Source organism: Sycon ciliatum, chromosome 13 (genome assembly GCF_964019385.1).
Source record: "Sycon ciliatum chromosome 13, ocSycCili1.1, whole genome shotgun sequence".
NCBI lineage: Eukaryota > Metazoa > Porifera > Calcarea > Leucosolenida > Sycettidae > Sycon > Sycon ciliatum.
The window spans coordinates 19,542,458-19,614,546 of NC_088655.1; the positions used below are offsets into that span (position 1 = coordinate 19,542,458).

A 72,089-nucleotide genomic window follows, 5' to 3' on the forward strand; every position below is an offset into this window, starting at 1 on the left:
ATGCGACCCTCAGCACAGGGTGGTGACACCCTTACCAGATACCGCACCGACGTAGCTTTCAATACACTTCAGTAAAATCACACAACTATTCACGAATACAGGTCCTCCCTTAGTATAACAAGTCCGGTTAGTACATAAACCCCGCTAAATAATAGAAATCTGAAATCCCTTGGCGAAACCCGGTTTTGCTATACAATACTGGCACCGTCCGTAATGGCTCGCCACTCAACACAAGTCTGCCATTCAAATCTCAACACGAGTGAGCAGTGTTTGCCACACTCAACACTTAGCGGCCATAAGCAAATCAGTCAAATCGCCACGATGGCATTATTCGCGCTAACTCCTTGGGAATACCTGATTCATGCGAGTTTCGGATAATGACAAAATCCCCGCGAATGTCGATATGGCTAGAGTTGAGAAGCCGCGTAAATTGATCATCGGGTAAAGTCCTGGGCAAGCGTTCAGCACACGCTGTGTACGTAGAGCGACTAACTCCCCTGAAGCAGAAGGAGAACATTCATACAAATCCCCACGCCGCTACTTGTGCAATTTCCAGTGCGAAGGATCACGGATCGCGCTACAAGATTTTAGCTTTAGCGCTGTTTGTCACACCTGGGGTTTCTCAGTACTAGCACTGTAGATATCTCGCCTATATAATTCACACGAGGTTTCGAGCTACAAATCACACCCATGGAATTTTCACAAAAATCAAGATGTGAGACTTCCAGATCTAGTTGTGTCTTTTAGCGCGAGTAAATCACACCCATGGATTTTTCATTCGTCATGAGGTGTGAGTTGAAGATGTGAGACTTCCGACTTCTTTTAGCGCGAGTTCTAGCGCTATAAATCACACTTGCAGATTTTTTCATTCATCATGAGGTGTGAGTTCTAGCGCGAAAGCTACTCTTTTTTTAGCGCGAGTTCTAGCGCTGAAATTCACAAGGTATAAATTTCAGTGTCAGAACTCTCAAACTCGCGCTAAAAGTCCCCTTGGATTTTTTCATTCAGTGTGAGTTGTTCCAGTGCGAAAGCTACTTTTTATTTTTACGTGTGACTTTTAGCGCGGATTCTAGCGCTGAAATTCACGAGGTGTCAGAACTCTCAACCTAAAAATGAAGTCACACCTAAAAATGAAGGCGCGAACTTTAGTGCTGGAACTCATACGTCATGATTAATGAAGTTTCCTTGGGCGTGTTTTTAGAGCTAGAACTCACGCTAAAAGACACACTGGAATCAGCGCTGGAACTCACACCTGTACCGTGATTCTTACTGCAAATCTCGCGAGAATTGTCCTAGGTGTGAAATCTTATTCTCTATATTTTAGCGCAAATGCAGGTGCCAAGATACCAATTCTACGCTTTTACGAGCTTTCCTTATGAGCCCCCAACACGTGAAAGATAGTCCGAACCCCGAACACCAAACCATAAGGCACGCACCAAGGCAGGCATGTCTCCAGAGTTCTGTCACTTACTGCACAGCAGAGCTGTACTCGTTTGCAAGAGAGTCCCTTTATGGGAAAGGTTGTGACCCTGGGATGATGATCCGCGGTTTACAAGCATGAGCATCAGAATGGGTTCGGCTCAAAATCAACTGGATTAGAGAGGGGGAGTGAAACAAACTAAATTTTTTCATTCACGCTCAAGAGATTGTGCCCTGGACGATAATCAGCTAAGATACATCTCTGCAAGTACCTAAGATACATCCTTAAAGGCATGGTGGACAACATCTCATGTGATAAGAAAATAATGGAGAAAAGGCGAGTCGTAGAATTTACGGAAGAAACGAACCAGAGAAGGGAATGGATACTGAAACCGGGTCGCCATAGAAACAGCATTTTTATCTATTGTTTTTTTACCTCAGCTCATTTATATGCCTTCTAATGGTCTATGCTCCAAAGCTGCTTATCAGCTGACTCATTCTTCTCTGGGCTTCTTCCCAAGCTGTGATGATGCAGCGAATTATAGGCAGAACAGTCACGAAAGGCACGTACACATACACACACAGAGACACACACAGACAAAGGCAAACAAACACACACAGACAAAGGCACACATACATACACACAGGCACACAAACACACAAACATGAGTGCCCATTCCCACCGCACACATCAACACAGTAAAGGCGAAATAATAATGTAGCAAAAAAAGAGAACGAATAGCCTGGCATGTAAGCACGTACACACCAGCGGACCATATGCACATGTACACGTGCACACGCGCACCTTGAAAGTATGAACCCTGGAACCAAAAAAGGTGGCAGGTACAACATTACGCCTCTAAGCAGCCAGGCCTGTTGGCAACAGACAGACAGATAGACACACACACACACGCACACGCACACCCACACACCCACACCCACATACACACACACACAGTCACCTTACCTGCACGATCTTCTTCAGCTTGAGCAGCTCTCCTACAGCAGGTGTCTGTTCTGGCTTGCTCTACCGTCATCTCTTTCAGCTCAGCTGTACAGTCCGTTACATTGCCTGTCAGAGTGTTGATATGCTGGTGTAGGTCTGGATCACACAGAATACATGTAACAGAGATAGGCAGAATCAGTGCATCAGTTCAACTGTTGAACATGCTTAGTGTGTGTATGCATTGCAAGTCAGGGGCGTCGGAAAGTGATTTAGTGTGGTACGGTCAGCCATCTGAAGTACAATTTACTCACGGAGGGAGGGGTGGCTGAGCCGAAAATTTTGGAAATTTAGAGCCCAGATCAGTGCATTCTATCGAATCACGGGGTGCTTGGGGCAAATAGTGGTGCGGTCAATACCGTAGTGACCGTATTGTGTGCAATGCCCCTGCAAGTACACTAAAACCAGCTGCTGGCGTAGGTGTGGATCACACCAAGTTGAAGAAATACTGTAAAAGCAGAAATTTTCCGTCGTGTGATATTTTCGGTATTCTCCAAAATCGGAGGTTCGGTGGAGGGAAATTTTCGGTAAACCCGTTTTCCAGGTATGTGTACTAGCGCTAGTACTGAAATTTTCCGTGCGTTCTATTTTCGGTAAACATTTCGGCACCGAAGTTACCGAAAATCAAACACCGAAAATTTCTGCTTTTACAGTAGACAGACTCTGAATCAGAATCTGCACTTCAGCTCGACCTTTGAACCTGCTCAGAGTACGCACTTCAATTGCAATAAAACCAGCCAACCCTGTATCAAGCGGAATCCGGCTCAGGCCCGCCGGAACCGGTCTGGATTGGTCAGGTTAACACCGGACCAACTTTGTAGCTACCTGTTGTGTATCGGTAGAAAGACTTTTCATGGCTCTTTTTGTTGTGGTCCTTTCGTTTATTTTGGTTTGTTTTGCGTTCTGCTTTGACTCGTATCCTGGCGTGATCGCCAAATTTTGTGCACTCGCACATGTTGTCCAGGCGTCAGGGGCCCAGCCTCCCTGCCCTCCGACCCGCCACACACAACAACGAAACTGAACTAAGAGTTCTACATAATTTCTTGACAAGACGGAGACAGACAGACAAGAAGACCGGACACGACGAGGTAAACTGAAAACTGAAGAAAAAGACTAACATTATGGCAGCATATAAGCATGCGCACAAACAAAACATAACGCATGACAATGACGTAACCGTTACTTGGATCACGTACAAACTATACATGCAACCAAAACCAGTCAAATACGAGTCAAAGCAGAACGCAAAACAAACCAAAATAAACGAAAGGACCACAACAAAAATGAGCCATGAAAAGTCTTTCTACCGATACACAACACTACCAGCGCATGTTTACTGCTGAGGAGGGCATATGTCCCCGCAATACTATACACAAACTGTATGAAAGACCATGGTACGACCGGACCAATTGAAAACAGCTTCCGACGGTTCTGATCCTGTATTGACCGGAACAATTTTCATGCGCATCTAACTGTCATATCAGAACAGTTTCCGCTGAACCAAGGGTGTACGGTTAGGGCAAGTTTTAATTAGTGCTGCGCATCATGCCCTGCGGTAAGAGACATGGCGTCTCCACAGTTGGTTCATTACGAAAAGACTGGTGTTGAATGCGTGTCGTGCAGTACACCCCCATGCAGAGATCTTTCTTGTGCACTGTCCCATCCTACGGAAGGGGTCGCACTGATGGCTCTGCGCTCTCACTGGATACACAGGTATGCCACAGTCATGGTCAAAGAAATCCGACCTGCGAGACAAAAGTAGCGCCGCGTTTCCATTTTAATTACATCATGCATATTCCCAAAACTGTTCCGATGGTCACAGGGGCCCGCATGTGGCTTGGCGCTGCTTTCGGCACGTGGGTTGGATTTCTTTGGCCACAACTGTAGTTTCAAGCTTCCTTCTACAGACTACGAGACGTTCATAAAAAAAGCACCACCGTAATGTGACCATCTAGCTGATTCCTCCCAAGAGAAATACTGATTGCTTAGAAACTTTTGGTATTCTGGAAAGTTTGGAAACCCCCTCGATAGGCAAAAGTCTTTGGGGAATCCTTCAACAATAAAAAAAGTTACAAATTACAAACTAAACCATGAATACGAGTACAGATAAAATGTTGACATGGGGAGATCACTCAAAGTAGAAGTCAGAATCAGACACATAATGGCAGGGAGAACACAATGCAAGAAATACTGGACTGAAAGACCCGGATTGAAAAGAAACACACACTTACTGGCGACATTGATCTCCCGCGCCTCTAGCTCCCTGACTTTGTCTTCAAGTTCTTGTATTCTAGCGGCTTGTGCTGATACCACGGTGCGGAGGTTTTCTACGAAAGAAACCAAATTGACAATCGGCGGGAAGTAATAATTTTATTATAGTCAACACAGACAGGTGATGTCATTCGATGCGTTCCGGTATTGCTGTGCATAGCTGTGGGTGGGTGTTTTGTGGGGTGTGGAGAACATACATTTTCTGGACAAATTCCAAACCAAAAATAATCTTAACCGTCCACCTCTCCACACTGCACTCTTGGCCCACATTCACCACACCAATCCATAGCGAGGAAGTTCGTCCTCGGGTAGATGTTCCATATCGTCTAGACAGCTGTTTCGCTCATTAAGAGCTCCTCAGTCGAGGTAGATAACGAGTGAATAGTAGATAAACAAGAACGAATTTCCTCGCTATGGAGTGATGAGGTGAATGTAGGCCAAGAGCACAGTGTGGAGAGGTGGAAGGTTAAGATTAGTTTTAAATGGCCGAGTTTGTCGCTACTTCTGAGTTAAATTCCAAATAAAGCAGGGAAATATTGTTGACTAATGACAAGGTTAACTGCACATGTGCATGCCTATGTCGGAGACCCACCCAACCTCCATACCCGCCTTGATTCATGGGAATCCTTTGAGATGTGAATACACCCATGCCTCGCTTATCCAGGCGGTCCGGGACCGAGCAATGCCCGCATCACCGAATCACATACAGTTTGATTTCAGAAAGGCCATGTATATGGCATACGGCATCACTATTTCCACAAAAAGTGACAAGGGTAGTAATATTTCCACTGAAACTGATCCGAAGGGTGTCCGGTGGCAAAGTGCCCGTAATTTTGGGCTCCGGATAACCAAGCTATGAGTGTACATTCAAATTCATGTTCAACATGGCAAGCTGATTCCGATTATCTCGTACGGGTGCCTATCAGCGCCACCCTAGGCACTGCAAAATACATTTGTCCGGATTTTGATTGTGATTCATGGCGCATTGATTCTACAATGCGTGCATCGTGTTTGGGTTTTGTGCACACGGTAAATCGTATAATGAAACATAAATACGTCCGGATTTGGCTGGCCAGAATTGTGCGCGGCGGCACGCTGATTCTACTGTACGTGCGTCGTGGTTGGATTCTGTGCATACACGGTAAAGCGTAGTATGCAAAATACGTTCGTCTGGTTTCGGCTTGCCGGAATTGTACATGGCATGGATTCTACTATGCATGCATCGTGTTCATATGGCGCAGAATATTCCGGCCCTATAGTTGCAGATCTCCTGAATACCAGCATCACCCGAGGCCTAGACTTCTCGAGCGTCGTCGTCGGCCCAGGCGTCCTAATCCCGTTGGCCAAACCAAACAAACCCCGCGGACCACTCACGAGTTTGAGACCGATAGTCCTACTCAATACAATAAGGAAAGTATTCTCACTCATGATACTGGCACGGATATCAACAGCAGTATCAGAATTTCTGGGACCCACCTCGTCGGGATTTCGAGCTGCAAGGGGAGCGAGTGATGTCGTGTTCACCCAACGTTGGTTATCGGCCAAGTCACAGAGGTACGTGTGGGAGTGTCATGCCTTGGGGCTAGACATGTCAAAGGCATTTGACACCATCAACAGAGCCAAGCTCCTGGATGTTATGAGCTCGTTCCTTGGCCGCGATAAAGTCCACATGATACAGCATCTTCTGTATGGCACCACCATATCTGTTCGTATGTGCAGCTCCACTTCCAAGGCATTCCATACCACCATCGGCATGCCCCAGGGGGACAGTCTAAGTCCCGTGCTGTTCGTCTGTTACCTTGAAGCCGCCCTGCAAGAATGTCGCCCAAAACTCCCACAGCGACCTATAACTGATGGAGGCATCCCTCCAGAGACCGGGTACACTGATGACATAACGTTCTACTCTACCAGTAAACCTTGGCTCGAGGAATCACTACCCGTCATATCCTCGACACTGCAGTCTTGGAACCTAAAAGTAAATGAGCAAAAAACGGAATGGGTGCACTTTACGTCGGGCGATTCATCCTGGCGGAGCATCAGGCAGCTTGGCTCTCTTAATTTTAAGGGGGGGGGGGGGGGGGGGCGCTGAGGATATCGACAGGCGGATTTCGCTGGCATCCCAGGCATACGGTAGTATGTTCAGCCTCTGGCTGCGACGCAAGCATGTGTCAGAAAGGTCCAGGCTCAAGCTGTACAGCTCGCTTGTGCTGCCTGTCCTCCTTTACAACTGTAAGACTTGGGGAGTACCCCAGGCAGTCTTTCAGCGACTGGACTGTTTTCACCGCCGACAGCTCAGAAACCTGGTGGGAGTGCGATATCCAGACAGAATTACGAATGAGGATCTGTATTCCAGATGTGGCTCGCAGCCACTGTCGGAGCTTGTTGCCAAGCGACGCCGTAGCCTCACTGGCCATGTTCTGAGGATGAATGAGCAGTCACCCCCTTGCCTTGCGATGTCCTGCTATTTTCAAGCGGGGTCACGTGGACGAAGGGGCCGTCCCGCGGCTACTCTCCCTACCACCATCATGAAGGACCTGGCAGGGCACGGCATCCCTTTGAAGAATGCCAGCGACCTAGAAGGAGCACGAGCATTTGCTGCAGACAAGTCGAAATGGAGATCAGACATTGTTTATGGATGAGTTTTTTGTTGACTGGAGACAGAAGCGGACTTGGCTTAATTTCAGTGTATTCTCATGCATTGTTCTTTGGCCTTTGTACGCGTGCTGTGGTATTATTATTATTATTATTATATGCATCGTGTTCGGATTCTGTGCACACGGTTAAGACTATCAGATTCGTAGCCGAGCTGGTGCAAACCTCCCGGCTGCCATTCGTACTGTATACAGCCCAAAATGCTGTATCCCTTTTGTCCGCACACACTTTGCTATCACCCGTTATGAGCCCTTATGCTTTCATCCCACATAGAGTAGCGATGTCATAGAGCACTGCGTTAGATTGCTACCACCTCGCATCTTTCTATCCTTTTCTCTACAAACAGAAAACCTCTTGCTCTTACCAGTGTCACTGTCACAGCTTTCCGGCATTGTTTCTCCAACACTGTCACCACCTGTAGTACAGGGGATGCAGAGAAGGAACATTGGGCACGTGTTACTTTGAATGATGTGCTGGTTTTGGGACATTTACTAAAAGATCATTAGCAATCGCAGATATCCCAGACATGACCCGGGTGGAAAGCAATGGGACATTTAACACAACTCGAGGACCACATCTGTACTGCCCTGGCCTTCACTCTGTACTGCTCTGGCCTTCACTCTGTGCTGCCCTGATCGTGCCACGTCATCCTCATCTTCACCGCATCGATAGCGCTGCAGACAGCGATAGTTTCCCTGTAGCCCTGAAACAAAGTCTCGTTGTGTGCTTGTGTGCATCCTATGCACCTGCAGAAAGACAAGTAGTTCTCACACTGAGTGCGTTCGATTATGCACGCGAATCGATCCACGAATCGATTCGCGCTATTCACATTACTCCATGTGAATAAAGTGAATGGATTCCGAATCGATTCCAGGGCTCATGATATGAAAATCGAACGACTCGAATGCATGCGAATGGATTCATGAATAGATTCAAGTGCATAATCGAACGCAGCCACTGAAACACGCAAAACCTGGGACTGATTGCCACCAGTCCTCACTGGGTACTTCTCTCACCTTGACCGCCGGTCATGGAGAGCTTGACTTCTTTCAGCCACATTCGCATGCAGCTCATCTTGGGCAGCGTGTAGTTCCTCATGGCAACGCCGATACGATTGGACGCCTTACACGTGTACTGGCCTGTGTGCATGCAGAAAGACATGAGACAGGCCATGCACCGTGTCATAAGTGCCTACAATACCGGTACATGTACATGTCAATATTTTATATCCTTCCTAATGTATGGTTGAATGCAGACACACACACACTGGAGACTCCCTCGATTTAGGATAAGGCCTCCTGTGGAGAATCCATAAATACAAAATACAAAATACACTGATGTACACAAATATAGGTATATATGTGCACGCACAAGTACCCTCAACCCACTCTCTCCAAAAGCGCATGTTTGCACAGGAATATACCACCACAACACACACACACACACGCACGCACGCACACACGCGCGCACACGTGCACGAAAATACGGTACTTAAAAAAGACCTGCACTCACCTGCGCTCCGCTCGGGAGAGCCCCCGCACATCTTCAGGCCTTCCCTGGTCATCCTGTACATATCAGGTATCGGAAAGTCAGCTCCATCTCCATGGTAACCATATCCTGCCACCATGACCCCGTCGCGATACCAATGTAGCCGGGCTGGCAGAACAGAGGAGCCGTCTTGGCGAACCTGACACCTGAGATTCAGGCAGCCATCAGCGCTCTGAAACACTGATGATGATGTCATGCCAAATATGATCCTTGGTGCTGTACAACTAGAGTCACGGATGGCTGCAGCAAAGACAAGGACAACAGATGTTAAAAGTAAATGGGGTCAAGAGGAAAATGAGAGGGATTCAGCTGCACAGGACACGTAGAGATATCATATAAAGAACAATTGCCTGGGTTAGAGTCTACGGCTTCACATGCTTTGGGTCAAGAAATCGACTCGGAGATGAGGTTCACTTTCATGACCAATGTTGATGATCTAAGGAGAGATTCCTAGACTCACCGTTTTCGTCATTCCCCATAATCCAGGATAACTAATCTTGTTCTTAATCTTTTCTCCCTTTCCATCGTCATCATAACATTGGGCATGATTGCCCGTTTGACTTGCGATGTAAAATAAAAGCAATACAGCAATACATACTACGTTATGGCACGTGCAAAGAAAACACGAGCAGTTCTGCCGCATATCATTCAAATTAAGGAAAAACTGTGAAGTTCGGAATGACAATTTCCCAGTACACATTACAGGTGATTTGACTGACTGAAGAAATGAATAGAGCAAACAACCTAGCTGAGTTGCTATAGCAACCATACAGACTTAAGTAAGCTACGCATTGTGCAGTACTGCCGGGTGCCAAAGAGCTGGGGGGGGGGGTCAGCCTCCTCGCCTTGGTCGTTGTTTATTTCATGTAGTACGGTCCATGCACAGTTGAAGTCACCGTGTATACAATGGTATCCGGTGCTTGGTGAAATCCTAGCCTGGTCGTTCTCCGGCACACGACAGTTCTGCACAGCAAGAATTGTAATCCTGTAATGTTACACATTTTTCGGCGTACTTATACTTTCGGTACATCAGTTTCACACGTAAAACTTCACCAAACAAACACTAGCACGCATAATCCAATAGGGAGCTGCTTCTCTGTACCTTAAATTTCTGTTGACCTAACCTGGCCTTTTGCCCTCACAACGAAAATAATTGAGCACCTAAAAATGTTCTGAAATTTGAGCACTTGCCTGTACAAACGGTGGTGGTGCTGGACCAGCTGCCGTTCGGCAAACACGTGATGGCTGGCGTGCCGGAGAGTCGGAAGCACTTGTCAACGCACTCGTACGTCGCTCGTGCGGATACTGTCGTGCTGTTGTAGGCGACCGTGCTGTTTGCAATCCTGGGCGGTGTGCCACAGTCCACACCTGCATGACATGGTACACAATTATCATGAAAAAACAAACGATACAGAACTATCCTTTCTCACTATCCAACCAAGAGAATATCAAAAACAAACAGGCGATTCAGAAAAACGCTTTTCTTAGTAACCGACCAACAACCGCTTTGGCCCGTTTGTAGCTGTCTCTACGTGTTCGTTTCAAGCCATGGCAGGAATAATGAGGGAAAGCTAAGGTGTGCAAGAATGGACTCGGACGGAGAGCCAAAGATAAATTCATAGAAAAGAAAAAGGACCACGGAACTACAAGTTGCGCTATAATGTCCACTTACACCACCAGTTACTAAACAATCAGCTCATGCGATAACATTGCACGGCACTGCCCGACGGTCCTGACGTTCTACAACTAACTGGCTAACAGCTCTAGCACATCTCGTATGCGCACTCCAACAGCCTTCCAACTTGGAAGGTTCTAAGTTATATGATAACTTGCAGGCAGGCAGGCAGGCAGGCAGGCAAGGCAGAGAGAGAGAGAGAGAGAGAGAGAGAGAGAGAGAGAGAGAGAGAGAGAGAGAGAGAGAGAGAGAGAGAGAGAGAGAGAGAGAGAGAGAGAGAGAGAGAGAGAGAGAGAGAGAGAGAGAGAGAGAGAGAGAGAGAGAGAGAGAGAGAGAGAGAGAGAGAGAGAGAGAGAGAGAGAGAGAGAGAGAGAGAGAGAGAGAGAGAGAGAGAGAGAGAGAGAGAGAGAGAGAGAGAGAGAGAGAGCGAGAGAAAGAGAGAGAGAGAGAGAGAGAGAGAGAGAGAGAGAGAGAGAGAGAGAGAGCCAGTGGTAGTGAGCGAGGAAAGTGGAGAAGGAGACAGATAGACAGACACACACATTCAGAAATGCAGACAGAAAAACAGATGCATGGAGTGCTGCAGAGAGAGGGAAATTGCGAGAGTAAGTACGGAGGATTAGCAAGACGAAATTCGCGGTCGCGTTCGCTCTCCAAGGAAAGTCGAACTCAGTGACGGAATTCGCGTTATGAGAAGGATTAGCAAACAGAATTCGCACATGCATGACGTTGACACGGCGTACATTGCGTACAGACAGTAAGCGTGGTAATTTTATGACTGCCCCGACACGAATCCACGATTCGTGTTCCGACTACTTTTCCGAACGAAAAATGCAAAAGTTCGCAATCCAGTTCGCGAACTGAAAAATGTTTGCGAACGCGAACGCGAATTTCGTCTTGCTAATCCTCCGTCGTGAAAGAAAGATTCTGAGCTACGCAGGGGTGCTGACTCACCTCTGCAGATAGCTCCAACGCCTTGCAATTGACCATCCGCACGGCACACCAGTGTCGAGCGCCGCACCAGCACATTTCCGCCGCCACACTCCGCGTCAATCCGGTCGTACGGCAGGGCTTGCCCCGCGAAATTCGGCCGGGCACGGTTCCCCGATGCATCGGATACAACTCTGTATTGTCCACGTGGCAAGTCTGGCACTCGACATTGTACAATTGCTGTAGGCACAGGGTGAGAGAGAGAGAGAGAAAATGAGCCAATTTACAATCGCACAGACGTACGGAATCCCGCAAAACCACTTGATTCCACTCTACCATATTTAAAAGGGTACTCTAGTGGTAAAGTGTTTAAACCTGGGTGTTTAAATTTTTTAGGTATGAGGGCAAAAGGCCAGGTTAGGTGACCACAATTGTTAGGTACTAAAGCAGTCCCCTACTGGATGACGTGTGTCAATGCTTTTTTCTTGCGGCCATTGACATTTCGGGGCGGAAAAAGATGCACGGAATAATAAAGTACACAGAAAGTGTGTGAAATTACAGTACTCCAGTGCGTGAGAACTTTTTTGTAGCATTCGCATGCACACATGCACGCACACACGCTCACATGCACGCAAGCATGCTCACACACACACACACACGCACACTTACACATACTTGCACGCACACACACACACGCACTTTCTCACACACATGCACACACACATGCACCCCTCCCCCCCCCCCCCCAACACACACACACACACACAAACACACAAGCGCACCCCCACCCCCTTTCCCCGACACACACACACACATTCACTTTCAGAACACACAGAGATTGTCAACAACACCAACATGCTCACGTTCAGGTTCGCAGGTAGGCTGCTCTTCAGTCCATGTGCCGTCACCCGTGCATTCTCTCCTGGCCGATGACGGAGGATTTACATTGTACCCAGTACTGCATTCCACCTCCACTCTACTTCCAACTGTATGTCCAGTGCTTAGTGTAAATCTTCCATTTCTCGGTGGTGTGAGTAACGGACATGACCGTCCTGCATAACCACAACACATGGTGTAACACAGAATAGTATATAGTTCTGTGCTTCATTTGTTTCCAAAAAAAAGAAGAAAATTTGACAAACAGAGACTCGCAAACAAACAAGAAAATGTAGCCGATAAATAGGATTATTGTCTCAGTACCAAGCGAGCATGCTGGATAGCAAAGAAGCTACTGACAATTAGCTTTACACAGCAAGCTCGAGAAGGGCAGATATCGATGCAGAGTGTGTAGTTTTGTTTGCCAAATATGTTTGCCAAATATAAAGGACAAAGACAAGTTTGAAACTCGGATGTTGAGCCATAAATAAATGTAGAAGAGAAAAGGACATATGGCGAGTTAAGAGTAACTCTCCATCACTGGAACATTGCACTTTATTGCACTTTATTGTGTTATTGCACTTTCTGACTGTATATAGTATCACGTTCCAGTGATGGAGAGTTACTCTTAACTCGTATCCATATGTCCTTTTCTCTTCTACAAAGACAAGTGCTATAGGTTTTTCATTTGACCCGACGAGACCACACGAGTCTTGCAAAAAAACTGCACAAACACACGTGGTGTGTGGCCGGCGAACTGTTCATGCTGATGTCTTCAAGCGTTCGGTGGTCTTGCCTGGCTAAATGAAAAAACACTATTCCATGAATAGACGGACCAAATGAAGCTGGCAGCAACAAATTGAAGACAAGTTTATGAAATGGCACACTTACGCCGACACTGGGGTGATACCCCCGACCACGATCCGTTGGGTAGGCAAACTCGCGTGACTGACTGCTGAGCGCTGGGGTGAAGCACATGCTGCTCATCGCACGTGTAGCGGGCCTCAGCTCCGACACTGCGCGACGGCACGTTGATATTGCCATTGACTAGAGTGCCAAGAGGTAGGCATCGGATGGCTAGTACACAAACAAACAAAGAATAACATTGTCAGAGACTAGCCAGAATACAGGGGATAATGTCCGTGCTAAGCGAGAGAGTACAGTATTTCCGGTTTGTTGGCTGACCACTCGGACAAGGCAATCGCCTCTCCCGGAGAATCCCTACAACTACTACTGGAACTACGGAGACCCCCCCCCCCCCCCCCCGATGTAGGCTATGGCCTGTGGAGAATCCATAAATACAAATACAAACTAGGACCCAACACACACAGGGCTGGTCGAGTCAGCTCCTAGTCAGTTTTTCCAGCCAAATGACCCTGGCCAGGCGACTACCTGTGCGGAGGGACAACATTTCGAAGGTCTCTTGAGCGGTCGGTCGCCTTACACAGGTTCTACTGTACCGTATTTCCGGGATTGTAAGTCCATTTCCAGATTCATAAAATTATCGTTTAGATACATTCACTTCAGTAGTAAGTCATGCTCGATTGAAAGTTGCACCACTATAGGAGCTGCATCTGTGCCTCAGATCTTTTCAGGGTGGTGGCGTTCCTACGGATACTGAGAACTCAGTCGAACAGAGTCTCAAGCGAACCGTGACATTTTTTCTAATTTATATTTGGGTAAACACGGTAGTTTAATGTCCGTCATCAGTACCTCTGCACTTAGCATCTTGCCAGCGACCGCTGGAGTCATGCCAACGCCCTCCGCTGCAGTAGCGCTGCACCCGACCGCCCACGGACAGTTGATGACCGACGCCGCAGGTCAGCGTAACCATGGTTCCCGATCGTCTCTCCGCCGTCGAGAGGCGCCCGTGAGTGGGGACAGCCAGCTCCGGGCAAAGTGCTGAGCAGCCAGAGGTCACAAACATCGGATTCAAACTGAAAATTAGCGTACTGTAAACCACCCCATGTTTGCGTCACTAAAGTTTTGCGATCTCTCAGAACCAGCGAGTTTGCGATGGCAAATGTTCGCGGAGCACTGTCGCCACACAAATACCCACTGTTGAATTTTGATTTCATGATGGTTAATATTTGCGTTCTGCTCTTCTCGCAAAAGTAGCAAACATTAATACGTCGCATACGTTGCGCAGTTTACAGTAAGAAGATTTTTTTGGCTAATGATCTCGCAAGCGTGAAACTCGGAGGTGCAATAAAAATGGTTTTGCCCATGGGTGGGGATAGCCAGCTCCGGGCATAGTCAGTCAACACAAGCAACAGATTCATACGTCAAATTAGAATTAGAATATTTTTTGGCCCGAGAATCGTGCAAAACCTGAAACTCTGAGTTGCCCTAAAAAAGCGGTTCCACCTTATCTGTACTTCAATAATAGAGCTCAGTGCTAACTAAGAGAATTTATTATTTTATTATTTACTAGAGCCACGTAAACCCTTCATGTGTGAGCCATGTCATAAGGGGAGTGGTGGCGTGGTCTGGGATGATTTTTATCACAGGTATAGCGCTTCCTAGAGCTACGGGGAACTGGACTGACTTGAACAAGGCAAAGTAACAGCAACCTGAAAATACAAGAGTGCTGCCTCTTGTCGTTGCCATAGAGGTTTCAAAACCAATGGACATGCCAGTCTGTAGTAGTGCGTGTCGAGCCGGTTCTACGGAAGGCACATGCCCAAGCCCCAAAAAATGGGGTATCCTTGATAGTAACCCATTCCGGGGTAAACAATCCGGACGCCCGGTTCTTTTACGGTAAAAATGATTATTAGCGGGTTGGAGTCGGTGGACGGGGTAAGACTCCAGAGTGCAAGCGAGACCCGGTACTTACAAACACAACGGAAAGAGTTCCAATCGCCGGCAATGTCCTCCCACATGGGTCCGTCCCTGCCGACGCTGCCATCAGAGCTGGTACGGTGAACGCACCGTCGCAACACCGGAAAGCCGGTGGACATCTCGTAGCCCTCGACGCACGTCATCTCGACTTGCGATCCCGTCGTACGCAGTTGCGTGGACAGACGTGCATTGGGTGGTAGAACAAGCGCTGAACACTCGCCTTTGAGAACAAAGATAGGAAACACACACAGACAGATATAGAAAATTGGAAAGCAATCCATCCAACATGTGTGCAATCGGATGCACATGCAGACAGACACATACGCACACACACAAGCACCCGTGCACGCACACACACAAGCACATACACACACACACACACGCACACATGTAGGCACCCCCACACACACACATATATACGCATAGCCACACATGCACATGCACACGCAATGGTGCTGTCATAATGAATCTCTCAAAGAGGGCTGACTCAACACTACCACACCTACATATACCTGTACTGTATTTAACCATTTGCAAGTCGACCTTTTAATGACCGATAAACCGACCTAAAAGGGGGTAAATGACTAACAACCGGGGTATAACTGCCCTTAAAACGGAAAATCGAGGCCCCAAGTTTGGAGGTCAACTTACAACCGGTAAAATACGGTACATCTCCTAGTCAAGGATGTGATCTGATTACGGAATTGGGCACAACACTGACCGAGGGCAGGCTCGTGAGTGCACTACCCTGTTCTGAGGGTAGCAGATGCTCAGCAACGTTCCGCTGTATCTATATGTGTGCTACCGGGCAGGCTATCAACCGTTGTTTCTCGCAGTTGCATTAATTAACACCATCGTCATACAGTATTATGGACTAGAGCCACCCTGGGCTAGTCACACCTTTCCTGCCGTGCATATCACAATTGTAATTCCTAGTACAATTCTCCCCCATATACTCCTAGGTACCGTACGCATCCACTATAATTGTCTTGTGATCGGTTCAATTGCCATGAAACTCACAGTTACAACAAAACAAAGTTCCCCACCATTGCGAACTTGTGTTCTGCTGTATTAGTGTTTTAAAGATTGGCATATAATCTCAATGTGGAAGCTTACTTGAAACGCATGTCGGTGGAATGGAGCTCCACGTTCCGTTGGCCGCACAACGCACAACGCGACGTCCCACCAGTGTCCGTCCACCAGTGCAGGAGTATGTAGCAGAGCTACCTGGACCCGAGCCGGACATGGCTATTTGTACGTAGGCAGGCAGGGCTGGGCGCTTGCATGCAGCTGGTAGTATGGGAGAGCAGTACACGGAATGAGATGGGAAAACAGTACACGGAATGAGATAGGAGAGCAGTACACGGAATGAGATAGGAGAGCAGTACCCGGAATGAGTTAGGAGAGCAGTACACGGAATGAGATAGGAGAGCAGTACACGGAATGAGATAGGAAAACAGTACACGGAATGAGATAGGAAAACAGTACACGGAATGAGATAGGAGAGCAGTACACGGAATGAGATAGGAGAGCAGTACACGGAATGAGATAGGAGAGCAGTACACGGAATGAGATAGGAGAGCAGTACACGGAATGAGATAGGAGAGCAGTACCCGGAATGAGTTAGGAGAGCAGTACACGGAATGAGATAGGAGAGCAGTACACGGAATGAGACAGGAAAACAGTACACGGAATGAGATAGGAAAACAGTACACGGAATGAGATAGGAGAGCAGTACACGGAATGAGATAGGAGAGCAGTACACGGAATGAGATAGGAGAGCAGTACACGGAATGAGATAGGAGAGCAGTACACGGAATGAGATAGGAGAGCAGTACACGGAATGAGATAGGAGAGCAGTACACGGAATGAGATAGGAGAGCAGTACACGGAATGAGATAGGAGAGCAGTACACGGAATGAGATAGGAGAGCAGTACACGGAATGAGATAGGAGAGCAGTACACGGAATGAGATAGGAGAGCAGTACACGGAATGAGATAGGAGAGCAGTACACGGAATGAGATAGGAGAGCAGTACACGGAATGAGATAGGAGAGCAGTACACGGAATGAGATAGGAGAGCAGTACACGGAATGAGATAGGAGAGCAGTACACGGAATGAGATAGGAGAGCAGTACACGGAATGAGATAGGAGAGCAGTACACGGAATGAGATAGGAGAGCAGTACACGGAATGAGATAGGAGAGCAGTACACGGAATGAGATAGGAGAGCAGTACACGGAATGAGATAGGAGAGCAGTACACGGAATGAGATAGGAGAGCAGTACACGGAATGAGATAGGAGAGCAGTACACGGAATGAGATAGGAGAGCAGTACACGGAATGAGATAGGAGAGCAGTACACTGAATGAGATAGGAGAGCAGTGCACGGAATGAGATAGGAGAGCAGTACACGGAATGAGATAGGAGAGCAGTACACGGAATGAGCCGCAACATTTGTTGTTGACTGTTAGTTTACTTCACCAATTGCACAGGCATGATTGCCTTCTCAACGTCCCCATTTGCACTAAACTAATGACCGGTCATCAAGATACACACCGGTGTGTGTGGCACTGTGACTGCTCTTCGGGGAATTGCGACTGCGCGGACTGGTCACGAGGGGGGGGGGGGGGGGGGCGTGATTGATCATGGGGCGTGATTGATCACAGAGTCCTACGAGTACCCTATTTTCCGGAGTACAGACATCTACCCTACTTATCACCAGTAATTTGACCCATTTGACCACCGTAGTATATGAGCGGCGCCTGTTTTTTGGGTGAATTTTAAACTGTTGTTTAAAATAGGGCTTTTATTCCGGAAAATACAATACATAAGCAGACCCGGCAAAACTGGTCTGGTTGGTCAGTCCGCGGCCGGGCCAACCTTTTGGGCACCGACGTGTGTTTGTTGCTGAGGAGGTCATATTTACACAATCCATAGAATACACTGTACAGGCTCGGCATAGATCTCTCGAAGGCCTTCGACACGCCACACCGCTCAGATCTCCTTAGCACGATTGTCAGCGTTGCTCCTACCACGCCGGATGTGCTACCCTTAGTCCACACTCTGCTGTCAGATACCACCCTTCAGGTACGTGTGCAGGGAAAAACAGCAACCCCTTTTAGGTCGAACGTTGGCGCACCACAGGGTGACATTCTTAGTCTGATTCTGTTTACATGCTACTTTGAGAGTGCACTGCGAGGTACCAGATCTGACTCCCCTCCTGACGACATCCTACCACCTGACCTGCAGTATGCGGATGATCTAGACTTCATCGGAACATTCATGATCAATGTGCCGAGACCCTCCCAAACCATAACCTCACCGTTAATACCTCCAAAACTGAACGAACAAAGATATACCTGGCTGATGGTCTGGAGGAGGCGTGGTTCCGAAGCATGGAGAAATGCAAAGTTGCTGGGATCACGGCTAGGCTCAGCGCAAGATGTCCAAGCCAGAAAGGCCCTGGCAACCCATGCATTCTGTTCGTTGTACGCACTCTTCAAGCATCAATCTACCTCACTACTGCTTAGAGTTGCGCTGTACAATACCTAGGTGAAGCCAGTGCTGTTGTAAAACTGTGCGACATGGGGTCTCACAGATGCCACCATCAGAGGGATTGACACCTTTCATTGAAGGCATCTGAGAACAATGGATGGCGTTAAGTTCCAAAACACAATTACCAACAAGCATCTGTACGGCATCAGCGGCTCGGCACCGATTTCGCTCGAGATTGACCAACGGCGTTGGGAGTTCCTCGGTCACGTACTGAGAATGCAGAAGAGCTCTCCCCCACAGAGCATGTTAGAGCCCTTTCAAATTTCGGCCTCCCAGGGCTAAAACACATTTCGGCTGCAACACATTTCCGGCCTGTACTGCTGCTGCCTGTATACACTGTCACACTGAACCTTGCGAAACAAAATTTTGGCTGCAACAGATTTTCGGCCAAATATGGTCAGGCCGAAAATAGCCGAAAATGAATATGCGCCGAATATTTGTAGACTTACGGTATTTGTACTTCAATATCATAGAGCTGCTCAGTGCTACCTGAGAAAGTTATCACAGGTATATTGCTTCCTAGAGCTACGGAGAGCTGGACCGACTTGAACAAGGCAAATTAGCAGCAATTTGATAATACAACAGCGCTGCCTCTTGTCGTTGCCATAGCATTTTCAAAATCAATGGGCATGGCAGGGCGTAGTAGTGTGTGTCGAGCCAGTTCTACGGAAGGCACATGCCCAGTCCCGGAAATGGGGTATCATTGATAGGAACCCATTCCGGAGTAATCAATCCGGACGCCCGGTTCTTGTACGGTAAAAAAGGATTTTTAGATTTTTGCAGTCGGTGGACGGGGTAAGACTCCAGAGTGCATGCGAGACCCGGTACTTACATACACAACGAAAAGAGTCCCAATCGCCTGCGATGTCCTCCCACATGGGTCCGTCCCTGCCGACGCTGCCATCGGAGCTGGTTCGGTGAACGCACCGCCGCAACACAGGAAAGCCGGTGGACATCTCGTAGCCCTCGACGCACGTCATCTCGACTTGCGACCCCGTCGTGCGCAGTTGCGTGGACAGACGTGCATTGGGTGGTAGAACAAGCTCTGAACATTCGCCTTTGAGAACAATGATAGAATGATAATGCACAGACAGATATAGAACCCAACATATCTCGGTCTGGCATAACTACTACTGTATTGAACAAGCTAGAAACCCATAACCGCATGCTCTTTAGAATCTTATTTAGCAAAGATCGTTGCTTTCCCTCCCCTAGCCTTCATGAAATTGCCAAGATCAGTCTCCTTTCCACTCGACATAAGTACCACCCCTGTGTTCTCATACATAAAATATTACTAAATAAAATACCCTTGCATATGCCGGCTTATAATTGGTTCTCCGAAACACGGAATACCCGGAACTCATTCAGTCTCCACCCTATTCACTAGATCCCCGATCTTTGCTGGCTATGTGTCTTGGGCAACATTACCAACGCAGGCCAAGACCAGCACGTCGATGGATAATTTCGTTGCTTAAATCTCTGCTCAATTATAGGTTTCATGTATTTGCATGACATCCTGCTGGTTTGTCTCCTCCTTTGCCTTCTTTGCCTTTTATTTGTATTCTTTTGTCTGTTTTACTGCTGTGGTTGGCTTTCACCCTTGTCTCAGTTTTACTGGCAATCATCATGATGTGCCATGAGATGATGATTATAAATACAAAATACAAATATCTGCGCATCCGAATGCAATCGGATGCACATACAGACAGATAACTACCCAAACATGTGTACCAGTGCACGCACACGCACGCACAAACGCACGGACGCACACAAACGCACGGACGCACACAAACACATGCACCCACACGCACGCACACACAGGCACACACACGAATGCAACGCACGCACATGCGCACAAGTAGGGAATTGCCATAAAACTCACAGTTACAACAAAACAAAGTTTTTCACCATTGCGAACTTGTGTTCTGCTGTATTCTGGACTTGTTTAAAGTTCGGCATATAATCTCGATGTGGAAACTTACTTGAAACGCATGTCGGTGGAATGGAGCTCCACGTTCCGTTGGCCGCACAACGCGCAACGCGACGTCCAACCAATGTACGTCCACCAGTGCAGGAGTATGTAGCGGTGCTGCCCGGACCCGAGCCGGACATGGCTATTTGTACGTAGGCAGGCAGGGCTGGGCGCTTGCATGCAGCTGGTAGTATGGGAGAGTAGTACACGGAATGAGATAGGAAAACAGTACACGGAATGAGATAGGAGAGCAGTACACGGAATGAGATAGGAGAGCAGTACACGGAATGAGATAGGAGAGCAGTACACGGAATGAGATAGGAGAGCAGTACACGGAATGAGATAGGAGAGCAGTACACGGAATGAGCCGGAACATTTGTTGTTGTTGACTGTTAGTTTACTTCACCAATTGCACAGGCATGATTGCCTTCTCACCGTCCACATTTGCACTAAACTAATGACCGGTCATGAAGATACACACCGGCGTGTGTGGCACTGTGACTGCTCTTCGGGGATTTCCGACTGCGTGGACTAGTCACTTATGGACCGTGATGGATCACGGGGACGCAGGGGCGTCGGAGACGGTACGGTCATTACGGTAATGACCGTACCACTTTTCGCCCCAGGTACCCTGAGGAATGGATAAAGTACACTATTCTGGGCTCTAAATTTCCATAAGTTTGGGCTCAGCAGCCCTTCTCCCACGAGTAAATTGTACTTCAGATGGCTGACCATACCACACTAGAATACTTTTCGACGCCCCTGGGACGTGAATGATCACAGAGTCCTACTAGTGCCGCATTTTCCGGAGTATAAATTGCACTGGAGTACAAACCATACCAAGATTTGTTTGTCACGAAGTACAGACATCTACTTTAGTTATCTCCACTAATTTGACCCATTTGACCGTCGTAGTATATAAGCTACATCAACGTTTTTCGGGTGAATTAAAAAGTAAAAAGTATACTATCGTGTCCGTTCCCGACGGGAACGCGGGAACGCACGACGGCCGCTAACACCCGGTAAACCTTGGGTGAATTTCTGTTGCTTTAAGTGCGGCTTGTACTCCGGAAAATACGGTACATAAGCAGACCCGGCAAAACGGGTCTGGTTGGTCAGTCCGTGGCCGGACCAACGTTTCGGCACCGACATGTGTTTACTGCTGAGGAGGTCATGTGTAAAAAAATTAAATAAAAAAAGTAAATTATCGTGTGCATTCCCGAAGGGAACTCACGACGGAGGCTAATAACCGGTAAACCCTAGGGTCATGTGTATACCCTCCATATAATGCACTAAGTGTGAAATGCTAGCTTATGACCGGACCAATGAAAAGTGCATCCGCCGCTCCTGATAAGGCACCGATGACTCACCTGTGCATGAGACTGCATCGCCATGCCAACGTCCTGTGTCCAGACACTGCCTGTTACGTCTGTTGGGAGTCATGGTGAAGCCGGTGTTGCAGGAGTACGTCAGAATTGACCCGACGGTGATGGGCTGCACCACGTAGCGAACAGAGCCGTTGTCTGGTTCGGTGACCCGTGGACATGCGTCTAGACACAGGAACATCACACAGAACTCACACGGTCAGGCTTTTGCAGTGGCCAGACGAAAAAAACAAGACACGTTACATGCATCCTCAGACCCCATACTCACATCCCATTTACCCTCCACTGTGAGACGCGAGTCTATAAACTTGAAAATGCTAGGTTTCAGCCAGCCCAAAGTCGCGGATCCATATAGCGGTTGTGCGAATGAGTCCACACGGATTTTCAAATGTTCACTGTACATAGCGCGAGTCGTCACTAGTGTAAGCGCAGCGCTATGCCACGAGTCCGCGACGTCGCCACAGTATGTAAGCGCAGAGCTATGCCACGAGTCCGCGACGTCGCCACAGTATGTAAGCGCAGAGCTATGCCACGAGTCCGCGACGTCGCCACAGTATGTAAGCGCAGAGCTATGCCACGAGTCCGCGACGTCGCCACAGTATGTAAGCGCAGAGCTATGCCACGAGTCCGCGACGTCGCCACAGTATGTAAGCGCAGAGCTATGCCACGAGTCCCCGACGTCGCCACAGTATGTAAGCGCAGAGCTATGCCACGAGTCCGCGACGTCGCTACAGTATGTAAGCGCAGAGCTATGCCACGAGTCCGCGACGTCGCCACAGTATGTAAGCGCAGAGCTATGCCACGAGTCCGCGACGTCGCCACAGTATGTAAGCGCAGAGCTATGCCACGAGTCCGCGACGTCGCCACAGTATGTAAGCGCAGCGCTATGCCACGAGTCCGCGACGTCGCCACAGTATGTAAGCGCAGAGCTATGCCACGAGTCCGCGACGTCGCCACAGTATGTAAGCGCAGCGCTATGCCACGAGTCCGCGACGTCGCCACAGTATGTAAGCGCAGCGCTATGCCACGAGTCCGCGACGTCGCCACAGTATGTAAGCGCAGAGCTATGCCACTAGTCCGCGACGTCGCCACAGTATGTAAGCGCAGAGCTATGCCACTAGTCCGCGACGTCGCCACAGTATGTAAGCGCAGAGCTATGCCACTAGTTCGCGACGTCGCCACAGTATGTAAGCGCAGAGCTATGCCACTAGTCCGCGACGTCGCCACAGTATGTAAGCGCAGAGCTATGCCACGAGTCCGCGACGTCGCCACAGTATGTAAGCGCAGAGCTATGCCACTAGTCCGCGACGTCGCCACAGTATGTAAGCGCAGAGCTATGCCACGAGTCCGCGACGTCGCCACAGTATGTAAGCGCAGAGCTATGCCACGAGTCCGCGACGTTGCCACAGTATGTAAGCGCAGCGCTATGCCATGAGTCCGCGACGTCGCCACAGTATGTAAGCGCAGCGCTATGCCACGAGTCCGCGACGTCGCCACAGTATGTAAGCGCAGCGCTATGCCACGAGTCCGCGACGTCGCCACAGTATGTAAGCGCAGCGCTATGCCACTAGTCCACGACGTCGCCACAGTATGTAAGCGCAGCGCTATGCCACGAGTCCGCGACGTCGCAACAGTATGTAAGCGCAGCGCTATGCCACGTGCTAGGCCACGAGTCCGCGACGTCGCCACAGTATGTCAACTGATGATGTAGTCGCATAACGTCGATATGTTTGCGTGGGTTTCCTTCCAAGTAGGGTGACTCATCGGCCGGTACTGTCTGGACCGGGTGGGGCAGGGACATGGCCCTCCTTCCACCGGAAACGTCAAACCAGCACAACATTAGAATCCTACCTAGCGTTTACCACACATCGCTACGGTCTGAGCGGACCCAGTTTGCCCCAGAAGTCCACATTTATTGACTTCTGACGGTGACACTTTCAAGCCCTACATTGCTGCAGGAGATGCATTTCTACAGTGATACGCACGGAAATTCTGGTTGGGTTCCGGTTTCTACGTGGTGCCACGCATAGAGCCATGCATACGAAGCCTTGCACAGTGTGGCCCTATCCTGGTGCTATAGACGTGTTGTGCACCATGACCATACAGGACAGCCATGTTGGTTCCAACTCCACTCAACCCCTGCATCTATGGGTCACATGACGCCGGCCATGTTGGTTCCACCGTCAACATGTCATGTGGGTTGCACTGTCACATGCCTGGATCTTTTTCTAGTAGGTTCTACAAACATTTTAGTCACATAATCAAAATATGAAACCACTCTACGGAAGCCGCAGCGCTAGGTCGTTAGGTCCCTAAAATCATACAGTATCGTCGGGTGCCGAAGAAGCAGGCTGAAGACTCGGCCATTCTGACTTTTCTGACAGAAATCTCTATACGGCTGAGCCACAATGTATGGACGGGCATCTTGAACCTGGTGCAGTTCTAGTCTGTTCTTTCTTCGGCGTCCGCCAGCACTGTACAACAATTCTGATCGGCCATATTGCATGTAGCATTTCACCAATGATGTTAATGAATCATGATCTTTCGTCCCTTTGATTTCACATAATCAATGCCATGCATTCGAATGTTCACCGTGCATACACGTTCAGCGCAGGTTCTTACCTACTCGTCGGCAAGTCGGCGGAGTCTCCCACGCTCCGTTTGTCTGACAGATGATGGTTGCCTTGCCGACAATCTGATACCCCGACAGGCACGTGTACCTTCGTGTCATGCCCGGCCGCCACCTGCCAGCAATGCCCCTGTTGCCGGACTGACGGGAATTCCCCACGCTGGGTGGTGCCAGGCAGGCCGTGCCGGGAGTTTGCGGCTCGGGTAGTGTGGTGGACGGTGTGACTGGTGGTGCTGTGGTGAGAAACAGACGAGGTGTTGGTGGAGGGTTACGCAAAGAAAAAAGGGGAGCAAGAATCTCATTCCTATACTGTATAGCAGAAAATTACAGGACGGAATTTATTTTCGTACAATTTCGTACACGGCCTCTTTTGTACTAAAATTGATTCCATACTAAAATCTGTTCATGTGAAATTATGTACATTAAACATGCATACCGCTTGCGAACACGTGTATTTAGCATGCAGCACTGTGTGAAAATATAATCCGTACGAAAGTTCGAAATGCGGAAAATTTCCTGCTATATATTTTTCTTTTTTAAATCTTACTTGATGCGAACGTAACCATTATACATTGTATACTTCATCATGATATACCTCAAAGGACAGTGAAACTCCGTGTTTTAGAGTCATGGATGTATATTACTCTTACAATTACAGTTCTATGCATAACAGGTGTCTGGTGATTGGCTCTGCATGAAACTTTGAGTTACGACATATTCCAATTGGAAAAAAATAAGTCACTGTTGAAGACAAGTGGCCTGCCTCTTTTTAAGAGTGCCGGCTGACCCAGCAGAGAGGGGAGGGTACGAAAAGAGAAGGGATGATGTGCCTGCAAGGAGAGGGTGTTTAAACAAGGGGTGTGGGGGGGGGGGGTAAGGCACGGGTAAAGGGCAGGGGAAGGGGAAGGGGGGGGGGGGGAGTTGCCGGGACGACAGGAGGGGAGAGGTTCCTGTGATATTTCAATACTTCCCCTCCTTACGTGGTGTTGTGTTGAGGACACCGCCATCTATCGTGATGCTAATGTCCCATAAACCGACGCTGGTCGTGCATTGGTAACTTCCCTGTAGCACACAATGCAATAATTACAAGTATAACAACACAGAACAATGGATGTACAGTCAGACTTCGCATAAACGCACACATCCGTTTTCCAGAAAAAAATCCGGATAGGCGAGGGAACCGGATAATTGAACACACATACTGTATGTATGTGTTGCGGATTTCTGTTCGACTATGATTTACGCATGTTGTTGTATTTGGTTCTTGTCTGGTGGAGTCCAGTGTCTGATGTCATATATGGTCTAGGTGTACACGCGAGTATGGTGTGATGTGCGACGTTTATGGTATGTGGTACATGCAAGAGTACGCGTTGTCAGAGAGTGAGGATGTGCTTCCGTCTGTGTGAGAGTGACTGTCCAGTGAATGCTGTACATGCGCAGTGCTAGTTTGGTCTGGCAATGAGAGTCGTGTGTGATTCGTCCGTGGTCTGGTTGTCTTGGTCTTGGTCATGTGTTCTGTATGTATTAATCCCTGATTGGTCGTCAGGATTTGTCGTCGGTTTATTACTGCTTGTTCTTTGTTGATTCTTTGAGTCTTTTCCCGGGAGTCTTTCCCGTCGTCGTTTTGTCCTCACAAAGTTTGTCTCTCTCCTCCTGCGCCCTCACCATTTGTTGATAGAATATAAGTACTGAAGATATAATCAAGAGTTTGCGTTGTTGTGTGGCGGGGGCCAGGGGGAGTAGACTACTTCGCATGCAGGGCATATGCTGGAAAGCAGTAACCAACGATTTTCTTCCGGATGGCGAGGGATCCGCATAAACGAGGACCGGATAAGCGAGGTCTGACTGCAGGGACTAATTTAACCGGTATCGCATCGCAGTTTGCGACGCAAAACACAGTGTCTGCGATTCGAAGTTCGTAGTGAGTCGCGGTAAACTGCGACACAACATACATGTTAGCTAAGTATGGCCCTGGACATAGACTTGTAGTGCACGCGTAGCGCATGCACATGTGTAGCTTTACAGTGTGTGTGGCTAGTTTGGCGCCACGAGATTGCGCGCCATGCACTGTGACTAGATTAGACTGTGTGTGTGTGGTTGTCCAGCCTGCACTGCAGCACTGCAGGTAGATTTTACACCATACGCACGCGCGGACCGCGGGACCATGGCCATAATATAATTATTATGTCACACTATCTCCGCACGCGCACCGCAGCACGTGCACTTGGAGTTGGAAACTAACTAACTAATTACTTACTTGAAGTGCAGCCCAGGAAGCACGAGGCGAGTGTCGACAAGTACTTCACCTGCTTTTGAGATTTAGACCGCGTTGCTTCACTAGCAGTAGGCGTCTCGACCGTTCAGGACTTATCTTTGTAAAATTCTGCTAGCCTTATTGATGAAGCCTCTTCACTGCCGGCATGTCTGTGAAGCAAGGTACTGTGGACAAGTGGATTGCTGAATTTGATCCCAAAAGAGAATGGATTCGCGCAGAGTCGAGTGGTGGAGCTGTGACCAAGATATTTTGCAAGATGTGCAGGGAGAAGGCGTCCTCGCTTCGTGGTTTGAGGAATTACAGCACGGCGTTTGCTGACGGTATAAGTGGAAGTGCACTGAAGACTGCATTGTCTACGGAAAAAAAACTGCTATGCAAAATTGTTGCGTTGCTATGCAAACGTCGAGGTGTGTAGCAATTATTGCTATGCAATTTTTTAAGTAAATTAGTCCCTGGACTGCATTATCATACTGGGTAAAACACGGGTGTCGATGCACTAGATAACACTTTGGTGTCGTTTGTCGTTGCACCGGGGCTGGGCTGAAAATGCCAATGCGAGTGTGCAACAAGGTACAGGAGAAGAGACCCTCCCCGACTTTAGGTCTCACTCATGCATGACTAAAAATACTCTAATTTCAGAAATTTTCGATGCTCAATATTTTCGGTATGAGGGCAACAGGCTAGGTTAGGTAAACAGAAATTTTCGGTACAGAGAAGCAGTTCCCTATTGGATTATGTGTGTTAGTGTTTGTTCGGTGTATTGAAATTTTAGGTGTGAAACAGACGCACCGAAAGTACCGAAAATAAAAGTACACCGAAAAATTGTGAAATTACAGTAATCAACCAATTGATAGTCATGCCTATCTAAGTCGGACATTGGTCTAACATGTACACTAATAGGAAAAGTAGAAGTCTACGTACATGTGTATGCGTTTGTGTGTGTGTATGCGTTTGTGTGTGTGTGTGCGTTTGTGTGTGTGTGTGTCTGTGTGTCTGTGTGTGTGTGCGTGCGTGCGTGGGTGCGTGCATGCAATGTTCCCCCAATCCTACCTGGCGTTGTTCAAGAGGCAGGCAGAGACGCAGGGTGCCATTCGCAAAGACCCGGCGATTACTATCACTGACAATGTTCAGTTTCTTATGAAACCAGACAGCATCGGTACCCCCAGGGCATACAATGTCCTGACATGCGTTGCACTCAGCATTCAAATTTGCACCACTTGCTGGCTCTGTATGAAGAGAGAGAAAGAGAGAGCGAGAGAGACACACACGCAGAGACCGAGACGGAGACAGAGACGGCGATGGAGACAGATGGAGGAAGAGAGTCAAGGTCGTTCTGCGCCAGTTCTCGAATGCATTGTTGATAGAGGAGCTAGGAGACTGGTGAAATATGTGACGCATGAGTGAGCATGGTCAATGCACAGTGAACGCGCAGCTCCCCTACATCATGAACTCAGTACCTACTGGTCTAACAACTACAGCAACATCTGTAACTAAAGGCAACCGTCACTAGCGACCAGCCTGCTACTACAGACCACTTGGACTGGCACAAACCTCTAACTAAAGACCACCTGCCACTAAAGACCGCTTTCTCCGGCCCCAAGGGGTAGTCGTTAGTCACAGGTTTTACTGTAGCTGGAAATTTCCTTATTATCAAAAAAACAGTCCCTCACCTTCAACCCGGAATAAGAATGACGTCGATTGCATATTACCAGCTGACTGAATAGACTGGCATGTGTATGTGCCTGCATCGCTGTGCTGTACCGGCTCAATCACAAGCTGCTCACGATAGCTGCCTGCGATACGTACGCGACTCCCGTCGGATGTCATCTGAGCAACCACCGGGGACGAGAAAAGGGAAAAGAAACTTTAGATTTCAGCGACATGGACATTTCAGTGTAGCAAATGGATCAAGTTGGCTAAACTTAGGATTCCCGAATGATTTCCCCACACTTGTGGTGTGTAGATATGTGCACAACAGAAGTATACGGACATGCCCGGATTGGTGGCGTCAGGATGAGGGCACTTTGACTGCACCGTACCTTACTATGATCGTGGTGGATCCAATTAGACCAATCCCGAAAAGATTGTCTGGGTTCGTGAAAGGGGGCACGCGTGCAAGCCAGCTCGTGTGAAGTGCATCGTTTTGTATTTAGTTTGTATGTGTCAGTTCATGGCGGAGGAGAGAGAGACTTTTGCTCGCCGAGCTGAAGCTGAAGGATTTGATGAAGTCCTGCCAGCAGCTAGTCAAAGGACCTTCGGTACCTTAGGCAGATCCTGACGAAGTTTGGAGGCCAGCTAGCTCTCGGCGAGGAGAGGAACATTCGCGTGGCGATCGACTCGCCGTAAAAATACAAGCTACATAGCGCCGACATACCGCAACAGCTACGATTTCAACTTACTTCTCGATCTGCTGCTTCACAACGTTCAACTAGTTACAAGTCCTGACTGTTGTAGTCTGAACCCAGAGTCGCATCGCCCACCTACAAGTAGGTTTTGGAGGTGATGAATTTTCCGACGGGGACTTCTTCCGCAAACTCTCGCAACATTACTACAGTGTATGCTGTGTTTCCGTACGCTCGTGTCGACATGTCACCTACTGTACATGTACCGGATCGCGGAGGCGGAGGAGCTTGACGACCTCCGCTGACCCCAAGTTGCCGAAATACCTCCGTCGTGTTCGTTGTTATCACTGGATACATTCTCCCCTTCCAGAACCCGCGCCTAGTTGTCGTCCCGGGGGTAGAGACTATGTTGTCTTTCGAAATAGTTCTGCATCACGCGGCTTGCGCGAATGATGATTCTCATCATGAACTCGTACCGACGGTGTGACATGGCGATGGTCTTTGGCGGGGCACTGGCTTGGCGAAAACGCAATCTTCTTGTGCAGTAGAACATTGATCGGCTACAGATGAGTACAGTCACTTCGTGGTTAGTCCAATAGGAGGGCACCTGCCAGGAAAGAGGCAGGACTCATCGAAGACGAAGCGCTCGCAACAAACAATAGTACTCGAAATATCTACTTACTCAAGTAGTAAGATTTAGGGCCTATCGCTTTGAGCCACAGCGCTCACAGCCTTGTCTACTTCATCAAAGTGAGCTCTACATGTTCGTTGACCTCTTCACACTACACAGAAGATCGAAACAAGGATTGTGGCTTAGCATTTCGACTCCAACAGCAGACCATTACCAGTGCGAGAGAGAAAACCCACAAAGGGCTTTTCTTTCTGTCGCATCGTCTCTCTTGCATGCAACTAACGAGAAAACCGTGTACGTACCCCCGCATTCACACGCAAACTGTCAAACACGTCCTGTGCCGCATGCTGATCAGGTAGTGCCATGTATGTGTTGTACAGTGTACTCTCAGTTGACATGCCCCCTTTCGAACCCAGACAATCTTTTCGGGATTGGACTATTCGACCCAGAAGTCGTAATTTATTGACTTCTGATGTCATTAAAGGGGAAGTATACCCTAAAATCAAATTTTCACCAGTTGTAGTCGTCTGGGTGCTGAGTCGAATGGTCTTGGTCCGAGGAAGCTGCGACGCTCCCTTCCTACTTGAATCCCAATCGAACTCGCGCACTTCCACCGAAACTGGGTGACTGCGCCCTACTAGATGGGGATTTGTATGCAAAATGTCACTAAAAGCGCCGTTTCGTTCTTATAAAAGCACGGATGACCGCGATTGGCCCATATGTTGTAGTCTTTTGGACGCTGAGTCGACTGGTTTTGGTCCGAAAAGGCTGCGATGCAGCGTTCCTCCTTTATTCCCAATCGAACATGGTTGAACAAGCGGTCACGTGCTCCTGGGTGCCCAAATCACCTGGTCACCACGCCAGCAGGCGACAAATTTCACACCAAGGTTCAACTCGAGTTCAACTCGAGTGACAGGAGTGCACCCAAAAAAGGTCAAACAGGCTAGTAAGTTGTACCCTGCAGGCACGGTGACCAGGTGACTGGTGTACGCAGGAGCACGTGACCGCTTGTTCAACCATGTTCGATTGGGAATAAAGGAGGAACGCTACATCGCAGCCTTTTCGGACCAAAACCAGTCGACTCAGCGTCCAAAAGACTACAACATATGGGCCAATCGCGGTCATCCTTGCTTTTATAAGAACGCAATGGCGCTTTTAGTGACATTTTGCATACAAATCCCCATCTAGTAGGGCGCAGTCACCCAGTTTCGGTGGAAGTGCGCGAGTTCGATTGGGATTCAAGTAGGAAGGGAGCGTCTCAGCTTCCTCGGACCAAGACCATTCGACTCAGCACCCCGAAGACTACAACTGGTCAAAATTTGATTTTAGGGTATACTTCCCCTTTAACTTCAAGCCCTACAGAGGAGTATGCCTCGTAGAGGTTTTAAGCGATGAGATCATCAGTTGAGAAGCTTTGGAGAAGTCACGGACTCGCGGCACAGTACAGCACTGCACTGCACTTGCACCAGCGACTCACGCAGCATACATACCGGTAGCTCCCATTAAAAAAATTCACCATGAAATCATTCACATAACCTCTATACTGCACTGGTGCATACTGTATAGCAGGAAATTTTCGGACGGAAATATTTTCGGACAAAGCCGAATTTCGACCTTTCGTACGGATTCTATTTTCGTACAGTGCTGCATTTTAAATACACGTGTTCGCAAGCAGTATGCATGCTATAATGTACATAATTTCACATGAACAAATTTTAGTACGGAATTTATTTTAGTACAAAAGAGGCCGTGTACGAAATCGTACGAAAATAAATTCCGTCCGAAAATTTCCTGCTATACAGTGCATTGACCGGTTTGGTGTACTTCATCCATTTAAACATATTTTTTAGATTTTAGTGATGTAACAGACCATGAATTTTGGGAATGAATATTCTCTTGCTAATACAGGTAGACTCCCTTTAATTCGAACCTCAAATTGCCAGGCCCTAACTTCGAATTATCCAGAACTTCTAATTATCCAAATGCAGCCCCATGCACTGATATGTATGTCAAAATGCTTGAAATCGTATGCTGAATATTGTTTGCACATTTTTATTTGCATCAACGAAACATAGGTGTTCGTACCGGTCATGTACAACGGATCATCAAAACACTGGATCGACAAAATCATTTTGACATTATCTTCATCTTCTAGTGAAGAAGTAACAGCCACTGCAGCTTTCCTGAAACAATTTCAACGGAAAAGAACTGCGCTGCCTAATCCGCGTCATGAAAGGCCGTCGGACAGCAGCACATCGTTCTGAAGAACCGAAGTGAAGCATAGGCATCGACAATATTTACGACAATGGTGTTGTTGTGCGCCACCACCTCCGCGCACGAGCTGGCGCGGCAAGAAAGGCCATCGAGATCCGCGAAGAGAGTCAGCGACCTGGAAAAAGTCGTCTTCAATCAAACCTTTGCAATTTGCCTCGCACGGGCTTGAATCAAATTTCGAGAGAAGGTGGGTTTCTTGAACGCTATAGTCGATCCTGCAGCGGACTATTGATCGATTTTTGAGCTTCTCTTGGCTAGAGAAGGAGAAAAGAATGAACTTCGAATTACAAGGATAGCAACTCAGTCTCAATTCGAAATAAGCGTTCAAAGGACATAGCCAATGTACTGTAAACAGCTCTTCTGTACAAAGACTGGGTTCGAATTATCCAACCGGCGCACTTTTCGTACTTCGAATTATGCATTCGATTTTGACTTGAAGTGACTTGCAGAAGATCGGTACGACGAAAAAGTTCGAATTACACGGAATGTTCGAATTATACCGTATTCGAATTAGAGGGAGTCTACCTGTACCACTCAAGAGAACGAATGATTCTTCTACTATTCCACAAGAAGTGTACATGTAGCAAACACACAATACAAGCGCTCAGACTCAGACTCGAGTCAGAGTAGAGTCTACCATGGTCGACCGTATGTAGTCTAGTCGTTGTCAGCAACACACTACAACGTTTATGCAAGTTCAAGTCGAGAGATCTAGAGTCACGCATGCGGTATGCAGCTCAGGGACTTCTCCCGTCCGCGAATATTCGAATTTTTTAACCTTCGACCTAGATTTTATCCGGTCGTTTATTCGTTGTCGAGGTCCACGAGCAATTTCAAATTTGGACTTCACGTAGGATTTCAAAGTATTAGGAAATTAGAGGCCAGATGCCACGTACTGCTCTTTTGGAGAGAAAAGAGCAGTACGTGGCATGCGGCCTCTAATTTCCTAATACTTTGAGGTCCAAGAGATCGAGGAAATTCGAATAATCGATTATTCGTTATGTTGAGACTCCCGGCACACACACAGGCACAGCAGAAGTCAAAGTTCTTGTTCGCACGAGGGACTCGAGATGATGAGAATGAGATGATGAGACCGGGAGCGAAAGAAAGGATGTGACACAAGGTTGTCAAGGGCCTGGGTAGCGATGGCAATGAATGTACGAGAGCGCTAATGCAGCTACCCAGGCCAAACGAATTGAACGGTAAAGCAGAAAAGGGAGAGTGCGGGAGCAAGAAGTCGTAGCGCATCCGAGAAGCGGGAATGGAAAAGGGTGCATGCAGTAATGTGTGCATGAGTGCGTGCGTACGTGCATATATGGCAGAGAGGTCATTGGTGTGCGAGTGCGAGTGTGTGCATATATGAAACCGTGAACCTAACGGTTACATCACTAATAATTCTTTACATTTTGTCTCATCAGGCAGCACACGTAACAGTGATAGTAGGGAGGTGAAGTCCCACGTACTCCGTGTGTACTTTACGTGTGTGTACCACGTGATACTCAGTGACCCACGTACAGACGTTTTCTGATTCACGACATACCGTGTATGGAGGCTCACCCACGTTCTGGCGGAACGTGGGTGAAAATCAGAATGGACCGCATTGTGCAAGCTGTGAGGGTGCTCGAAATAGCACGAAATAAAAATATTCGATGAGCTTCTAAGCTTCGTCTTTGACCAAGTTTGTGCCGTTCGCTTCATGCTTTTATTTGCTCCGTGTGACTAAAACAACATTGTGAACGTGGGTCCATTGCATGAACTTTACATGTATCACCCACGTTCCCGTATCCGTTTAATTGGGACTAAACCTCCCTAGTGACAACTTACCACACTTCCGTTGTGCCGCCAGATTACAGGCTGTCCCGGTCGACTTGTGATGCACTCCAATCTGATGAAGTCACAGCGGCGTGCCACTTGAACACGGTCCGGGCTAGGAGTGATCACTGAGTGTACACACAGACACGCATATAAATGTACATACACATGCGTGCACACATGCATGCATGAAAGAACGCACGAACGCACGCACACACACACACACACACACACACACACATGCACGCACACGCACGCACACACACACGCACACACACACACACACACACACACACACACACACACACACACACACACACACACACACACAGACACATACACACACACACACACAGACACACACACACACACGCACATATACATACCAGTGAATCTAGTGTCTGCTTCTATCAAAGCGGAGTGGTGTCTATGCTGGATACCCCAGCAGTGTAGGGTGTACTTATGGTATAAGTAACCATCTTACTCGTTCAGTCCAATCCACTCCCCGTGGTATAGACCAGGTGTGCACTTGGGACTTCGCCAGTTATGTGAATTTCGTAGTTACCTGGCGGAAAGTTGTCATTTATTCAGATTTCGTCTGCTGTTATGCTGTTACTGCTAAAGAAAGTGGGTCTACATCCAGTGCAGTTCCAGATTTTCGTTTTTCGCTTGCAACGGGATACCATGGTGCAAGGTGTGTGTGTGTGTGTGTGCGTGCGTGTGTGTGTGTGTGTGTGTGTGTGTGTGTGCATGTGCGTGTGTGTGTGTGTGTGTGCGCGTGTGCGCGTGTGCGCGCGCGCGTGTGTGTGTGTGTGTGTGTGTGTGTGTGTGTGTGTGTGTGTGCGTGCGCGTGCGCGTCAATGCGTGTGTGTGTGTGTGTGTGCGCGTGAGCGCATGTGAACATGCACGCGTGCGTAAGGTGTTTGCTTTGTTCGCAGGTGCATGCATGTGCGTTTATCAACATGCCATTCTCCGTGAACTTCTCATGATAGCGGTGACACTAACTTGAATGTTTCTAGGAACATTCTAATTCAACAGTAGTGACCATAACCACTCACTATAAGAACTGTGTTAGGAGTAGCTCTGCCCACTGAGCACTCTATTGGACAGCCTGGAACCTATCTGCTTTAACCACTCACCATGCGGTTGAGGCGTTATTTGCGTCACGGATAGCTGGCTGAACTCCCGTCTCCCCGGCGTCTGCACGCCGGTAAACTGGAGAAAGAAGCTGCGCTCGGGCACGGTGAAGGGACCGAAGACGACGTACGTATCGTTGCGGAACGCCACTCTCCTGATGCGCGCGATGCGACGTTTGTTACTGACGAGGTTGACGTGTGTTACCAGTGTCCCTGGTTGCGTGCCCACGATGATGTACATCTGCTGGCCTGAACATACACGGCACAATCAACAGCGCATCACGTTTTGCAGATAAAGAACGGAAACCGTAATGCACACTATAATGTATACAATCAGACGTATAACTCTGCATAGATGTACATGTAAGACTGCACCATTGAATAAGAACAAAACTGCTGTGTGTTCACGAAAATTAAGAACGGGCTAGGCTAGAACCCTGAGGCCCCAGTTCTACGGCGCCAGACTGTACAGTATACCATTAGGAACATGCCAACACGTTTAATACGTCTTTTTTGATACATTTTATACGTTTGATACGTGTTTCTTTTAAGGTTTGATATGTTTCAGTTGCCGTCCCAGAGACCACCCTTACCTGCCACCGGTCGTGCAGAGGTGTCTTGTGATCCCGGTGGTGTGTTCGGGTCCATGGTGAAGGAGTACTGGAACTCCTGCGACAAAGAGCTGACCGACCTGACGCTCAGTGTGCAGCTGCGTAGGAATACAATGGTAGGAGATACAGTCGAAGCAAAAATAGTGTGAGGCAGAGTGGAGGCAGAATGACAGGGGATACAAGGCTGGTAAAATAGTGTCAGATATACTGTCACAGTTCTGCATGCACACTTACACTCATATGTTTAAGCGCAAAGCTCTGCACTAGACTATGTCTTTTTCTCTTTCTTTGCTCACCTGTTGCTCATCACTTCTTTTACAGATTTGGTTTCATGGAAAGTTTTGAAACCCCGTCGATAGGCGAAAGACTTTGGGGAATCCTTAAAACAATAAAAAGATTACAAATTACACTGCTGGCCCTGTCTGGAGCACGAGTGTGTTGATCCATACTGCACAGTATATAGGAAACTACGCGGTACAGTCACACTCACTTAGTACCTATCCTGATCAGACAAACAGCAAAACCTGTAACTAAAGACCACCGTGACTAGTGACCAGCCTGCTACTACACACCACATTGCCAGGCACGGACTGTCTCACATTCATTATAATTATGGTTGTGCGGTGCAAACCTCTACCTAAGGACCACCTGCCACTAAAGACCACTTTCTCCGGCCCCAAGGGGTGGTCGTTAGTCACAGGTTTTACTGTAGCACAGGCCATGTCCAGAGCACTGGTGCACTCGTCCGTACAGAAGCATGTAAGAACAAGACGGGTGCATAGATGCTCTACGGCAGAATCCAATCGTGGGAGTCAACTAGGCGCCGGGCGCTGTGTAATCCTAGACCGGTAAACATTGGGATGTTCAGGGCGCAAACCTAACTCACGCGATAGGACTTCATCTAGCAGCACTGTACCTCCGATACTAGAGATGAATTTTCTGCGGCCCATTCGGGAGTTCGGGTACACCTTATCATACTTCTGCTATGCTCAGGCCCGTCGGAAGCACTTCGTGAGTGGTCAGGCCGATAATGTTTGAGTTGGAGGTGGTCCGGGTGGAGGGATATCGAGGGCTGGTCTCCCCCGGGAAATTTTTGAAATTAGGGTGCAAGATTCAGCATTCTGGGCATTTTCGGCATTGTGTGTTTAAAAAAAAAGTGATCAGGCCACGGCCCGAAAGCCTGACCCGGTGTGACGGCCTTGATGCTGTGTCCATCTGGGTGGGACACACTTTCCATTGCAAGCACACTGCTTACCCTGATCCAGACTTGACCAGAATCCACCACCTTCCTCGCGTAGGATTTACCATGCTGTACAGTATGGAGTTTTGCGTTGTTTCTCGGATCAGACGGTTCGAGGTATCGGCATTGTTTGGAGGGCTGATCAGAACTGCAGCATAACGTGTTACAATACCATACAGAGGAGAGAGAAGGAGAGAGAGACAGAGAGACAGAGACAGAGAGACAGAGAGACAGAGAGAGAGAGATGGGTGAGAGAAAGAGAGAGTGTGTGAGAGAAATAGTGAGAGACAGACAGACAGACAGACAGACAGACAGACAGACAGACAGACAGACAGGCAGGCAGGCAGGCAGACAGACAGACAGACAGACAGACAGACAGACAGACAGACAGACAGACAGACAGACAGACAGACAGACAAACAGACAGACAGACAGACAGACAGACAGACAGACAGGAATACAGACAGAGAGACAGAGACCGAGACAGAGAGAGCTCAATTGCAACTCAGAGGTTCACATTATCGGAGTGCGACGGAGGTTTCCTGCTTCAACTTTGTGGAGGGCTCTACTTTAAAAGGACATAAGATGCCCTCTTCAAGGACTGGAGCAGTTTAGTTGTGTGCCAAACCTGGATGATTTGTTTAACATCGGATATGGACCATGCACAGATGGCCCATGTTTCAAGGTAGATTGACTCATTCCTATCTGCCAACCGTTGTAAACCTGAGATCGGGACAGCACGTACCTAGGTATGAAAAATTGAAAATTTATACAAATGTAGCCGTGAGGCATGCGACTAATGCACTTCTGGGTGCCTATTACCACCCTCGATAGAATTCTTAGGTTTGAGGGAGTTGAAAATGGGAAAAGTATACATCCTCTCACGCTTTGAGCTGCATCACACGGGCATGCCTAGCACTGAACAGTACGGTGAGACTGGAATCCGAATATGACTGACCAAAATAAGGATGGGTTCACAAAAATAGAGCGTTCTCGCATAGAGATCTGCGGCTGTCTAACCTGAAGGGCTGGCACCTGCTGCGCAGCTAATTGTCACGCTGAGAGACTGAGTGTTGGCGCTGACTAGAAAGCTGGTCGACCAGACGCTCCGGTCGATGCGGTGGTAGAGCAGCGGCCCACTAGGACCGCCCACAAAGCCGCGCGCGGCAAACTCCAGGATGGCTGACACCTCCGTCTTGTTGACAACAAAAACCTGAGGATAGGTGGGACAAACAACAAGATAATTATGGGGTTATGTGCTGCACGGGAATTAAATTCATGCAACATAGCGAACAATGGTTGAGTTATGGCGCGGACTGTGCCCCGTCAAACTGTATTCCATGACAGAAAGTAGGCTACCACCACCCAAGTGAATGTCAAATGGTTTTAAGATGGATGTGTGTTAGCGAACTATGAATTTTACGAACGAATAATCTAGCGAATATCACTCAAGCGAACGAACGATTATTCCACCATTCCACAAGAAAATTCATTATTGACGAATTATCGAATGCAAAGTGTACATGTAGCAAACACACAACACAAGCGCTCAGACTCGAGTCAGAGTGGAGTCTACCATGGCCTACCGTGCGTAGTCTAGTCGTTGTCTGCAACACAGTACACATAGTATGCAATCTAGTCGAGAGATCTACAGTCCATGTCAAAACTATAGACGCGCAGTGTCTTTGAAATATTTCAAATTTGGCTGGAACTTTTTGAGCATAGTTTTCGGAATATTGCTCAGGTCCGCTCCACAATTACTCTCATATAGTTTCTAAACAATTGGATAACAGACGCCCAATTTGGAAAATTATATGCACAAAGTGATCACAGATTTTATGTGGTATAGATGCTGGCATAACGGTTTTTGCCTTGGTACGCGTCTATAGTTTTGAAATGGACTGTAGAGTCACGCACGCAGAATGCAGCGCACAGACTTCGCCCGCCCGCGAATATTCGAATTTCCGAAGCTTCGATCTAGATCTAATCCGATTGAATATTCGTCGAGGTCCAAGAGATCGAGGAAATTCGAATAAATCGATGATTCTTTGCATCACTAATGTGTGTATTGCGCCGCTGAACAAAAACACGACCTAGATGATCTAGATACGTAAGATGAATGCGTGCATTTGCATGTGTGTATTTACTTTTTAGTGGGATATGCATGGTCCAGGACGAGCCACACACTCATTCGACCTCACATCGGCCTTGTGGGGCACTCGGATCCACGATGCATGTGGCGTATTCCTCATGTAGCGAGTTTACAAAATTATTCCTTATACCCGACATTGCCTGGTTCCCGTTCGACTGGGGGAGACGCCACGGGATGTTATGTAAGGAGCGATGCGAACCGACATGACACTTTTGATGCCGATTGACGGAGAAACTGTGAGCTCCAGAAGCAGGAACTCAAAAGCACCACCATTCGGGTCGTGGAGCGACAGGCGAGTGGAATCTGTGCAATGTATCATACTGTATGCGGGGACGCCAGCTTGTAAAACGGCTGCATTTCGCGTGTGAGCTAGCGACGGTATCCTGCAGCACTGTCCGCAGCGACAACTTTTCCTTAATGTGCATGGCGAATTACCGAATTGTTCACACGATTGAGTTGAATTTTAGCAGCCTGGATAATACTTTCTAGATTTTCGGATTACTCCCGGGCTGTGCCCGACCAACTGGAATACGTGTCCGTGTGGCTATTATTAAAAGTCCCCGGCTACTTTTGGTCTTAGCTGGTAGTGCGAGCAAGACTCCGCTTCATTAGAAAAGAGTTGTGAGAAGAGCAGCCGCGAAAAAGCAAGAAGTTACAGTGAACTTCAACCTGTCGCAGGCCATACGTTCTGCCTTGTGCTGGAGCACATTAGCCATCGCAGCAACTGCTGCATGTCGTGTCATACAGAGCGTACAAGATCTTACAGACTCCCCCCCTATGGTGGAAGCTTTCAAAATTTCTGAAATACTTTTTTATTTTTTTCTCTCTCACTCCCGTTCTGATGACCCTCCGGTATTTCGTTTCCTGTTCGACCCTCTTTCAAGTTGTACAATAACATTATACTGTTGAGGACACGAACTGAAATAAATCAACAACAACAGAAAGAATACTTACAATTCCACCGGATTGCTCAGCAATGGTGGCGTACACCCGATAGCCGACGGAGTTCTCAGAATGACAGTTACCACTCAGCACAAACACCACCTAGATGACAAGGCAGGACATGGGAGACCATCATGTTACGTACATGTATGTGAGCTCAATGAGTTGGAAAGGGAAATGTGACATGCAAAACAAATGACGAAGACACCCGGAGGTGATGTAGTTGATGGCCCAATATACAATCTAACGTCACTTCAGGCCATGCAGGCTCATTATGTCACGATGACTTGTATGGACATTCGGCCAAGTGCGCACGTACACATATGCATACACGCACGCACACACAGACACACAGACATACAGACAGGCAAGCGTGCACACTCTCCGGCCCGTTCTTCGGCACTCAACAGTACTATACTTGATGACAGTACCCACGCACTCCACCACCCCCCCTGCCCCCCCCCCCCCCCCCCCACTCCACACACACACACCCCACACTCCACCCCACAAACCCCGGTTATAGGTTGACCCCCATATCCGGAGGTCTCAATTCTGCGTTTTCACCCAACAATGCACTACCTACCACGCCCTGCTACTAACACATCAACAAATCATGTAAACATTCCTTATTGGAGGGTATAACGTCCCAATCCTTGAAAAAGGCCAATAAACTGGCATACATGTGTACACATGGTGCACTCATGCATGCAGGGCAAGTCATTTTTTGTAAGATTCTGATAGTTCCCGGTTTTAAGTCGAATCTCGGTTGTAAGTCGACCCCCACCCGTTCTCCTATTTTTAGTCGTAAAAGGTCGACTTACAACCGGAAAAATACGGTATACATAGATGCTGGCATCGCGCACCGACTCACACGGACTTGCCGCTGCTGCAGCTTCTCGAGCACCTCGTCCAGCTTGTCATGATCACTGGCTATGGCGTCGGTGAACAGGAAGACGGTGGAGCGCGGACACGTGGCATCGATAGCCAGTAGCAATCCGCTCATGGACATCTCCGGGCAGTCTCCGCCGTCCGAAACCGTCAGTCCGCACGAAGCGTCCGTCAGTTGCTGAACGGTAGAGAATTGACGTACGGGGCCATATCCTGGAACAACACATTTCAGAAAGTAGTTGAGTGGACACACCCATTCCCAAAGCACTGCAATGGACCGAACCAATTCTTTTACAAAATTCAACTCGGATGGTGAGCCAATAAAATTATGGTGAAAAAGGAGAAGGATAAAGATCTGGTTACGTTGGCAGACTGTTAGTCATAACTCGTAACATTTTGTCCTTCTCCTTTTTCACCACAATTCTTTTACGTACAGTTTTTCGGGACTGTTGGGATGGTCGGGTACGAATGAAACAATGATGCAATGCAGGCCAAATAAGAGCAGTTCCATGCCAAAGTCCTACCGCCAAAACAGCATATTCACGCGCAATAAGACACAACACATTTATCACACCGGCGCCACATCATTCAGAGCTTTTGCCCCACAAAACAAAAGGTAGCCAGGCGCTAGGCAGGTTTTTCCCATAATTATAGATCAATACCTCAATAAGGGTATTTCCCCTTACGCCAAATATGTCCCTGACAGCTGTTTCCTAGGCCAGCGCAGGCCCACATCAGTAATTCCTGACGATGGGCCTGGCCCGAAAATTTGGATTTTATTATTTTTGGAAGAATTTGTAGCCAAGAGACCGTTTTTGAGTAGTGGTGTATGACTGTGTGAAACATGAACTGTGGCTACAGTGGAGTCTGCACACCCTGGCCTTAGGACAGCGCTGGCCCACATCGGTAACTTACTGTAAGACCACATCTTTCCATGCCATCTAAACATAACGTCTTAACAACGTCGTGATATTTACTAGTGGCTGAACGTCTGGCCTGTTAGCAGGTTCCTCCTTCAGTTTTTTTATGCCCCCTTGGCTCTCCATCCGAGTGACATAATTTGACAGCAGTTTTCTTTACCTTTACTCAAGAATTGTTGCTCGGGTCCATGGGCTTTCTTCAGCTTCAGTTCTCGTTTTCCAGGGAGTTACGGGACTACAGTGAGAATCTAGCAGCTATGCAAAGATTCCCGCTGGCAAAGCTGCTTGTCTAGCCTGTCGAGTTAAACATTTTTCTCCTGAGCCCTTGAGAATCCATTCAAGGCTCAAGCATGCTCGTAACCACCTTCAGCAACTCCATTGTTCTAGGTTGGAGACAACCGCTGCCTTCACATGTCGGCTGCAAGTCCGCGGCGGTTGAGGTCAAACGTAGTTCGAGAGCATAATTTTCATCTCCAAGGTTCACGAATTTTTCACAATGCACAAACACTTCGTTTGTTGCTCGAGTAAAGGGATTTTACCCTGCCTCCCTTGTCTTTCCGACATACTCCAGCACAGGAAGCTTTACTTTATGTCAAGTACTGAAGTAGGCTTCTCAAGAGTACAGCCGCGAATTACTAGAATGCTCTCGCCTTCTGGCCTAGGGAAAAGGAATCTCATCGACTACTGATTCGACAAGAAAATTTCCATTATTTGTTTGAAGGGACTGCGTCAAAAAAGCAGGCATGCTCATAGATCTACGACTACGAGTCGCTGGTCTACTCTCGATCTCCACAGCAGCCACAGGTGTGAATATTTTGCCTTCAAGTAACTTCAAGTCGCTACATTTGTAGGTCTAGGCCTAGCGCTCGCACTACTGAAAGACTACTGCCTACTGCTCTGTCGCCAGAACAAGCCTTGAATCTTGTTCTGTCGCTCTACCTGATTCTTCTCTATCTGATAGAGCTAGAGAGGAATCAGGTAGAGCGTTAGAGCTGCCAGGTAGATCTCAATGCGCCTAGCGCCTGTGTCTGCAACTAAAGGCCCAGTCACAAAATAATCTTGGACTTTTGGCGGCAGAAAAGGTTGCCACTGACTTTACTCGCGAAGTTTCCGCACTTGTTCTCGTCAAAGTAACGTTTTCGCCGCTTTATGCCGGACAGTTGGGGGTCCGGCTAAACCCATCCACAACTGATGTGACACAACCTTACTAACCTTAGAATACCAATAATGCAATATCACCTGATAACACATTTACGCATGTACTCTTCATAACATAATCATTCACTGCAGCGCTGAGGTAGATCTACGAGCCATTAGTACAGCATTACCTGGGTCGTTGAATGGCACCAGGATGAAGCTACGGATGTGATGCTCGGGGCTGTTCACCAATGTCTCCGATATCTGCTGTGTATGACTGCATACCTGGAGGAGAAATAGACAAAAAATCAAACATCACGAGATACTTCGAGACTGTTATCAAGAGGTGCAGGCGTTACGGAGGAACATTCCAGCTGTCGTCGATACCCTTGGGATGTTCCGTGGCAGATCGTGTCGGCATAAAAATTGGTAGAATGTGGTACTTTTTCTGGCATATTTCAATTTCATGCATGTTTGGTATGTGAATAAATAGATATAATAATTATACATGTAGCAGAATTCAATACAAAAACTGCCATAAGGTTTGTACATGTATGTCCTGCCATTGCTTTTCGAGCAGAATCTGCCAGTTTTTGAGCATTATTCCGCCAAGTGCTGGCTACCTGGGGATGACCCGACACATCTGTTCTATATCTGTTTTTACTCAATATCTGTTTTTATAATGTTGCTGCGAGGGGTCCTGCTCATGGAGTTCCGTATCAAGTGATTGTACTACATGTAGTACCCCTGGGCGGATAGCCCTGGAAAGATAGGACGAGTCCAGTCAGAATCATTAAAATTGCCCTACCCATACAAGAGCCATGGTGTACAATTCCATCATTTCTACTCCTATCCATTATTGAGTTCTTTATAGATGTCAGGATCTTCCCTTGCAACCAGCCCTTGTCCAGTAATGGCACAAGCAAAATGAAAGGTAGACGAATCGACCAACAGTGCCATAGACACACACACACACCTTAGACCTTAGACATGCCCATCGCGGGAGCGATGATAGCGAACAGCTATGTTAGACATAGCAACTTGTGCTGGGATTACACCATTCAACAGCTTGCAAGGCTGATGAATTGACCGCCATTATTTTTAGCCTGGTATCCACCACACAGCTGTTAAAGTGACTTTTTCTGGCCAGTGACTCCCTATTTTTCATTTTTCCATTTTTTCTATTTTTTCTTTTTTTCTTTTTCTACACACACACCACACCACATACTCCGGCATACACTGGCTGTTGGTAACCACCCAGGAGAATGAAAGAAAAGTCAGGAAGAGTCTGAGAAAGAGAAGAAAGACGTGTGTGACCATAATCGTCGGGAATCGAACCCGCAACCTATCGATTGGAAATCGCTGCACATACCACTGCACCATATGGGACACACGCACCTGACCTTTGACCTTTGACGCCCATCGCCGGAGGCGATGATAGCAATGCTACGGCAGAAGCCATAGCAACTTGTGCTGGGATTACACCATTCAACAGCTTGCAAGGCTGAAGAATTGACCGTCACTATTCAGCCTGGTCTACACCATACAGCTATTTGGAGTGACATTTTCTGGCCAGTGAATCCCTATTTTTGGTCTTTTCATTTTTTTTTTTTTTCCCCGCACACACATCACACCACATACTCCGGCATGCACTGGCTGTTGGTAACCACCCAGGAGAATGAAAGAAAAGTCAGCTTCCTGACACACACACACACACACACACACACACACGCACACGCACACGCACACACACACACACACACACACACATGCACGATACACACATCTACACATACTGAACGGCAAATTGACAGAGAGACATAATACTAGTAGACAGAGAGGTGGGCATACTGACAGACCGAGCAATGGATAGAAGCACACTTTCCCATAGATGTAGACAGACAGAGTGACAGCCCCGGACATACCTGTTGAATGTCGTTGGTCATGCTGGCTGTGGTGTCAATAGCATACGTTAGCGATCTGGCGTTTCCCGCACAATACGTCTGCTCCAAGCAAATGGAAACAGGGAATACAATAGCAGAAGACATTCATCGACCAGAGATACGCACAGGATCGAATACCAACCCTTGTAGTAAAACAAACAGCTAGATTTTAGCAGATTTTAATTTTTTAAACAAAGTTGTGAAGTAACAATACCTGAAGTACCCGTACCCCCTGCGTTGATTTATTGGTGTGTGTAATGTGTGTAATGGCTACTGAGGGTAGTCAGCTGAGAGCGCATGAAGGAGAAGAGGAGGAGAGATTGTTCCAATATTTTTTAAAGTTAATTAGCCTTGAGGCCACTTGGATTGAGAATGGCGTGTGTAAAGTTTTCCAGGTAATGAAGCGGCTGCAGTGGAGCTTGCGCACATTAATTAACCTTTTTAAAATGCACTAAAAAATTTCGTGCAAGTGTTGTGCATAGATAAGGAGAGTTCGGTGAATTGTCTGCCATGATATGTTCCGTATGGGTCGATCACTTAGCAGAATCCAGAGCCATAGCACGGAGATTTCAGGTTCTCCTGCCAGATGGGATACTTGACCAAACATTATTGACGAAAATCCGCGTTCCACGAACTCAGTGGGTCAACGTTTTCGAAATACGGTCCCACCATGGCCCTGGAATCTGCCAAGTTTTCTAACGCCATGGACGAAGAGTTACAAGTGCGTCTTTCTCTTGATAATGGAGTGTCTCAGAGTCCTTGTATTTGCAAATCATGTAATCGATGTAAATTGCGACTGTGGGTCAAAAAGGAATGGATGTCGTCAAATCATTCTTCTTTCCATGCCCTGCAGCTATTCATTATCATGACGTAGAGGTCTGGACTAGGCATATATGGATAATGCCGGCAGAAAAATTGGCAGAATTCGGTACTTTTTCTGGTAAGTTTCATGCATGTTTGGTATGTGGATAAAGAAATGGGGCAGAATTCGAGGAATTGCCCGCCATAAGGTTTGCATGGTTCTGCCAATTTCACTGCTTTTCGAGCAGAATCTGCCACCTTTTCGAGGATTATCCGCCAATGGCTAGTCTGGACTCACACTCTTGGCCATGGATCGATAGCTTGTAACCTCCTCCACTGATACCGTATCTTAGACCTAGTGAGCCGAAACAATCGCAATTCATTGGACGGGATAAATTGATCCTGTTTTCCTTTTCAGACTCCGTTGCACCTCGGCTCACATTGAGCACAGCTATTCCGCCCTTGGGACGGTCACACATGCCATCTGCACACTGGACACTCCCCTTTGTAGGATTTCATTTGCCATAGGAGAATCCCTGAAAAGAAAATTTCATGTCCATCACATTATCAACTTATAGAAAAGAAAAAGACCAAGGAACTACAAGTTTCACTACAATGTCCACTAACACCACCAGTTACTTGACAATCAGCTCATGCGATAACATTGCACGACGCTTGCACGATTGCGTAACTTGTAGTTCCTTGGTCCTTTTCTTTTCTAAAAATTGATCCTTGGCTCTCCATCTGAGTACATCACCAACTTCGTGATAATTATTTCTTCTGGTTGTTCCTTTTCGCAGTTGACGTTGTTACTCAAATCGCATCTCACCAGAGGAAGTTGAGCATTCTGAATTGCTGGAATAGACAAAAGAAGCACTCTCACGGTCCAACCTAGTGAAAAGCCTCTTGTACGGGCAAAGCCTAACCTCGCCAAAACCGAGGCCATGTTCTTCTCTCCCTCGCCCCCCACTCAACTTCTGTATTTTCCTGGTCTAAATAGTACACCTATTAAAGTTGTTAACGAGCACAAGCACCTGGGCGTTATTCTCGACCGCCAACTCTCCTGGTCTCCACAAGTCCAGTCTGTGTGCAAGCGTGCGAGTGCGTCCTTAGGTATGCTACAACCCCACTGCCAACACTTGAATGATAACTGCAGAAAATTGTTCTTTAAGTCGTACATTTTGCCTATATTTGACTATTGCGATATAGCTTGGTGCGGGTTGTCTCAGACTTTACTCCACAGACTGGAGGTACATCAACGCTTGCTTCTGAAAATTCTGTTTCGAAAAGACCAAACATTTGCCTCCCTTTGTCTTTATAAACTTGCTTCCACGCACCCTCTTCTTGCCCGACATCAGCAGCATCTTTGTATCCTTGTGCAAAAAATCTTCCTAGCCCAAGTCCCGAAACATATTGCCAAGTACAACTGGTTTGTTACCACTAGACCAACACGCAATGCCTTATCACTGCCCCGAGCTAGTTCCTCTCTGTTTTTGAAATCCCCTTTCTTCTCAGCATACTCCCTTTGGTCTAACCTGCCTACTAGCATTAAGACATGCCAGGATATCAGGAAATTCACAGTCCAGCTTTCCACACTGTCTCATCCGAAGTGATCCCATGTATTATTAATGTGCCTCCCTTTCTTTTTCTCTCCCTATCTCCTTTCCCTCTCTGACAGCATCTTTCTTTTTTTTCCCTTTTAGCTTGCCGTGGTTGGCTATCACCTGACCTCTCATGTTTATTGGCAGTCTTCGGACGGGCCAGGAGATGTTGAATAAATAAATAAATAAATAAATAAAGCAAATGTGCTTACATAATAATTATGACACAAAATCTCAATACAAAAAGAAAAGAAAAAAGAAATGAACAAAACGCCAAGAATCTGAATAAAAAGACTCAATCCAATTCTTTGTTGCCATAACGAGAACTGAAACCCAACTAGGCACCGGCGGATTATGCCGGCAGAAAAATTGGCAATTCGGTTCTTTTTCTGGTAAGTTAACCTAATGGGAAATGGCGCACTGTTGGGGATGGTTGCTGCTACTGCATGCAGAACTGGGTGTCCAGCCAATATTGTATTATACAAATTGGTGTGATACTGTAGTACGTTGCAGCTGTGTGCGATGGTAAATCATAGTTCGGGGAATGGTGCGAGAATGAAGCTCCAGAAAACCAACCACAAGTAATCACGTGACACGAAGAGTATTGTCCAGGCAATAAAGCAGTCTCTCTCTCTCTCTCTCTCTCTCTCTCTCTTTCTCTCTCTATCTATATCTATCTCTCCTCTCTCATCATGCATGCGTCACACTCTCATGGAAATTTTTATTTTATTTTTTTATTTTATAAGATTGCATGCTTCACACTCTCATGTAATATTTCTTTCTTTTCTTCGTCTTTTTGTGAGAGCTTGGACAATCCACTTGTCCAGGCAAGAAGGCAGCAATGCCTGTTCATTCTGGCGAAGTAAAATAAAATATACCAACCAACCAACCAACATCATTAATTTTGTTGTTGGCTTGACAGCATGAAACAAGGCGGAGGACACTGTGTTCGGAAACAGTGACCTTACTACAACCAGCCACGGTTGGTAGAGCCCCGGTCCGTTGGGACCATCTGAACCATATGGGTGTTGAACCCGGTTCTGACCCTCATTATGCTTGGGGAGTTTTTAGACTTCTCCTAGCGTCAGTCGTGTATTCTCTAATACCTTGTTCATCTTGTACTAGTAGATCTACGTGCATAATATTCACTCCGTCCACGAAGGCATCGTACTGGCCGGGTCACACGAAGAAACACTAGCTTCGCACACCACTCCTCAGGAATTTTCTTTGTAAGTATTAGTTTGGTCACAAGTAGAACGAAATGCCTGGAGCAATATTGTGCGAAACCTTTTTAGATGCATTTCATCGTCTTTGACTAGTGTCTCAACGCATTTTTTTAGTTCTAAATCACAAAGTATTCGTGATAGATCTACATGTACTGTAAATATACAAATTTTCGGCAGCTATTTAATTTCGGCTATATTCGGCACCGACCCAAAACGCCTAAATTAAAACGCCGATGAAATTTTTCACAGCATCTGTTGCACTATACCATGCCCTCTACCCCACGCCGAAAATAAATCGCCGCCGAAATGTCACAAATTGTGAGGTGCCGAAATTTTGCAGCGCCGAAATTTTGTATATTTACAGTATGTTGATCCAGCTGGTGCTAGTGATTAGGCTTTTGACATAGTTATCATCGTAGTCTTCTCCTTTTCACTCTGAAGAAGACCAATGTGGTCTGAGCGTTAAAACCTCTTGCTCCTGCCGTGTCCTTCGCCAACCTATTGTTGCTTCAAAGAAACCATCATTTTCAGGATAGGAACGGACAAACATGTACGACTCCACAGCCAACTCTCACCCTGGGATTTGCGCATAGTGCGTTTGAGCAATGATTGTCGTTGATCATACCTCGTATCCCTGTCAGCCGCCATCAGTATTGACTATTGTGTGAACGTGCTACAGTTCTGGCCAGAGGAATTCGACCTCGTGGATATACGGCCGCGTTCGAGTGCACAGTAGATCTACCTGAGAGCAGGGTTTGTGGTGCTGGGGCTGCGTAACGCAGGGCGCGATTTCATTCACCTGGTTGGATTGCTCTGGCCTGCACGGTAGCTCGCGGGTCTGGATCGTGGCAAACATACTATGTATCGACTATCGTGCAAGGCTAGCTAATACCGCAATAGACATGTTTAGCTTTTGCCGTTCACGCTAAATCCGACGGTACTCGTACCCAGCACCCAAAATACCGCCGTTTTGGAACGAAACGGTAAGATTCCGACTAGGGTGGCGTCACAAGTCGATCGTTGAGTCAGAAACCGAAATGCTAACCATGTCTTGAAAGCACACAAAAAAACGGTACAGGCCGACGGTCGAAGTTAGCGTCAACGGTAAAATGCTAGCCAGGTCTTCGAACGTTCGGAAGAAGCAATCGCACAATTGTATGTGTATGATACTGCATAGTTCCAACGCACTGAGAGCCTGAGTTGTGCGGGGAATGTGCGTGTGATCTCTCGCAAGATCGTCATAACCTACTCAGTATGCCATACTGACTGTGGAGCTGGCACCGCGGCACCGCTTTCAACTAGGACTTCAACTCACTGCCTCGGCCGAGAAGGAGCGCCTTCCGGTTCTCTAGTTCTGTTGCCGCTCAACTGCATCCTCAGCGTCAGCCGTTTGTGATGGTGGAATCTGGGTGAATGACTCATGATCTTATGCTAAATGTGGTACATTTAGATCGACTAGTAGACTACTCAGTAGTAGTAGTAGCTGACCAGTCCAGGGACGCTATGGTGTGCACGAAGCCTTGACTACAAACATCCTGTGCTCTCTGCTTTGCGTGGCACAAGCGACTCAGAACAAGTAAGTTAGTTGGCGAAGGTGGATCAGATCTGATTGACATCACGCCTTTCACGCGACCTGGATGCGCGGCAGACGTGCGAAGTGCAGAGGAAGATGTCCTTCACACACCCCTGTCGCGTCTGCGAGAGCAGAAGTACAAGACTTGACACCATTGCAACATGTGTACGTACATGATGTAGCAGCAAGCGGTGGGAATGACCGTGGTTTCGTCGCTACGCAGCCCTAGCCCTAGCATCACGCACACACTCGCCATCCATTGCACCCGAACACTTTTATGACAGCGAATTCCTCTGGCCTGAATTGTATTTGTCTCGTGCAACTAAGCAACCCACCGTTGCGTTAAATCGGTGTTGGTGTGACCAAGGTGACTTGGCTATCCAAATATTCTATGTTCGAATCATACTAGAAGTGCTGAACTCATTCACAAAATTAGAGGCACGCCCAGTGTCGTTACTCGCTGCCACTTGCACGGCAGCCGCAAGTAGTGGCGGATAATGTTGGAATTTGGCAGACTCTGCTCAAAAAGCAGTAAAATTGGCCGAACCATACTTTTACATTGTACCTGCTAGGCTCAATGAGTGTTGTGGTTTTGCAACTAATTTGATGTTCGCTGAGTTTTTTTGCCAAACTACGAAACTCCGAGTTACAACACATAATTCAGTTTCAATATTTTTTTAAACTTAAAACTTAGAAGTCCTTCACTAACCGGATGTGTTCATTTTGTGTATGGAAACATACTGCATTATCACATCTTACTTATAAGTTATAGGAAGGGAAGGACCAGGGAACGACAAGTTACGCTAATTATGTTCACTAGAGTTGATTGGCAGTTACATGTACATGTATATGTACAAGTACATTGTAGAACGTCAGTGTTGTGCAGTTTTTATCGCTTGAGCTGATAGTCAAGCAACTAATGGTGGTGTTGGTGGACATTATAGCGTAACTTGTAGTTCCCTGGTCCATTTTTCTTTATTATGAATTTATCCTTGGCTCTCCATCCGAGTACATCTTACTTAGCTACTGTTACACTTTGAGCAAAATGGACACATGGATACGAGTTATGAGCAAGTGTCCGGCGGATTCTGCCGCCAGAAAAATTGGCAGAATTCGGTACTCTTTCTGGTAAGTTTCATGCATGTTTGGTATGTGGATAAAGGAATGGAGCAGAATTCGAGGAATTGCCCGCCATAAGGTTTGTATGGTTCTGCCAATTTCACTGCTCTTCGAGCAGAATCTGCCACTTTTTCGAGCAGAATCCGCCGGTCCCTAGAACCTATGAGCAAGTGTCCACAGCTGTAACCCGATAATAAGTGTACGGTCAGAAAGAGGATCAGAACTGTGCATGTGCGTGTACATGTTGTAAGTCGTTACATTCCCTTGATGATTCAGTGTGACGTGGCAGTGGAGATGAGTCGTGGCGGGGCGCCCACATCCAATGAAAACTCAGCTCGCACTCATTCCTCAGCGATATGATATATTATGGAATTAAAAGAGCAGGCTTTGATAGTACAATACAGCTTGATATCAGTTGTCAGTGTTTTGTATCCAGGGAAGATCTTGTACAAGTATACATGAACTTCAGAAGTGTGTATGTAGTTGTCGCAGAAGCGATAGGAAGAAAGGCGTTGGGCGTTCACTCTAAACATTTCCTGTACTAGCAGTGCCGCTCCACAGGGCACGCGGTGGTTCTCGTGTGCGACAACTCGAAACCAAGGTGAGAACTAGAAGCGAGCTGATTTGCACGCGCGGGATCCTGGCACGTATCCCCCACCAAGCCGATCGTATCCACAACGCGTAGTGCGTATTCGCGTTGCGCTGAATTTTTTCGCGAACACCAGCGGAGATGCTTTACGAGACGTTTCTGCGCCCTCTGCGTCAGTACCCGAAGCTAACGGTTACAACGTTACGTGCTAACGACGACTTGCATGTACGCAGTGCGCGAGTTAAATTAAACGGAATGAACTGTTTGGTCAGTGAGTGGAAGTAGTTAACATTGTATAGTGACGGTGGTGGATAGCTCCTCTGCGTCAACAGCAGAAGTTAACGGCAACGACGTCTTCGTGCTAGCAGTGGCAAATACATCACAGTCACAACGTACCAAAATGATAGGTATTACACTTAATTAAAGGAACGAGCAGATGTTCGTTTGATCTCATCAGGTCAGCTGCCGCATGCACACGCACAATGATTATGTATGCACCGGTACGTGGATTGTACTTGTACTTCACTTCACGTGATCGACCTGTGATGTTTTCAACAGCATGGGCGCGCGCGTCACGGCGAGTTGTGGCGATCGAACAGGTAGCAGCCGCGCCATTTTGTCCACAATCCAAAGATGTGAACGGCATGGTCAGACGAGATTCGAACGCGCGATCAATTCCATCAGAAGCACTTGACATACCTCGGCACCACACGACCTCATTAGTCACAATCCTCGTATTACTATTAGTGTCCTGGCAAACCCTGAAAACGTTCACTTGCTAGCTTGGAAGAAAATTGGAAAATTGACTAGATACAGGAATTATTTTGAATGCTCTCGGTAATGGTAAATCATAGCATCACAGCTGGTGTAGCAGTTGTCAGCTCGGTGGGCCCCAATTACCCCCCCCCCCCCCTCCCTCACCCCTCCATCTACTCACAGGCGTTATCCACGTATTCTGCCAAAATCAAAACCAAACAACGTATTCCGCCATGTCGTTTTCTCACACCCTGGCGGCGTGTCGATCCATTCGTCATTAATTTTGCCTTTCCCTCAGAAATCTCGAAATTGCGAAGCTTCATGTAAAAGGCAAGAACACGAAGCGATTTGTAAGAGCGAAGTTCGCACATTGACTTTTCGCCAGCAATGGTAAAGATTGTAACACCCTTAATTAAATAATTTTAATATAACGTAAAAATCTCTAGATTCTCCAATGTGGGAAACCGACATACGTTACCGTTTCTCTTTCTACTTCGGCGGAGCGACTGATCCCTTCACCAGTGCCTATGGCCGTGAACCCAGTGGACGACTTGGAGAAGCAGCGTTGTGGTGGTTGAATGACCTTCAGCCCTATCGACCCTCGTTGACACGATTGCTAGCCTGGTTCGATCTGGCCAGCGCGCACGAAGCCAAATACTTGATATGTGCATTCGGTTCCTTTCAGAGTCGACACCCGAAAACGCCCTACCATTCTAAATGCATTCCTGACGATGGCTCAGATAGCGGGCTGCAATTCATTTTGATGCTGGTAGCGTTTCTTGCGCTAGGTGCGAGGAAAGTTGAGAATTACAGGGCAATCGACATTTGCCTGGCATGCATTCTTCAATTGAGTTCGTAGATCACCATGCTGTTGACGAAGATAAACACAGGCTGCAGCCGGGGAGAACGCCTGACTACCACACAAGGCGCCACAATAATATGATACAGTTGACTGTTGACGAAGATTGACGAAGATAAACACTGACATCAGGGAGGACGCCTGTCACAAGCTGTTCTTGCTGTTCGACGAGCAAGAGTCCTCGCCAAGCCTCGGGACACGACCAAACTTCATCGAGCAGGAGCCAAGGACTGTCGTACGGCGCCTGACTGGACAGTGACTGGAAGGTAAGGGGAGCAACCCTGGGCCGTATCACTGACTGCGAAATGTACGTGTGGTTTATGCCATGGGAAGCTATATCAGACGCATTCATTGTAGGCAAGATGTCGACAGGTTGCCTCTACGCAGAGTAGATATGGGGCGGAAGCAAAAACCCTGGGGAAACCTTTCTTGAAATTGTCTGCGTGAATGGTTTAGTATCAGATGCTACCACACGGTTTTATGTGAAGGTAGACTTGCAAAGGCGGGCCGCAGGTGGCTAGCATATTGCTGGCTCCAGTAACATTCTACTTGCTAGTAGTTGACATCTTGTGCTGTTAGGCGAATGTCTAACACGACCCTGCATTACTGTATAGTCATGCTGGCATCAATAACTGAACAATAGTGTCTGCAATGCATTGCTGCATTGCAAGCAATATTATTAATGTCTTGGGCAGATACACGTAAATGTACGTGTGATTAAATTAAAAATTAAAATAAATTTACGGCTCGCGTGAGACTCGGCTGGAAGCCGAGTTTTCCGCATCCGCCGTGGGAACGCCACCACCCTCTAGGATCAAAGGCGCAGATGCAGCGGATGCAGCAGGCAGGCATAGTGGGAAGGTCTAAGACCATGATTGAGAAACAGAGGGCACCAGGTTCAAGTCCTGCTTGGAAGCGGAAGGAATTTTTCCAGCCGTGCTGCGACCCACAGTACGTGTGATCGGCGTAGGCTACACGTGTGAGGGCCGTTTTGTACGTGTACGTGCACAAGTGAACTGTAGTACAGCGACTCAGCCTGACACGGGGTGATCATTACAGTGTTGCACCGACAGTATAGTGTAATTGCGGAACAAAGCTATTTTCGTTTGCAGCTCTAAGACTAAGAGAGCTAAACAGGTAGTAGTCGCATAATTTATGTTCTGTGGCTGTGGCCTTAGCCACGTTTACCCTGGGCTCCGAGGCTTTGTGCGCCTTTCTAAGGACCCATCACCCCTTGTACGCATACAGTACAACCTGTAACTAAAGGCCACCGTGACTAGCGACCAGCCTAGCACTACAGACCACTTTGCCGGGCATGGGCGGTCTCACATTATGGTTGTGCGGTGCAAACCTCTAACTAAGGACCACCTGCCGCTAAAGACCGCTTTCTGTGGGCCCAAAGGGTGGTCGTTAGTCACAGGTTTTACTGTACATAATTGTATGTCGTGTTGGTGTGCTGCACGTGACCAAGCGTGTGTAACTCCTTCGCCCCTTCCCATTGGGCGATGTAAGCCCGCAGTTGGGTGTAACTATTACACACCCTCAGATTGATTGGGGATATGTTCTCTTTGATGTGTCAATCTTGGGAACTGTCGATCGAAATGCAGTTGCTAACGTTACGGTCGACCAACAATACTTATTGTCTTTATCATTTTGCGATAGGGATAGTTACATGTACATGTATGTGTGGCTTCCGGAACAGGTCACGTAAGTCCTAACTCCCATTGGCATGTCTAGACAATAACCCCTCTTTGTAGTGTCACGTGGCCGCTACATGCACATGTACAGGTACGTATATTGTAGCTTCATACTCATAGGAAACGATGTGCCTGAACTGTGTCACAAGCACATGCACGCACAGTGTGGCTTCATAGGAAGAGATGAACTGTGTGCATCGTGACTGAAATGATTCAGTAGACGTAGTTAATGGCATTGGACTTGTTGGCTTGAATGGTGCTCCATAGCCTAGGCAGTATCACTCATTCTCTAGTATAAACCTAAGTACATGGTTGATACATGAGCTGAACAATGCCTCCAAATCTGCGTAGTCAAGTGACTCTGGTGGTTTTAGTGTCGTGGGCATAAAATGTAAAGGATACGGTTCACGGGCGATACTGTTAAGGCTATTCTTGCCAGCCGACAGGTTCATGCAGGAAATGTAGTGACCCGATCTGCGGCGGAGCATTCTGCTGTTCCCTACTACACGCATCTCCATTGTCCCTTTTCCTTTTGGACTTCGTCGATCTGTTTGGCATTATATCGCCATATGGTCGGGTAATTGCAGCCGCATTGAGTAGCAGAATACCGCAGTATCCAAAGTCGAAGCCTCCATTGTTCAGTTGTGGTATATTGGACAATTCAAGAAATATGTTGGTCATTGTTAGGTAGTCAAAGACATATCGTGTAGTTTCAATCATCCGCGAGCTTCTATCACGCAGCAAACCTGACACTGAATCTGATGCATAGCATAACCTTGACGAATTATTTGAAACCGGGAAAATGCAACTGACGTAAGTGACGAATCTACTTCAAAGTAAAGAAGTCGGCGTTACGTGCAGATATTCATCTTGCCATGCATTGCAAAAGAAAGCATAGCAGACATCAACCACATTAACCACTCATTATATTTCAACACCCCGCAACTGATAGAACGCTATCAAAAAGACTAGATTACTTTTTTGAAGGACATATACCGGTACATACATTCGATTGAATGCAATCTGGAGGATACACTCTAAGGACTTGCAAACCCCTTTTACATTGTGTTTCATGACAGCGTGGCAAGTGTCCGTCACGTGGACGAATTTGCCCGGCGGGTGTGTAGATGATCCGATCCGATGGAGACGATGATTGAGATCAATACAGGAGTTCTCTGCTTTGCTGCCACTGTAGCAGAGCAGAACACTGAATGCTGATGAGTGGCTAGTAGTACTAGTATTCGACTTCATTCGTCAGTGTTGGCTATCTGGAAGGAGGCCTTTGGGCTATCCACACCTGCACCAGAGATGTCTGATTCATGAAATCGCCAAGATGTGGATCATGGCTACTCGACCCGTCCGAGTTGTGCGCACCACAGGTATATGCAGGTACATGTAGATTGGCTGTTCGTTTATCTCGCTCTGCGCAAAATTAGAAGGCGGGTGTGGATGGAAGGGTTGGTGGTGGCGATGTTCGCCACTTAACCACATTCTCACTAATTCCTGATCCTGGATGTCGCTTGTTTGGTTCGAAATTCGAATGCACCAAATCCAGCTAGAACGAGCCTTTACAATTAGTCATGACACCCTCAGCGAAGCGAGTGATGGTGACCATCCAGAGCGACTGTATCAGGTCAAAGGTGCGTTTCCGACAGCTGTCTGCAATCAGGTGAATCAATGGCTGTGACTTTACTAGCGATGTACACCGTACTGGTACTCGAATGTCGAGTTTAGCATCCGGTGGCAGATCGGGCCAATAAACGGCATGCTTATCTGGATAGTCTAAATTAGACTACAATGCCTAGACGTTATACCAGTAGTGCTTCACTACAAGTACAACGTCACACACTTGCCGTGAACTCTTGTCTACATACATCTACATCTACACGTAGAGACATCCAAAAATAGGCTCTTTTGACTGGCACTGAGTGATGGCAGTTTTAGTGCTGTCTTTTTTCGCACTAATTTTAGGGGAACTAGGAACCGTGTCTGCTGCTATAAACTAAGTTGTCACTCACTTAGTGGTATCTTATCGGATCGAATCAACTCAGCACACGCCATGGACCTTGACCTCACTGCTTCCTGCCTTTAGTTTACGGAGTAGAGTCTACGACACGGGGCACGTCGTTATCTCACATTAATAATTTTGGTTTACTAGCAGCACGACATTTAGCGCGCTAGTTGAGAGCCATAATGTGACACAGGCTGCGGGGGGTTTACCTGGAGTCTACCCCGATTGTGGTGTGCAATGTCACGGAGAAAGTAGGCGTTCGAAAATACTGCGACAAGCTGCAATCGTGCCCAAGTGCGTGTGACCGTCGGCTAGATTGGACTGGATGTCCGAAATTGAGCACGGCCACTTCATTAACCGACCACGCAAAACGGTCTATGTTATACGTTAAATATGAGTGTTTGTATTGACTACCGGTATGGGCTGAGACGATTCAATGAGCAGCAAACCTTCTCCAGCCAGACGTGCCGTCGAAAAGAAGGGATTCTCCGACGCGACGTGTATGATGGCCAAAGATACGAGCGTTCGGGAACAATGTTCACGAGTAAGCCTCATAAGACGAAATCGGAGCAGTGTGTAGCGCTGAGGTTCGTCTAGTATGTGTGATTACGGAATTGAGGTGGTCATTTCGGCGATAATAGAGGAAATGTGTGCTTCTCCCCACGTGTGAGTTGGCGCTTTCCCTACCAACTTCACAATTCTGGGAGTATTTGGGCCGATTTCGTTTCATTATTGTTTTGTGATCGATCAGAAAGACAATTTGAATAGTCAAAATCCTCTCCTAGACTCACCTGTGATCTCCCCAAGGCGGCGTGCAGCAGGATGAGAAACAAGATCTTGGGAAAGTTGTCTGCCTGCCGCCAGACTACCGCCAGCTTCGGGTGGCTTTCCATGATAGCGATGTGGCTTCCGACGCGGGCACAACCGCCACGCCTCGTGGTCCGTTATCCCGTTGTTATGCGGAGTGCACCTAAGCGAGGCGTCTCGGGAGAGAGAGAGAGAGACAAGAAATGTCCTGTTTTGGCAGTAAAGGAGAAAGAGACAAGGTCCTGTTTGGCCCAAGAGCAGGAAGCTCTCACACGACGAAACCTTTGGAGCAAACTACACCACTTATTCTAACGAGCTCGAAATATCTTGTCACGCGCGTTTTTATGAGATGCAACCAGAGACGACTTGCCCTAGCGAAAGACATTCCTTTCTTTTCCTCACTTCCGAACGGCTCCCTTAGCACGATCCGCTAAACAGTGACATGGATGACACCAAAAACGTCGCCTCTGCGGAGGAAGTCAGGCGCACGGGAATCGGGCATGTTCGCCCCTGTAGACGAACGAGCAAGGAAGCGACCAGCGTGAACGATGTGACGAGGTACCAGTCAGAAACGTGAACAAGCGCAGCACTTTACCGTTCATAAACCACACGGCAAGCATATCCTTATCTGCTCATGAACCTCTGCTCTAGTGCTGCAAGTCGTCAGGTGTCATGTAATAATTATGGTTTATTGCAAACACTCGAACATTGATTTCAGCCCTGGAACTACTTGGAAGCATGCTCCAACTAAGTGCTCTTGATAAATTCTATTCAATAGTAATACAGCTGAGCACATCCTCCACCATGATTCCGTCCACGCAAACGCTCCAACGCACGACCGGTGGATGACTGTGCCTGGCTGGAATCCTGCGCGCAGTGCTGGTCTTCAGATTAGATTGGTGTCATTGGAAACGCAGATGAGTGGGGCTAGTTCACTCTGAAGTTGGTTTGAAGAGAGCTGCACTGCCCGCAGCTTGGGACCAGCAGGCCCATGGCACGTTCCCACGCAGACCTGTCTTCCTCAGCTTGTCTCCACCGTCTCTCGACCCGTGTCACAGGCCTCACGGGCAGCCTGAATCTCGCAATTGGTCGAGAGTGCGCCGCAAGCTCAGGATGCGCTTCACGGACCTCAGGGCTTGGCCGTAGGCCCGGCTAGACCACACCTTCAATGAGTCCTTCCACAATGAGGATGATTACAAAGACGTCGTGTAAATGCACCGGGATTATTGCCAATTCGTTCCCCTCAACCTCCAACCTGTTATACTCCAGCAGTCCTGGGCAACACCACGCATCCAGGAGGGCATCATCAGTGCTTTTATGATGTCCTCCTGGTTGAAATTAGGAAATACTAGTAATCGCTTACAATCCTAGGACTGGTTTGAAGGGTTTGAGGTTAGTGGAAAGATGAAAAGGCTACATTGGGGCTTCAAATCTCTCCAAATATGATTGTCCTGAGTTCATTCTGAGATTTATAAACTCTCTCTCTCTCTCTCTATCTATTTATCTATCTATCTATCTATCTATCTCTATCAATCTCTCTCCCTCTATCAATCTCTCTCTTTCTCTCTCTCTCTCTCTCTCTCTCTCTCTCTCTCTCTCTCTCTCTCTCTCTCTCGCTCTCTCTCTCTCTCTCTCTCTCTCTCTCTCTCTCTCTCTCTCTCGCTCTCGCTCTCTCTCCCTCCCTCCGCCAGAACAACAGAATGAGAGGGACTAGAAGTAGAAATCATGGTGTACAGTGCAAGTGTGATCATTCCTAAATGATAAAAATACATACTTCTACTACTACTACTACTACTACTACTACTACTACTACTACTACTACTACTACTACTACTACTACTACTACTACTACTACTACTACTACTACTACTACTACTACTACTAGTACTACTACTACTACTACTACTACTACTACTAGTACACTGTATCCTGGTAGTGTGAGGAAGTCATGGACAAGCATGACGCGGCAACAAGACTACATCATACAATGTTATGTACGTCATGTACCAGCACACGTGACGTTCTTCACCGGCCATGCATGCGCGACTCCGAAGAGATGTGCTAGCAGTAGCAGTCATATCTCAGTACCGTGGTGTAGCCTGTACGGCTGTAGGTGCTGCAATAGAAAGCGATATGCATGCGCCCATCATTGTTGCACTAACACCACCACACGGTGATAGTCCTCATCACCGATCGCTGCTGAAGACTGAAGTGGCCCCAGCTGTCTTTTCCCTTTGGAATGGCTGATGAAAAATGTGCCAAGCTGCCAGGTCTTTGTCGGATCCAGGGCTACTTCACCGTGTTCAGCTACCTACTTGGGATTGCACAACGGGGCAGCTGCTCCTTCCTGTAAACCCATTGTCACTAATCACATTTGCAGATCGTGATTTTCTACATCTTGTCCTTCTCACTCTCTTGTTGTGGTGGGGAGAGAGAGTGAGAGGAGAGATGGAGAATGGCAATCGACAACCTGCAAAGGACGTCATCCTCTCAGTAGCCCGCCTGTACTGTGTGTACGCCAAAGAAGCACGCTGAGCACTATTTCCGTCAGTGAGTTTCGTGAAGGGTGTCTGCGGGCCCTGCCTGAAGACAAATATTCCAGAGGACTTCGAGGTTTTCACAGTTGGCGATTTTCAGCAGAAGCGCCCGCGCCACTTCGGAATTTCGTGCACTGCACAGCTGAGATTACGGCTCAGCAGGGATCCGTGCCTTACCGTTTCGGGGGGGGGGGGGGGGGGGAAGCATTTTGAAGTATCTAGGAGCGAGAGTTTTCTCAGTAGGGTAGATTCTACTTGCTATGCCTTCTCCGGAGAAGTGTCTGAAGTATCTGGGAGCGAGAGTTTTTTGGTCAAGGTTTGACTGCATACAGGTTAACGTTCATGTGCTGCTGCGACTAGGCATTGGCGGATAATGCTCGAAAAGCAGTGAAATTGGCGGAACCATACAAACCTTATGGCTGGCAATTCCTCGAATTCTGCTCCATTTCTTTATCCACATACCAAACATGCATGAAACTTACCAGAAAAAGTCGAATTCTGCCAATTTTCTGCCGGCATTATCCGCATATGCCTTACTGCGACAAAAGTCAGAGCTAGCGATGCACTTCTGCAGTGAAGGCGTGCACGTGGAAGAAACGTTCGAGGACGACTCGACCCACATACCGGTGCACGCTAAGGATAGGCTATTGATAGAAATGTTATTCGATTACGTCATCATTCGACGTGTTTTGTACACGAAATATCGCATCATAGAGGGTGATGTCATTTTCATAAACTAGCGTCTTTTGTAGATCGGTATGAGACAAGTACAGTGAGTATCGTTTATAAAGTGACCGGGTGTAACGATATACCGGCTATAATGATCGAACTCGCCAAAATCAAAATCAAATCACAAAAAATACAGCTAAAATATCACTATACACACTATTATCGGCTATACCGATATATCGCTTATTGTGATGGGCTTCAGGAAGCAAACCATATCAAATGCACAGGAAAATATCGTATATACTGATCAAGAGTGATGATCACAAAACAATTGTTCTTCAAATTTAGTTTATTTCTTCCAAAACTGATCCAGTGTTGCCTGGATGCATCTGGCAGCAGACGTGATTGAGAGAAAATTCTTCCCTGTATGCTGTAAGCAGCCACATGTACACGTGGCTGCTTTTCATGCTTTTTCCAGCATGTACGCATCATTTCATGCACAGTCATGTGCCATGTGTCAGTCATACATGCAAATCGGATATAGTGATGCACCGGATATAGTGATAAATTATCGAAAATCAAAGGGGCACGTTATATCCACTATTTACTGTAGAGGTAGATGTACAAGTGTACATTCTCTTCTGTTTCACTCCTATTCGTATCCACTCCCAGTCTATTCACTTCCCCTGACTGCTCACCTTGTATTTGAAGTTTATCGCATTCCCATTTCAACTAAAGATTATGATTATAATCATTATTATGAGGTGCAGTGGGTTGGCAGTGCTATTTCTAGTCAGTTGGCTCTTTTTCCGCTGTTGACCTCACCCTCTCCTCACTTCAATTAGCTGTCTTGACATGCTACGAGGTGCCGAAACATATTACTCGGCTACACTGTTTTTGTAGAGGCCGAGTTTTCCGCATCCGTAGGAACGCTACCATCCTTCAAGGATCAAGGCGCAGATGCAGCTCCTAAAGCGGTGGGAGGTGCCGAAATACATGTAAATAGAGAAAGAAAGACAAATTCAGCCGCACAGACAGCCATGCCTTACAGTTTGTCATACATATAGTGATGCTTTTGTGGTCAGCCTGTTCGGCCTGCTACTACAAGTCACGCAGGAATAGGTTGTGGGAGAAGTCAAGGACTATTTACATAGAGCCTACGCATAATACAGATGTGTGTGTGTGTGTGTGTGTGTGTGTGTGTGTGTGTGTGTGTGTGTGTGTGTGTGTGTGTGTGTGTGTGTGTGTGTGTGTGTGTGTGTGTGTGTGTGAGTGTGTGAGAGAGAGAGAGAGAGAGAGAGAGAGAGAGAGAGAGAGAGAGAGAGAGAGAGAGAGAGAGAGAGAGAGAGAGAGAGAGAGAGAGAGAGAGAGAGAGAGAGAGACAGTGCGGGGAGAGACAATGCTGCGACAATCACTATACACTACAGGTGCTAGAGGAGGGAGACGGTTTAACTGTAAGAGTCGCTTAGATGAGGGTCGTTTAATGATAGTCGAGTCGTGACCCGCCGCGCTTTCCCAAACATCACATCCGAACCCACATTAATAGGCCTATACGAAATTGGTGTCTCCTTACAGCCAGCTAGTTGTTCACGACTTCCACAACATGTAACACACAAAATGGTTTCTCATCGGGTCCACAGTGAACTCTCGACGACTGCTAAACAGACAGATCCTTTTTAGAGTGGGGCCGAGAGAATATGTTCGACAACCACCGGCGAAAGGCCGAACGCTCCATTAGCCACGTCCATGCATCCTTTCGAATAAATAATAGCGATAGACCTGGATGTACAATTACATGTAAATCCTAATAATTATAATTATTCGGCATGGTCGAATGTTGCGACCGCGATTCATTGAGCGATAGTCCATCGATCCCCTCTCCATGCACCCTGCAGGCAATCTGAAGCTTGCTTGCTACTGAGTTCGGTGACGCAAGGTCAAAGTCGACAGACTCGACACCCACGAACATCCTTGTTTCACATCATAAGTTTCCCGTCATCAAAACGCACGTCGAGTACGAACTTGCCGAAGACAAACTGAAAAGCTCATCGCTACAGTTCCGAAATTGCCCCGAGGCGAAGTGGTGTACTAAAATACGCCAAATCACGCTCGGAACAGCTTGGGGGCCAGAACATCGCCAACACTGCGAAAGGCATATTTGCAAAATTTATGCGCAATCTCCTTGGAACATAGGGATGGCACTCAGGGAGTGGTGACACTTTTAGAAAGCCCAATTAGTTCGGCACTAGATGTTCTCTCTGTTCGCCTCTCGAACGCACTTGCGACGCGTATAAATACCGCCTCACAGCTCGCACAATGAGTTACAAAGAATAGAATTTGGGTAACGATGAACCCCAAGATCCAGTCCACTCTCACCCTTTTCCTAGTTTTCAGATCCTTTGCCGACCTAGAGCATCTCTATCTTTGAATAGTCGGGAGAAGAGCGCGTGGAACGTTTACTACAGTCGCAAACCGTATAGTTACGAGTTTCGTTTCTTGAGATTTGACGGACAAGGCGAGACGAAGAGTTCCGAGCAAATCGACGACCGTAGGTCTCTGTCCAAGATTGACCGGTAAGGTAACAAGCCTATTGAAAGTGTGCAGCTGCATTGTAGACCTACATGATTGTAGATCATTATTCTCGTTTCATGCGATTTCTGAAAGGTGGGTATGCGGGCTCCCCTGGTGTTTGTCCGTCCTTCGACTAGGTCGGCGTCTTTTCTATTTTTTCATTTCGGCCAGAATCCAGACTGTACTGTATAATTCATCTGGGGGGTTGAGGCGTGAGGAAGTTGTCATACAGCGGTATGAGGCCGCCTTGTGGCACGGGGAGTACAACTCGCTCCACTCTACCTCTCCAGACTGACGATGACACATACCGGTGGCTTGAATTCGTATTCATGGTTGGCAGTGTACGATGGAGTAATGCAGTTAGTTGATCGTGACAACCAAACTGGGTGGATATTGTCATGAAAGGTTCTGCTTTCCGCTCCACTGGGATACATGTGCCGGAAAGCAACTAATTCTTGTAAACACAAGAGAGAGATTGGAAGCTTTGTTGCAACTCTGAGTTTCAAGTATTACTACGATCATCAGGTTGCCTGATGATCGTAGTAATACGTGAAACTCAGAGTTGTAACAAAGCCTCCAATATCTCTCTCTTGTGTACAAGGCTCTGCCCTACATGGATATTTTTTATTTTTTATTTATTTTTATTGAAAAACCACAAACCTTCAGACATGTGAACGTGCAGATGATATAACGTGTACATACGTATGTATCGAGAAGGCAGCACAGAAACGGCAGTGGTGGTGAGGCCTGGGCAGCTCGTCCGACCGTGGTTCTCGGAGTCAACACTGGGCAGACGCACGTATTGAGCACTCTTCGGACAGTGAAGCACACCACTTGACTAATTCTTGTAAACATGCAACTTTCCTGAATCCTGGAAAAACTCCAAAGCGCTAGTGCCAAAGCCATTGTCCGTCTTAGTAACACCTTGGTTGTTTTTTCTCCTCTTCGTTTATCAATCAAATATTCCCTGCTCGCATTCGCTGGCTTGTAATTGGGCTTGTAATCTGTTTGTACTTGCGAATTCAAATAAAAAGAATATGAAAATACAAAATGAGGTTGACCCAGGACATCTAACCGAAGTGGTGTCGGCACGGAAGTACCCTTTTCATGGTTGCAGATCAACCCGCTGTGCCAGGCTGGGGTGTCAGTCAGGCTTGCTGTTCACCAGAAGAGGATCTCAGTCATTGCTCTGTGTGGACATTGCCTTCATTGGCGCAGCAGCAGACAGGACTGGGTGAACTGAGGACCTGTCATCTACTTACTACGTAAAGATGCTCTACATTTCCTGGATCGTCACAGCTAGGACCCAAAAAGGAGAGGCAGCTAACAGTACGCAGCCATGTGTATTGTGCTCCTGTGTCGAGTATCTTGCGGTCCCCAAACTGGCTGTTCTAAAAGTGAAGTTCCCTGATCTGTGGGGTGCCAAGGGGATGCTGTCAGTGCCTGGCATAACAGTGCTCAGCATGTTCAATGAGCACTGTTTTGACGTGTACTTATTTGGACTGACTTTCCGTGATAAACTAGTAGATGTTCCCAGAGGCCACACTCTGAGCGTTAAAATAGCCTCATCTCCCTATCCATGAAGGACACGAGTACTCTGCTAAGAATGTGTGTTCCGCACACGTGCATGTGACTTTAATAATGTTGATTACGCGTGACAGGCTAAGAGTTTCTATCGATATTTGGCCTCAGAGGATGGCCGCTAAGATCACGATAACAAGATTCATGCATTTGGGAATCCTGCTCGTATGTTAAATTCAGCTCAGATCTTGCGTATCTGCTCCGCTGGCAGTGATCCCATTCGTCCAGTTGTGTCTAATCCTACAAACAAAGTCACAAAGGAGGTTTACAGAGCTCGTAGCAACTCCGAGTTTCGTGCACAATGCAAACATCAGGCGACTTAGAGTGCTCCATGTTACTGTGTTGAAATACACAGTGGCATAGCATGGTGTATGTGTGCCAATGAGGCACAATGACAAGGAAAATTGACTTGCCCACTGTGCAGTAAACAGCTAGACAAACAAGAATCATGAAGTTGGACAGTACACTAGAAGTTCAGAGACCTTTAACAGGTGTCATTGTGTTAGCGTCTGGAGTAACACTAATAGAGTTTGTCCCAAGCGGACACAGGTCATAGATGCACAGGAGTGAATACCTTTCATCGTGATTGACTCACGACTAAAAAAGGTTTGTGTGCACATTGAATATGTCTCACCGACTATGACAACTTTGACTATCATGTATACGTAGAGGTTTTCTTAGACTTTCCATCCCCAGTAGCATGGTACTAACAGAAGGCCTAAAGTCAAGCCAGGGGGGGGGGGGGGGACAAGACCACAAGAAGAATGTCATGGAATTGGTACCTCTGCCATTGGGGAGGCCGAAGGCTCTGGAGAACTCTCCCTGTCTCTTTGCACTATGAGTCTGACAGTCTTAGGATCCCCCCACTGTACCCAAGGGTGCTCATCAGGAGAGGTGCTAATGAAGTGAACACTTAGTCACTGATGGCTACCTATGACAGGTGCACCCAAGTACGCCCAAGTGCCTCTACAAGTCATAGGAAATAGCATCTCTGCTGCAAAGTGGACAATTTCAAGACGTAGCACAAGTTCAGCTGAAGCACCATGTTGCTCTTGTTTGCTTTCCCCGGCACTACTGCCACTAGACTGAAGCAGTGGAAGGTTTTGAAGCAAGTGTGATCAGGGGGGTAACCTCATCACCCCCACCCTAGCCGCCTAGATGACAGTCTACCTTGTTGGATCATTCCATCTTAGACTCCAACATCACTTGTCTCTTGTGAGTATGGTCACAATGTCAGGTCAGGGAGGGGGGGGGGCACTCTATAAATACAAACCTTATCCCACTTCATTCCACACACTCATATGTTCCCTGGCGTTATGATGGAAAGGAGCATATTTCATGGAGAATAATACTGTTTCTGACAGCCTGTCTTGAAACGTTTCTGCACATTCTCCTTTCAGATCAAGAGAGGGAACATAGGATTATCCCTTGTGGCACAGGCGAATGGTGAAGCAGCATTATTAGAAAGCCAGGAGTGACACTGCGGGACTCCATTCCCAACATGGAGCATAACCGGGGGTCTCTGCACGTCGCGATTTCTTCACTACTGCTATGGATAGTGAGCGCCGCCGTAAGTCAATTTGGCTGTTTGCTGCTATTTGGTACATATACAATGAATTTACAGGGGCGTCAGAACCGGTGCGGCAGATGTGGCCAAAGCCGCACCAATATTTTAAAAAAATTGATTTCAGAAGCAATGAAATATGGGCTATTTGGGCACAATTTTATATTTTCCCGCGGGAGGGCCCCGGACCCTTTTCATAGCCGCACCATTATAATACCTTCTGACGCCCCTGAGATACAGTGAAAAACTTCAGTAAAATGCACTCTGGCAAGGAGCATTCTACGGAACACACAAGTCAGAAATGGAGCAAGGTTTTCATTTTGCTGTCATCCTGAGTTTCTTGGCCATTCACCAATCTTCAGACCGCAATCAACACACTAGTGATATGTTTTGAGTTTTACACTCTCGAGGGTTATAGGAGAGGAGTGTGAAAAACAGGTGCCGTTAAAACATTTTTTGCTGCACATTACATGTTAGCTGTTGATCAGCCTATATGCATTACATCAAGGGAAATCTGCACCTACAATACACTTCACCCATGAGATATTCGGCCGAAAACATTTGAAACGTGGTGCCGCCCTGTTCCACTATCTGTGGAATGCATCACGGATTGTGAATGTTCTACACTATCTAGGATAATGGGCAGGAGTGGGCAATGCACCACTGGGCCTATGAGCGCTGGGCTCTATAAAATGAATGTTTAGCTTCCTGAAAATATCCTGGTGGAGTAAAATCTAGCCTGTTTTGGCAGTGCAAAGGGGAAACTGAAAGCAGTCACCCAGAGCCAGTGGTACTGGTGACGGCTGCTTTGAGAATTGCTTTGGGGTTTGTGATGGATGTTGTGAGAGACCAGGGAAGTTAGGTGTCGGTGCCGCCCCTGCTCAGTAGTTATCACGTTTGTCCTAGCTTTCAGTATCATTGTCTTTCTTCATTATTTTTGAGCTGGGAATGTGAACAGAGTAAATGGGAAAAACAAATAAAAAAAGGTTGCTGACAACTGCATGATGATGATAGTAAATATATACCGTATTTCCCCGGTTATAAGTCGCACTCAATTATAAGTCGCACCCCCATTTTCCGGTTTGAGCAATATTGTTGTGGTATATTCACTTCAGTAGTAAGGCATGCTCGATTGTAAGTCGCACCCCCTTTTTTACCCTTGATTTTTAGTGTACAAAGGTGCGACTTATAATCGGGGAAATACTGTACCCCCATTATACACGCTTGGTTTGGATGTATTGTGCCCGTTCTGTTTGCTTGTTCATTGCTCTCCATGTCGTCCCCATGCCGTCAACGCGTATTGCCACAGAATGGTAAGGGTTTGCCATTGCTTTTCTAATTGCACAACACTCCTGCACTACCATGGTGTCATGTGATCATGAGGGTCAGGCTAAAAACATCCTGAATACAATGTTATGTAATGTTACATTTTTTTCCACTTCACCATAGGTACAGGTATTGCTGCCTTCTTGCTGCAGATCATGAATGATGCCACAGCTCCTAGGCTATGATGAAAAAATAAATAATTGTATAGAATGGTTTCACGTCTTTGTCAAGTGATTGCATTTGTGAAGAAACGTTTTCACGTGAGAGTGAAACCGACTTATCGGACCTCATGTGACCCCTGGATGCAGGGTTGAGTGGAACTGGAAAGTTGGAACCAACGACTCTCCTGGATAGTCATGGCACAGATGTACAATAGCTCTTTTGGATCATTCATTTGTCGTAAAAGTTGAAACAAGGAACCTGAATCGGAAAATTTCATGATGATCATGAATTTTACTCGAATCCAGGGCAGAATTTCAAAAGTGTAGCAATGTTGATGAATGTTTCAGGAAAACCTGATGCCACTCCGTGAAAATTACTGCTGAGGTATTTTGAATGAGGGGATGTGACACACTGGATTGACGATCCATATACCATAATGTCGCGTATTAAAGCCTGGCCTATTCCTGTGGAAGCCGATGTCAGGACTGGGCTTGTAGTTATATCCGGCTTCTATTCAAACCAGGTATTTCTATGTATGTGTCAACACTCAAACCGGGCTCATGTGCTGACAGTGTATCTTGAAAATCATTCTTCTATTCCAAACAGGCTTCTATACTTTATGAGATAGGCTTCATTGCAACACACTACGGTCAAACATACAGTGATGTCATTCACATCGCCGATGATGTCATTCACAACGTCGATGATGTCATTCACAACGCCGATGATGTCACTCACGCATCACCTGTCATTCCAGCATACTACCGTCACATGTATTATCGTTTCATGTGATTGTCTCCCCACGCATGCACAGGTCAGAACATCGAGGGTGGCTGCAGGCAGTTGCCCAGGCCAGCCAACGGCCGAGTCGACTACACTAGTGAGCTGTTCCTGGGAGCCAGGGCAAGCCGGGCGACCATTCACTGTGACCCCGGCACGGCGCTGGAAGGCAGGGGAGAAACGATCTGCGTCCAGGGATCTTGGATACTCGATCTGAACGGCCAATGCAGTAAGAGTACTTTAGTTTCAGTATAAAATACCCTGGATATAACGTGTACTGTACCTGGATACGCCATACCCTGGATATTCCATACCCTGGATAAATTATACCCTGGATATTCCATACCCTGGATAAATTATACCCTGGATATGCCATACCCTGGATAAATTATACCCTGGATATTCCATACCTGGGATAACATACCCTGGTTGTAACATACTTTTCTCTTTGCGTACTTTGATAGATATAGAGCACTTTTAGATTAAGCTACCTATCCTTTTCCAGGCAAGTTCGAGGTGGTAGTTCTTCCTTTCCTTCCCTGTATTCTCATTGTCCCAGGACCTGGCAGTGTTCGCAACAACGTGCCCGTGACTGGGGCACCGTCCATTCAGCGGCTACCCCTGGACGAGTGGGTGACGGTCACGGCAGAGGGATGCCTGTTGTTTGCCTGCACGGTAATGGGATCACCTCCACCCCCGGTGGCTTGGTCGGTCAACGGCGGCAGGATCGACCTCCGGTCCAGCTCGGACCTCCGGCAGATGGATGATGGTTCCCTAAAGGTGAGTGCAGATGTTCTAACTGTTATGTTTCGCGTCACCATGTGTGCGCATGCACGTACCTGCATTACTGCTAGTTAGGCCCCTTCAATATATGTATTTTGCTGTGACAGTGTCCTCCAGGGCTTGTTGCTGGCCAGCATAGGCCTGATGCACATTGTACAGATGCACGGAACCCCGTAGAATCTTGTAGAATGCCGTAGACCCAGTTGGGTGTTCGATGTGCTGGGCCCTATCATGTTGGCTGCTATTTCCAGTAAGAAATTAGCCCCGACTGTTCATATGAAAACCGTTTCCGACAAAGATCTAGTCACTGGTTTAGAGGGAAAGACGGAAACGCGAAAAGTCTGAAGAAAACAATGACTGTCACCACCGGGACTGGAGCCAGGGACTGGAGCCAGGGACTGGAGCCAGGGACTGGAGCCAGGGACTGGAGCCAGGGACTGGAGCCAGGGACTGGAGCCAGGGACTGGAGCCAGGGACCGGAGCCAGGGACTGGAGCCAGGGACTGGAGCCAGGGACTGGAGCCAGGGACCAAAAAAAAGATCCAGCTAGTCATTAGTTCTATCCTAAGCGATTCAGCTGGAAAAGCGATGGTTTGAACTTGATAATGAGGCTATGTTGGTCAAATGTACACGTGCAGCACACAATGAATATCCAACCCGGTTTGTTCACACCTACGGCCCTAGTACAAACCGTTGTACGTCTGTACAACGTGCATAAGGACCATTTCGACAATAGAATGGTTTCACATCGTTGTCATTTGACTATGATTATGTTGTGTAGAAAGTGATCATGGCATGTGAACAGTGGAACCAACATGGTCGACATCATGTGACCATTAGATGCGGGGGTTGAGTGGAGTTGAAACAACATGGCTGTCCTGTGTGGTCATGTGACCCATAGATGCATGGGTTGAGTGAAGTTGGAATCGGGTATGTTCATCACGTGATAGATATGAAACCATTCTATATTCACTCCTCTCTCCACTCCAGGCGTGTAACGTACAACCATCGAGTCACGTGGGCACATACAGATGTGATACTCGGAATCAGCAAGGCAGCGCATACAGGGAAATAAGACTGACCTCAAATCATCCAGGTATGCCTCTGTGTGTGCTTGTGTGTGTGTGTGTGTGTGTGTGTGTGTGTGTGTGTGTGTGTGTGTGTGTGCTTGTGTGTGTGTGTGTGTGTGTGTGTGTGTGTGTGTGTGTGTGTGTGTGTGTGTGTGTGTGTGTGTGTGGTGTGTGTATGTGTGTGCGTGTGTGCATATGTGTGGTACATGGTGTGTGTTTGTGAGTCTGTGTGTGTATATACTGTGTGTGTGTGTGCACATGCATGTGTGCCTGTGTTTCTTTTGACTGAGTGAGTATGAGAGTGGGCGGTTGTATCTACTTGTACTTGTATGTATTCTTCATCCCTTGCCCGAGCCCAATGACTCTATCGCATTTTCACTTCTTCTTCCATATAAACATTATCAATACATGTAGCTTTTCCCATCATTCTTGCATGGTAAATTGGGACTGCAAACATCCAAACTGGGCTTTTTTTTTCTTTTTTTTTTAACACCTTGCAATTTAACTGTTTTTGTTTTCACTTTATTTCATGAACGCAGCAAGTGGGATTTTCGGCGTTTGACCACTTTGCTGGTGCCCTGATGTACTCACCTCCCACCACTTTAGAGAATCCATCTGCGCCTTTGATCCTTGAGGGTGGTGGCGTTCCTATGGACGCAGAAAGCTCAGTCTACCTGAGTGTAACGCAAACGGTGAATGTTTTTCTTACTTTTATTGTTGCTTGCAGTGTGGGCAGAGCTGACGTCAACAAACCGACAACGGCTTCCAGAGTAAGTGATGTCCTGGGTTTGCATCTCACGGGGGCACAGATGGTGTGCTACTAAATCCACGCCAAAACAATGTTGATATGATGAACATGGTTGGTGAGTATACATGTGCAGTAAAACCTGTCAAGGCTATCACTCGGATAAGGCGACCACCTGATCCAGAAGACCACTGAAACCAGGAT

At 47.3% G+C, this 72,089-nt stretch overlaps 2 protein-coding genes across 4 annotated transcripts in view; one reads left to right on the plus strand and one right to left on the minus strand.

Annotated features, from left to right (window-relative positions):
- Positions 1–1,492: 1,492 nt before the first annotated feature.
- Positions 1,493–59,226, minus strand: LOC135829803 (uncharacterized). Of its 3 annotated transcripts, XM_065342189.1 has the most exons (30): positions 58,083–59,226; positions 45,042–45,119; positions 43,308–43,401; positions 41,043–41,272; positions 40,184–40,273; positions 38,098–38,290; positions 37,093–37,225; positions 35,820–35,935; positions 35,230–35,475; positions 34,103–34,218; positions 28,702–28,858; positions 28,082–28,257; positions 25,737–25,818; positions 24,750–24,989; positions 22,113–22,292; positions 20,753–20,926; positions 19,603–19,827; positions 16,329–16,502; positions 15,208–15,432; positions 14,085–14,273; positions 13,263–13,448; positions 12,359–12,547; positions 11,520–11,735; positions 10,085–10,261; positions 8,858–9,133; positions 8,362–8,484; positions 7,710–7,760; positions 4,654–4,749; positions 2,387–2,521; positions 1,493–1,940 (listed from the first exon to the last, which is right to left on the minus strand). In XM_065342189.1, exons 1-30 carry the CDS (start codon positions 58,182–58,184, stop codon positions 1,885–1,887), a joined length of 4,725 nt encoding a protein of 1,574 aa, XP_065198261.1. In that variant the 5' UTR covers positions 58,185–59,226; the 3' UTR covers positions 1,493–1,884. The 3 variants fall into 3 exon arrangements, with proteins under 3 accessions (XP_065198261.1, XP_065198263.1, XP_065198262.1); XM_065342191.1 differs by lacking the exons at positions 19,603–19,827; positions 20,753–20,926 and having other exon boundaries at positions 58,083–59,225; XM_065342190.1 differs by lacking the exons at positions 15,208–15,432; positions 16,329–16,502 and having other exon boundaries at positions 58,083–59,225.
- A 9,067-nt stretch (positions 59,227–68,293) lies between these two features.
- LOC135829252 (hemicentin-2-like) overlaps positions 68,294–72,089 on the plus strand; it is a 19,389-nt gene continuing 15,593 nt past the window's right edge. Inside the window, exons 1-5 of the mRNA XM_065341655.1 lie at positions 68,294–68,333; positions 69,323–69,517; positions 69,848–70,068; positions 71,061–71,166; positions 71,868–71,910. Of these exons, the coding sequence (XP_065197727.1) occupies positions 68,294–68,333; positions 69,323–69,517; positions 69,848–70,068; positions 71,061–71,166; positions 71,868–71,910 (605 nt within the window). The remainder of the gene's footprint in view (positions 68,334–69,322; positions 69,518–69,847; positions 70,069–71,060; positions 71,167–71,867; positions 71,911–72,089) is intronic.

Coding starts and splice junctions, on each gene's coding strand:
- LOC135829803 (XM_065342189.1), bottom strand. CDS start 58,184: ATGGAAAGCCACCCGAAGCTGGCGGTAGTCTGGCGGCAGGCAGACAAC. Junction 41,273..43,307: donor GGTGCCATTCAACGACCCAG/GTAATGCTGTAC, acceptor GTGTTGTTCCAG/GATATGGCCCCGTACGTCAA. Junction 13,449..14,084: donor GCAAGATGCTAAGTGCAGAG/GTACTGATGACG, acceptor TTTGTGTACTAG/CCATCCGATGCCTACCTCTT.